The sequence below is a fragment of the Monodon monoceros genome, unplaced genomic scaffold, assembly GCF_005190385.1.
Source record: "Monodon monoceros isolate NGI ecotype Baffin Bay Population unplaced genomic scaffold, NGI_Narwhal_1 Super_Scaffold_3, whole genome shotgun sequence".
Taxonomy (NCBI): domain Eukaryota; kingdom Metazoa; phylum Chordata; class Mammalia; order Artiodactyla; family Monodontidae; genus Monodon; species Monodon monoceros.
The window spans coordinates 96486194-96556968 of NW_021703780.1; the positions used below are offsets into that span (position 1 = coordinate 96486194).

Sequence of the window (70775 nt, forward strand, 5' to 3'; positions counted from 1 at the left end):
AAAGAACTCTTAAAACTCAACAATAAGAAAACAAACAACGCAATTTGAAACTCAAAAGATCTTAACACACACCGAAGAAGAAGAAGATATGCAGATCAAAACTAAGCATATGAAAAGATGTCCCACATCATATGTCATCAGGGAAATTCAAATTAAAACAACAATGTGATACCACTACACACCTATTAGAATGGCTAAAATCTGGAACACTGACAACATCAAATGCTGGTAAGGATTTAGAGCAATGGGAACTCTTGTTCATTGCTGGTGGGATTGCAAAATGGTGCAGCCACTTTGGAAGACGTTTTGTTGGTTTCTTACAAAACCATACTCTTATAATGCTGTGCAGCAATACCACTCATTGTTATTTATCCAAAGAAGCTGAAAACTTACCTCCACAAAAAAACCAAACATAAATATTTACAGCAGCTTTATTCATAACTGCCAAAACTTGGAAGCAACCAAGATGTCCATTCAGTAGGTGAATGGAAACATAAATTGTGGTACATCCAGACAATGGAACATTATTCAGCACTGAAAAGAAATAAGCTATCAAGCCATAAGAAGACATATTAAATGAGTATTACTAAGTGAAAGAAGACAATCTGAAAAGGCTACATATTGTATGATTCTGACTATATGACACTGTGGAAAAGGCAAAACTATGGAGACAGTAAAAAATTACTGGTTGCCCAAGAGTGGGGCTAGGGGAGGGATGAGTGGGTGGATCACTGAGGATTTTTAGGGCAGTGGGTGCCATAATAATGGAACACGTCATTATACATTTGTCCAAACCCATGGAACATATACAATAACACCAAGAGTGAACCCTAAGGTAAACTGTGGACTTAGGGTGATAAGGTTGTGTCAACGTAAGTTCATCAGTCGTAAAAAATGTACCACGTTGCGGGGTGGTGTTGATCATGGGGGAAGCTGTGCACATGCGGGGGCAGGAGGTATATGGGAAATGTCTGTCCTTTCCTCTTAATTTTGCATGAACTGAAAACTTGCTTAAAAAAAGGTTCTGTTGTTGTTGTTTTAAAGCAAGTGACAGAATGACAACTAGAGTACAATGCTATTTTTATAATATAAACACACAAACAAACAAGAAGATGTTTACTAGGTATTTATAGATGTACCCAAATGGGAAGAAAAAAATGTGTGGAAGGACATGCAGCAAACTATTCCTATTATATCTGCAAAGGGGAGGAGGAGTAAATGAGGATTAAATGGGAAGATCAAAGGGAACTTTTGTCTTAAATATTGTGATCGTTTACAGGGTGTAAATACCAGAAGTACTCGGCTAATTAATAATATTTTTTAAAGAGGAAAAATGAAGGAAAACAAAATAAGGAAAGAAAGAAGAGAGGGAGGGAGAGAAAAGGAGGGTAAAAAGAGAAGTAAGAGAGGGTCAGAGAGAAAGGGAGGGAGGGGGAGGGCAAGGGGGGAAGCAGAAGAGAAGAGAAACGCCCTGTGGCCCCCTCTTTACCCACCTGCCAAGATGTCTCCGGCCCACCTCAGCCTGGGCAGGCAAGCTGCAATCCCAGGGCTCTGCCATATTCTCTCCCATTAAGATGTCAGCTCTCTCCTGGCTGCTGCCGGCCCCTAGCCCTGGCCTCCGGTGGAGTGCTTTATTCTCCTTATCAGTCAGTGAGAACCAGCAAGGACCACATCTCTGGACCCGTGCCTGGGCCACAGATTGCAAATTGTTTCTGAAGGAGCACTTTGCAATGGGCTTTCCCTCTCCCGGGACTATTCTAGGAATGTCAATAGCTTCTGTTTGGAATAAAAATGCTGAATCCATTTCTCTCATAAATAACAATATTGTGATTAGCTGCCATTTGGATGGCAAATAATGAAAGTGGAGCGGGCATTTGCTGCTTCTGGATTTCCTAAGATAGAGATGGAGGTATGGATGCCAAAGCCCTGATGGGGCATCCACTCCATGCCAGGGTTTGAGTGCCATGAACTCCTTCTGCCTCTCAACAGCTGTCCTAGGTAATCACGGCTGTGCCTGTGTAACAGAGGAAGAAACTGTGGCCCAGGGATGTCACTCAGCTATGAGGTCCTAGAACAAGCCAGGAACTCCTGAGTCTAAGATCAGGATTCACACGTCTACCCCAGCTGCCCCTCACTCTTGGAAGGCGAAAATTCCATAAAGTGAATAAGGTTGAGCAGACTCTGGATAATGCTCCGTGCCTCAGCCCCATCAGGCATCAGCTACCTTTGCAGTGTCCACCCCTTTCCTACTGGAGGATACACAGTACGTCACCCATAACGCTGCACCTGACCTTTCCCAGGGGCTCTGGCCAACCTCCCACTCTCTTACCTGTAATGCTGTGCCTGGGGGCTTCCCCGCACCCCCAGAAGGCTGCTCGGCCAAGCGCCTCCTAGTGCAGAAGTGCCAGGAAATTAGCACCCTTGGAGCAGTCTTCAACCAAAGGCTGGCAAGGATTGGTGTATCAATACCCCAGCTCCCTTTCCCCTCAGGTGGGGTAACTCTGAGATGCATGTGCTACCCTGTTTCCTAGAGTTTTGTCCCTGGAACTAAGTGCCGGCTGCCCACCTGGTAGCTGGCTGGATCAAACACCCCATGCCGGCTGCCTGCCCTTGTGACATCCCACTTCCCTACTGTGTTAGCTCTGCCTCCCAAGTAACCCACTTGCACTCAAGTTTTTGTCCTCAGCTTGGCCTATGGGGAACCCAGAAAAGATCCAGACACCCTCTGTGTCTTAGTTTAAGCTGTAAAATTGGTATAACACCTCCCATCCTGTGGGGTCACTGGGAGGGTGATTGCAATGATTCATGCGAAGGGCTTTGGCACTAAGTAGAAGCTCAATAAATACTCACGTAGTTACAGTACTTAGAATTTTAAAGGCATGAACTTGCCCGTGGTAATGCAGCTCCTGGGATGTGAATTAGTCTCCCCACCCTGAGGCCCATGTTCTTTTCGCAGCACCAACTACCTCTTTGTGCCTTTCTTCCAGGCCTCTGGTTTCCCTCCAGCACAGTCACCACACTCCCCCCGTTCCTCCTGGGGGTCCTCAGTGCCCTACACATGGGAACCAGCCTGGGTTGGTTGTCAGATGCCCGCAGGGGACAGTGACATTCAGATCCGTCCTGAGAGTGACTGTGATGCTTGCCAGCAGGCAGGGTTTTCACTTCCAGGAGCCTGGCAGTGCTCAGGGGAGAAAAAGTCAGAATTCTCAGAACTCCGAGCCCTTCTCATACCGTGTCTATCCGAGGAGCCAACAGGTCCTCAAGAACCTGCCACATGAGTGAGACATGATCCCATGGTTTGCATGTGTGCATTTCTCTCTTCAACAGATACTTAGTGAGCAGTTCCTGTGTGCCAAGCACTGGGCTGTACCCATTCCTGACCTCGCAGAGCTTAAGAGTCCAGAGAGAGAGAGGATGAAACCAGGAGTTAAACAACCCAGTGTGCGCATTGCTATGATGGGGAAACGTGCAGAGTGAATCCAACCAGGGAACGGGGCCGGGCCATGAGGGCAGGAGTCATCCCACTGGCACCCAAGTCAAAACCTGCAGAGTAAAGGTAAGTCCACTAGAGAAGAGGATAAGGGAACAGTGTTCCTGGCAGAGGGAACAGCATATGTAAAGGCCCAGAGGTTGGGACCCTTGAGGAGCACTGAAAGTAGTCTCATATATCTGGATGTTGGCAATGAGTGTGGAAGGAACCCAATAGCCCTGGGCTCTCTGCCCTGGGAGCAGATACAAAGTGTCAATGAATATTGAGCCCCTATTGTGTGCAGGGCTCCAAGGAACAGCAGTCTGTGCCCCCATTGAAGGTAGAGTGGTGAGTACCTTTAAAGGGAAGCAGGAACGAGATCTGTGTAGGAATTGGAGGCATGAAGAAATCATATGCAGTTGGGCAAAAGCCAGACAAGCTTCTTGGAGGTGGTGGCATTTGAGATTGCCTTCAACTCTCAGTTAGAATCTTATTGACTCGGGGGTAGAGCAGATTGCAAATGGCACCGGCATAATAAGAGTATTTGAGCATTTACCACGTTCCAGAACATGAGCTGGCTTTCTCCCAGCAATGCTGTCAGGTAGAAGCTATAACTGTTATTATTATTCCCATCCTATAGATGAGGAAACTGAGGCCCAGGAAGGTGCGGTCACTTGGCTAAGGTCTGTCTAGCTCCAAAGCCTGCACATTACCCACAAACTGTACGCTGTGGAGAAGAGTTTATCGGGCCATCTCCTTGGGACAGGCCCTGTCTGCACTGAGAACAGCCTGCTTCCCGTCTTGTGGGGGGTTGCCTCTTGGGAAGTGGCAGTCTGTCAGGGTGTTGCAGTATTGAGCCCAGCATGGTATGATATGCACAAATATTTGAACATTCAGCAACAAGGCCGCTGCCAAGGCTCTGCCCCAGCGTGACTCATGGACAGGATAACAAAATGATATTATGTCCTATTATCCCCCGCGAGGTTTATTGTGGTTTTTCAAGTGGTTACACACATTAATGTGGTGGCTCTTTTGCTAATGGGGGAATTTCTGGTATGGAGGGGGTGTGGTTAAGGTAATAGCATCCCTTCTGAAAACAAAACACGAAGCCCTGTTTCCCTACAGGGGATATTTTCTTAGGTCGAAGGGAGGCTTGTCAGTGTTACTAGAATTTTGGACAAGCTGGATGATGGAATTGTGTTGTCTGTGGAAACAGAGTCTGCTACGAGCAGCTGAAGGGTTCAGGACAGGAGGCCTGGGCAAGGTGTGGGGAGCAGACTCAGGTATGGCCTTCCTCCTGAGCCCCTCACCCAGCAGCCTGAGGACTTGGGATGTCAGAAGGGAAGTGAAATCTCTTTAATTTGAAAGTGAGGAAACTGGGCCTCAGAGAGGGAAAGGGACTTGCCCAAGGACACACAGAGGGCTGATGACAGATCTGGACATCCCACCCCCGCCCCCCCAAATCAGGTCTCTTCCCACAGCATCACCTGTGGCCTGATGAGAGGTTGCCTGGGGGTGCAGGGGCGAGATTAATGAACTTAATGGCCCAGGGTGCCACCTGTGGAGATGGCCAGGCTTCATTTGGGATCCCAGCTCTGCTCCACTTCTACCGTGCGACTTTGGGCCAGTGACTCTGTGTTTCCCCATGGGTCAGTGACTAGCACACAGCAGTGCTCCAAAATACAGCTAGCGGTCATCACCTTCCTGGCTCTGCTACCAGGTAGCCAGGTGCTCGCAGGCAAGTCACTGTGTCTCTCCAGGCCTCAATTTACCCATTTCTAAAATGAAGATATTCGACTAGGTAATATCTCAGGGCCATCTCCAGTCTGATGCCCTGTAAGTCTATGACTCATTGAACTACCCCAAGTCAAGGGAAGGGAGGGGACTACAACAATAATATTAACAATAATAGTTTCAACCATTTATTGAGTGCCCACGGTTAGGTGCCGGTCCCCCTCATGTCACGCCTACAACATTACAGCAGCCCCCTGCTGGTCTCCTGGCTTCCAATCTTCTCCCCTTCAATCCACCTTGCATACCTGGCCAGTTTCAACAATCGTAAATCCTACCTTACTGTTTCTGCTCCAGCACATTCAATGGCTCCCCAGTGCCCCACAAGGTCAAATCCAGTTCTTCCATGTGGTGATTAAACCTTCCATGGTGAGGCCTTGCCCTCTTTAATGGAATCTCCTACCAGCTGTGTTGTCTCTTTGTCGAGTCCTCCCCCGTGTCTCGTCTCAGAGGTGCTCAATGAACATTTGTTGAGTGAACGAACACATGGGTGAAATGTTTCTCTAAATTAGGCTACGCAAACTTTAGTCACTTGCAAACCAGCCGCAAGAGTTTTGCAAAAATCTGTGCATTGTGTCTATTTTTATTTACTTAAGTATTTTCCTTTTTTAGATTAAATAAATGTATCTGAAAAGGAAACTGTACACCACACTGTAACTAGAAGATCAGTATCACTTGCCAGAAATAGGTCTCCACTAAAATAGATACAAGGACAGTTGAGCAATGTGTTCAATTCTAACTAGATATTGGTGTCTACCAGGGCTACAGTCCTAGGGCTTATCTCTCTTAGTTAAAATGGGATGGCTCAGTACTGTCAGAGGTGTTAAAGACAAATTACCCTAACCTGAGACTTGCCCATGGACAGAAATCACACGGATGTTACAGGGAGATGAATATGGAAGAGCTTTTGTGCACCAAGTTATTCCACCTCACTGAAAATTATCCTAGCTACCACCAATGGTTGCCAGCCCACATTTTGAGAACTCTGCTAACAGAAACTATCCCTCTAGCCCACGAGGGATGCATGTAAGTTCTCTGGAAGACTTTAACCAGGCTTTTAGGAAGGACATGGAGACGGTGCATCAGACATCTCAACTTTATAGTATAGGATCCCTTATCTGAAGCTCCCCTCTGCACAGTAGACAGTCCTTGGAACACCAGTGAGATAAGAGTTTGTTGTTTGAAACTATCCACCTGGTGGAATAATGAGTTTCCCGTCACTGGAGATGTGCAGACAGATGCTAGAGAGTCATGGGTGGGCAGGGAGGGAGGGGAGCGGGGAGCAGGGGATGTTATGGAGATAATTCAAGCATTAGATGGTCCAGGCTATGAAACTGACCTGACAGCCAGACTTTGCTTTCATATGTAGGCAAAACACATTTTTAAAAAAACTTATTTATTTAATTTATTTTTGAGTGCGTTGGGTCTTCGTTGCTGCACGCGGGCTTTCTCTGGTTGCGGTGAGCGGGGTCTACTCTTTGTTGCGGTGCGCGGGCTTCTGATTGCAGTGGCCTCTCTTGTTGCAGAGCACGGGGTCTAGGCGCACGGACTTCAGTACTTGTGGCTTGCGGGCTCTAGAGCGCAGGCTCAGTAGTTGCGGCGCATGGGCTTTGTTGCTCCGCAGCATGTGGGATCTTCCCAGACCAGGGCTTGAACCTGTGTCCCCTGCGTTGGCAGGTGGATTCTTAACCACTGCGCCACCAGGGAAGCCCCTGCAAAACACATTTAGAGCAATGAAAATAGAGGGGAATTAACTTCTGAATAGGAATACAGAAAAAAGAGAGATGATTGTGAGCTTATCGAGGAGACTTGAAGGAAGAAAGGGGAGTGGAAATGGTTACTATAATTCGTTTATCTCAGTAACGCTTCCTATTTCTCAATCCAGAACTGGATTCATCAGGACTATTTTGGTTTTAATCAACATAAAGTGAACTCAAACTTGCGTAAGTGACAAAAAAGGAACTTAATGTGATTTCAATAATGAAACTGCCTTCAGGCATGGCTGAGTCCAGGGACTCAAACAATACTCATCAGGACTCTGTCCATTGTCCAACTCTCAGTTCTGCCTTCCTCTGTGTTGGCTTCATTTTCAGATATGATCTGTTCAAGGAGTGACAAAGCTGGCTGCCAGCAGTTGCAGGCTTAGGAACCGTGGTGGAGATCAAACTTGTGTTTGACAGTAGCTTTAGCAAAAGTCCCAGGAACAGTTCTCATCAACCCAGTATATGTCACACGTTCTTTCCATTGAGATCAGGGTGATGTGCTCTGGCTGTGCCTGGGTCACATGTCCACCCCTGAAAGGAGGGAACTCCACCCAACCATACGAATATGAGTGGAGAAGGGGAAGTTCCCCAAATCAAAATTGAGGTGCTGTCGCCTGAACAAGCTGAAATGAATGTCAGGCAAGAAAAAATAGCTTCCATATTTGCTACTCTCATACCCTTGCTCAAATCTGTGTCCCGCATCTCCATCCAGATAGCGTCTATTCATCCTTTGGCCATCAGCTCAAATGGCACTTCCTTGAGGAAACCTTTCCCAACCATCCCAAGCTGGACTGGATCGCGTGAAATGTGTGCTCCCAGCAGAGCTTGTCACTCTGGGCCTGTGTGGTTATTTGACAGAAGCCTGTCTCCCACACTGGACCAGGACCACCTTGGGGTGTGTGGCCTGTCTTGTTCACCATGGTGTCTCCAGGTGGTGACCAGTAGACGGGAGGAATGGATGGGTCAAGGAAGATATCAAGATTCCATGCTTGTGGGTGAGAGTGTGGGAAAGAGCCAGGAGCAGTCAGGGTCACCTTGGGGAGCACTGGGGGTTGTGGGGTCCAGGGTGGATGATGGGCGGGCATTGTGGGGTGGGGGATGGCAAGTCTATCAGCAAATGCCAGCCCTGGGGACAGGGAGAGGAAGCAAAGAGTAGGTCAGGGGTAGAGAGAAGGGATCCTTTCTGTGAGTCCTTGGGGAACCCAGATGGAAGGGCAGTCATGGCCCCATTACCAGGAGTCTTTGTGAAAGGAGTCAGGGGTCAGGACTTGGCAAGGGGTAGGGAGGGAGTCCTCTGGTACTGGGTGAGCACTGGCTGGGAGAGAGCCTTCTCTGGGACAATCCCTCAAATCTCAAGAACTGGAAGGAGGAGGGTACCTGGGGGACAGGGCGGGGGGGGGGGGCAGGGGAGGGGGAGGGGGTGTTCTGCTGCCATCCCTGCTTGTTGTTGCAGGCTGTGTTTCTCTTTTTAATCATCTGTTTATCCATCTGTCCATCCACACGCATAGCCACTTGTGTCTCCACCACCACCCCCTGGCAGCAGAGAGGGAGTCCTCACCAACCCGCCCCTCCCCGCCTTATGCACACATCCTGCCTGGGATCAAAAGCCTTGTTGCTTCAGCTCAGAAACTGTTCCCTGTGTAACAGGCAGGGGAGCAGGGAGGGGGCAGGAGCCCACCCCCCACCCCCACTGAGGGGGCCTTGTGACCTACAGAGAGAGAAGAGGGTGAAACAGAGAAAGAGAAACGAAAAAGACCATCAGAAGCAGATCGGCAAGGCTGGAGAGAGAAAAGCCAAGAGGGAAATAAATCCATGTTAAAAAGGACTGGGACACAGAGACCCAGACAGACGGGCCAAGGCAGGGAAGAGGCCACCAGACGAAAGGCGAAGGAAGGAGAGAGTGAGGGGGAGAGGGGAGCGGGCGAGGCGGATGGGGCGGGGAAGAGAGGAGAGAGAAGAAAAGGAGAGAAAAGGGGGGAGGGAGGGGAGATGGAGAGCGAAGAACTGGAAGCGGGAAACGGGAGAGACAAGGAGGGAAGACAGGAGTGGAAGGAAGGGAGTGGGGTGAAGAGACGCCGAAGAAGCCGCGGAAACGGGGCGCGCGGCTGGCGGGGCGTCACGGCAGCCCCCCTCCCCGGGCTGGGCGGGCTCCGGAGCCCCGGCCCCGCCCCCGCCCGCGCGCCCTCCGCCCCGCCCCCCGCGCGCCCCGCCCCCCGCACTCCCCGCCCCTCTCTTCCCGGTGTCTCTCCGCCCGCCCCCGAGAGACTGAGCGAGCAGCGAGATTGCGGGCGAGAAACGCGGAGCTGAGGCACCGAGGAGCTGGGGAGCGCAGCGCGGCCCGAGGCGGGAGCGGCCCCGCGTCCGGAGCGCACCGGAGGGGCCGAGCTGCCCGCGCAGCGCCCGCTGCGGGCAGCGCAGCCCCGGCCGCAGGTAGGAAGGGGCTGCCGGCTTCGGGACGCGGGGCGCAGAGTCCGGGACGGCTGGACAGCGCGGACGGTCGCCCAGAGCCGCCGCCGCGGGCCGGGCGGGATGGGGTCGGCCACGCCGAGTTTCCAGCCCCGGCGCCTCGCCCGGCCTCGGGCCACAGGAAGGAGCCTGAGGTGCCGCTCCGACAGTCGAGGCGCACCCCGGCCATCCCCGTGGGACGCGTAGGGGACCGGGGGAACTAGAGGGACCGAGGGTCGCTAGAATCTCCTGCCTTTTCCTGGTCGCGGGCCCCTTGGACCCCCAGCTGGTGTTGAATTCTGCTGGAGCCGTCGAAGCGCCGCGTTCATCCCCAGGGGATGGCGGGGGACCCGGGAAAGAATGATAACGTTTGGCTAGTCGTGCGCCACTTCTCCGTCTGGGGTCAGCTGCGCCGAGGTCGAGCTGTGCCCCTCTTCTGTTCTCTCCGGGCTCTGGGGACCAGGCGACTTGAGAATGGGACACCTCCTTTCTGTCCTAGGGCCGCTTAAGCTGTCAAGAAATGTTGGCTAGAAAGCACACCACAGCTCGGGCTTGAGCTGAGCGCACTGAAGCTCGCGACGCGGTCTCCCCACTCCTTTCCCCGAGGAATGTGGGGTGAGTGGGGTCTCTCAGAGGGGTTGAGGACGGTGTCTCCTTGCTACCGCAGGCACTGAGGCTCTGAGCTAATCTACTCCCCAGATAGATGTGAACCCCAAGGAGAAAATTGGGTTTTTAAAAGCCCAGTGATGATGTCTAGTGCCTTCCCGATGTGGGGCTTGAGCTCTCTCTCCCTCTCCCAGGAAGCTCAGCCTCATCTTCATGAAGAACTGGGGGCTCTGAATAAAATGGCTCCTGAGCTTTGGTGACACCCCCAAATCAGAGACTGTGTCAGGCTAAGTGAGTGGACTTTGGGGTAAACCTTTATCTGTGACAGGCAAGGTGGGTGTTTGGCAAGAGAGGGGGTGTTGGGTGCTGGGGTATTGCTTAGATTCTCTCTTTGGGAACTTTGGGGGAAATGCATTCATAAGGGAGTGTGAAAAGGCACCCCAACTCCCAAATTCCAGAACAAAGGAGGTCAGTGGGAACAACAGGCATCTGTACTCTCTCTTTCTCCTTGGAATGCTCTCTCTGGGAAGGGTTGACCCAGCCCCTGCTCTGGTCCTGGTCAGAGCAGCCTCAGACCCTCCCTCCCCCTCCTCCCCACACACAGGGGATGATACAAGTCCCTGGAGAAGTGAGAGGGCCCCCCCCCCCCCCCCCCCAGCAATGGGGCAAAATGGCTGAGCCTCCCTTGAGCCTCAGAAAGAAATTGTCAGGCAGGCGGCAAACAAAGAAAGCGCTCTCTCTCTAGCCAAGCGCTGGCTCAGTGGCCAGTCCTCAGAGGACAAACAGTGAGTCCCAGGCAGTGGGACGCAGCCCGGCTTGTCTGCCAGAGCATCTAGAGAGTGGGGCGATCCCTAAGAATTACAGTAGAGAGGCAGCCGCTGTGGGAGAAAAGAGGGAACCATCTCTGCTGATGTCCTACCCTTTAGTCCATGCTGGAGGCTCAGTGAGAACGGGGTCCCCTAGGAACTCAGGATGGGGCTGGGAGGGGCGTCTAGAGGCTAAGGAGGAGGCAACTCAGAGGGCAAAGGAAAGAGCAAGTCCCTCAAAGCTGACAGCAGCACAATAGACCTGTCTCTCCCTGGATTTCATACGCATGGCAACCAGGAGCTCCAAGTGCTATGAATGTGTCTGCGCGTGGCCCAGCACCCAGCAGGCACTCAGTCAATGTCTTACAATAAAGCCTACATAGATGGAAGGTGAGGACAGCCTAGCATGGACCTCCCTGCGTCATTGAGCTGGAAGCCTACAAAATACGGCCTCCGAGACCTCGGCCAGGAACGAGCCCTAGAAGGATTGGCTTGGAGCTGGGCTGCTGCCATTTTCTGCAGGTGACCTTGGGCAAGTTCTCATCCCCATGGGAAGGTAGGAATGCAGTATTGAAAGCTGACAATGTATCCAGCTTATAATTCCTACAGTAACCTTGCGCAGCAGGTACTATTCTAATCCCCCCCTTCAGAGGTGAGGAAACTGCAATACAGAGAGGGAAAGTGACTTGCCCAAGGTCACACAGCCAGGAGGATGCAGGGCTGAGATTTGAACCCCACTCTTCTGACTTCCAGGCCAACGCTTTGCCCCCTTGATGGGTCTCTGTGCCTTGTTTTTCACCTCCATAAAGTGAGGTGGTGGGGCGATGGTCAGGGTTTGATGACTGACACTGAGGCCCCTCTGGACGGCCATCCGAGCAGTGGCTGCTCCCTTGCCTTCCCACATATGCTAAGAGCAACCTTAAATAAAGCACAGTGTCAGGCGGCTTCTTGCCTTCACATAAAGACGCTGTTCCTACGCTTGGCTGTGAGCTCAGTAGCTGAGATAGAGACATCCCAAGCCGCTTGGAATTTGGAGATGTCATTTTGTCCCTCTTGTGGGGTGTGGATCACAGGCTGAGCATCATCCCCGGCTGATTAAGCCTTGCTGTCGCCTCCAGCCCCCTGCATCCTAAAGTCCATCCCCTTTGTCCTTGGGAGCAGGTGGGGTACCTGAGTCCCTCCCTGTCACCTGGCCTGAGGCGTGCCTAGCGCTTCCTTGCCTTTGATCACCTAAGCCCTCTCCCTCAGCCACATCTCAACGCCAAACCCAGTTAGAGACTCTTAATCCCCCTGCTCCCCAGATGGAAACAGAGATGTGTCAACCTTTGCCCATGTCAGAACCGCCCCTTCCATTCAACTGGGCCAAGTTGCCTGGACGGTGGGCAGAGCACACCTGCCATGATAAAAATAACCTTGAATCGACAGCAATTGCAAAGAGCTGCAGCCACAGCCCACCGCCAACCCCCCCACCGCCCTCAGGGGGGAGACCATTAGCTGTTCATCCACTGCTCTGTGGCATTCCTCGGCACCAGCTCCCCAGATGGCCCCAGCACCGAGGGGCCTTTCTGCCACCTTTACCCCATTCTCTGCAGGTCGCTGGAAGGTGGTGGGAAACAGGGTGGTACTTGAGAGGGGGAAAGGCTGGGAGGCCCGATGTGGACCCCAAAATAGGACTTCCCAGAAAATGTGCCTCTGTGAGCTTTACGAATGTCCAGCACGTTCACTCCCAGCTCACCTGAGGGCCTCTGGAGCAGGGGAAGGGGGTGAGAGTCAGCGGCAAGCCGGCTAATAGCGGAGATAGGGTTGCCTGGCATAGACCGCAGCTGTGAACGCAAGCTGTGATGTTTCAGCACAGACTTGGATCCAGTCATAAACAGGAAAGAAAAACCCACTAAATGTTGTTCCAATGATAATATCATCAATTACAGTTATAACTAAGAGTTATTGCAAGTTGGTGATCTGCCAGGGAGTGTGCTGTGTGCCTTCCTGCTAGTATTGCATTTAATTTTCACAAAACCCCACGAGCTACATAGTGGAGTTGTCCCTGTACTGATGAGGAAACTGAGAAAGAGAGAGGTTTAGGCACCTGCTGCAAGATCGCTGGCCTAGGAGATGGCCCTGGAGCCCAGAGGCGGCCACATGGTGCTGACACCCCTGCCACGGAAAAGGCCCTGGCCTTGCTCACTTGACAAGGCCCACGATGCCCTGTTTAAGGAGCTGTGCAATAGAAAGCACTTCCCAGTTCGTTCCATCAATTGAGCTTTGCCACAGCTCAGGAGGCCAGTAGCGTGATAGCTGCTATTTGCTAGCTGGGGAGGTTGAGGCAGAGAGATGAATTTGTACCCAGTGTCCCTCAGTTGCTAATGCCTCTGCTGGATTTGCACTCAGGTGCCCCCCTGTACAGCACATTCATGACCTATGCTTTAGATTCATTTAAAGCTGCTGTTGACGTTGTGCACCCAGCCACCTTGCCCTAACTCTCGGTGCCCCCCAGTATGTCACCACCCTCTTGCTGCTCTGGAAGCCATCGAGAGCAGCCGAGGAAGCCATCAGCTCTGTGTACCGTGATCTGACATGACACGAAAGTGGCATCCGATTTGATGAGAGCTGCCTGCAGCGAATGGCCTTCTATTTTTACATTTCTCACAAATTGGAAATTACAAGGAGGCCAGGCCTTGCGGAGCGATTGGCTGGAGCCCTGTGCAAGCAGGGGGTGTGCAGCTAGGTGGAACGGGCCACATTAGGGTGCCAGGGGCCCTCTTGGCTACAGAAGGGGCTCCCAGCTTCCGGGGCTGGATGGGATCCTGGCATGCAGGTCAGCCTGGAGGATGCAGGAGTTAGTGGCTGCTTCGGACAGTGACCTGCAGCTCTGCCCACCTGTCAGCTGCCCAGTGTCTGCAAGATTGGTGTCACATGCCAACTCTGGAGATAACTGAGTTCTTACCAGAGGGACATTCAAGGTCAAAGATGCCCGGAAAGACATTGACAGCGGGTTGCTTTCATGGCCTTATTGTTTGGTAAGGAGGTTCTGTGCAGGGAGAAGGCAGCAGTCACAAGAAGGTGAGAAATGACATTTGGTATCAGTGTTGCAGTTTTCTGGAACTTAGTGCTGATAACAATTCTCCCAGTCATCAGAACAACACAGTTTACAAAAAAAAAAAAAAAAAAGCTCTTGTGGCTGTTCTTTCTTTTGCTCCTGTATGAAGTATGCCAGGGGAAGAAAATATGGTCCCTGATATCCTGGAGAAGAGTCCTCTGTCAAACAAAAAGAGACATCTTCTGTAAGTGACTTTTCTCAAAAAGCCCAAATCAGAATGACCTTGACTCAGATGAGGCCTCTTTGCACACACGTAAAATACGCACACACTTAACGCTTAAGGAGAATTTCACAAAATGCTTTCCATTGAAGTTTGCATTAGCCCTGGGAGCTCCAGGTGAAAGCAATATTATTATTACTATTACTACTATTATTATCTCCACCTTTTGGATGGGGAAACAGGAGCTCTGCAAGCCCTGAACACCCTCACCCATGACCTCTGGTTTCCCAGTTGAAGGGAATCACCTTTCCTAAGCCCGAATCTGAATTCACCAGGTAGCCCCTTGGAAGGAACCCAGAGGAGCCTCGATTTGTAGGAGGCAGAACACAGTACCGGGGTCAAGCCTGCCAGATAGTGTGGAAAGGCACAGCGTGAGGTTTGAAGGACAGGGTCCCTGATCTTGTTCTAGCCTCCCCTGAGCTCTGGCCAGCAGCTGACATGTCCTCCGTCGCATCCAGTTTGGGGTCTGAAGTGTGCTCATCTGGCCAGGACTCCCCAGCGGTGGCAGCACCCGGGGAAAGGAAGTATGGTTGCTTTCAGATGCTCGGGCACACGCACACGTGTGCGTATCTAGATGGATTTAGATGAAAATGAACACCAGGGGTCCTGTGAGATCATCTAGAAAGATCAAGGGCCTTGGTAACCAGGAGAGGTGTGGGCAAGTGTTTGTATGTGAGCCTCGGGTGGTTTGGGACCCGCTTTGTGGCTTGGAGTCTTGCCCCACCCAAGAGGGAAGGGAAGGGATGGGGGTATGGGATGCAAACCACTCGCCCTGGCCCGTACCCCCTTCCCGTCTGCCCATGGACTGCTGCCCATGCTGAAGACTGTGGAATATCACGAGGTCTAGGGGCTTCCTTCTGGGGGTGGCAGGGACACTTGAGGGTCTGACATGTCCCCTGGCTGCGTGGCCAGCCCAGCCCTGACCACTGGTGCAGGAGCGCCTCCCAGGCATCAGTCGTGGGCCACCCGAGGCTGGTGAGAGCAGTGCTAGAGGATCAGTGTTGCTGTCCCCATAGGCCGGAGGAGGACCCTGAGGCTGAAGGAGGTGGAATCACTCCCCCCAGGGTACACAGCAGAGTTCAGACCCAGGACTTGCTGATGCCAGCCCCCTGTGCTTCCCACGCCACCCGCTGCCTCTGGAGAGTACCTGAGTGAGAGCGTAGTAGGGGGAGATGGGGCTTTCACTCAGTGAGGCAGAGGATAACACAAAAGTGACCACAGCCAGAGGCCGCTGCTTCCCATGCGCTGTGCGCTGTCCAACCTGCGTCCAGCCCTCGCCACCGCCCGAGCCTCTCAGCGCTCATGTTGGCCGTTTCCAGAGCTTGAGGTCAAGGACCCACCTATGATTTTTTTTTTTTTTTTTAAAGTGGGCTTGAGGCTGGAGAAGAAGCAGTCTTACTGAAGGAATTTATTTATTTATTTATTTATTACGGAAGGAATTTAAATGCACTCATTGTATTGCACGTACGCTCCTAACAGGTCGTTTCAGCGCTGTGACACCAAGTCATCAGACGCGTACAAGCCCCAGTGTTGAGCGCTGACTTTGATGCAGGCACCGAGCCCAGCACTTTACAAGTCCCAGGATCCTCAGTAGGACACTGAGCCCAGGGCACTCTTGTGGTTGCCCGGGTCGCCCCCCTGACTGACAGGTGCTGGGAGACCCGAGGCCTGGGCTTGCAGACCCCAGGAAGTGGTGGGAGAGCTGCCTCCTATGCGGGCTGCCCGTTAGCCTGGGGGACAGTGGGCCGGGTCCTTCCCTAATCTGGGCGTCGCTTTCTCAGTCTGTAAAGCCAAGGGGTTTGGACCGGACACGTCGATCGGCTGCTCCCTGTGCCCGGCGCCAGCTCTCCAAGCGGTAAAGAGGGGCTGCGTGCCCCACTTCCTCCTCCATTTCCCCATAATAGCGTCCCTGAGACTAATGACTGGGAAACTAAGAGCCCTTTCTCCAAATTGCAGTGAATGCCACTAATGATAGAGCAGATGCAGCACTGTTAATTATGCCGCGGGTATTAAACAAAAACGCCAGCCCGGGAGGAGTTAAATAGTGCCACTGGGCTGGCCACGGGTGTGCCTAAAAGCGGTGCCATCAGCCTGCGCCAAGGCAGAACCGCCCCCTCCCCAACCCGGGAGCCAGCCAGGAGTCACAAAGCCTCCTTCGCACTGGCCCCCTCCCCAGCATGGGGTCCGCAGTGGCTCCTTGGAGCTGAGACATCGGTATCTGCTCTGGGAGATTTTCTTAGAGGCCTCTGGGGGGTCAGAGGCAGATGTGGGCCAACAACTGGACCAAATAAAACTTTGAGCACCTACTGTGTGCTGGGCCCTACTGTGGGTCATGGAGGTAAACCAGGAGCAGGAATGCCATGTCTTCTGGTGTCTCTGGTGCCCAGAATAGTTGGGGACGCATAGCAGGTGCTTAGCTCTTGCTTGTGATTGTCTATGTGGCTCCTTAAGTGGGAGCCAGAGGCCACACAAGTGGGGGCCAGAGCAAAACCAGCCGTGGGCTGAATGGAGCAGAGGGACAGGCAGGGGACTGTCGCACTTCCCTAGGCACCACCCTTCCTGCCTTTCCGGGAGTTGGACCTTTTACTTGCTGGTGCCCATGGACCCCTTTGCCCTCCCTGAGCCTCAGTTTGCACACCTGCAAGTTGGGTACAGCGAGGGCTGTGATGGCAACTCCTCAGGAGAGAACGTGGTCACCAAAGGCAGCTTCTGGTTCTTCTTGTGGATTTAAAATGTCACTCAAACCTTCAATCCTCTTCAGTAACTCTGGTTCCCTGCCTCCTGCTTCCTGGACCTTGAAATCTGTTTCTCAGGTTTTTCTAGGCCAGAGAAAGTCACAGAAGCCACCCATTTCAGACACCTCTGTTACAGATGGGTAAACTGAGGCCTAGAGAGGAGGGGGGTCTAAGGCCTGCAGGTGCTGGGACCCAGAGCTCCTAACCCCTAACCCCGTGCTCTTTCCCCTGCCCCAAGCCAGCCCAGCTCTGCTGCTGAGAAATCATTAAATAGAGTTGTTGGAAGGACTCTGGTTGCCATGGCAATGGAGCCTGTGTCCTCAGGAGATAATGGCGTTGCACAAGGCAGAGTGATGTGTGTTGAATGCTGATTCAGGAGCTGCTAGAGCGAGCGAGTGAGTGGAGGGGACTGTGTCTAGGGCTTGAGCTTCCCCAAGAAAGAGGCTGGTAGTGAGGGCAGCTGCGGGGAAACTTGCTTTGTCTGGAAGCATCCTTGCTACAACCTCGCAGAAAGGGATAATTTCCTTCACTTCATAGAGGTGCACAGTGAGGTGCAGAGGGGGGAAGTGACTTCACCCAGGTCACATACCTGGGCAAGAGATAGAGCTGGCGTTCAAACCTCCAGTGGCTGCAGGGAGTCTAGGCTATGGAGGGCCCGTAAGGGGGCACAGCGAGAGGGAGGGCAGTTGGGGACACAGTGTACTCGGAGCACGTGGACCTCTCGAAAGACTGTTGAGAAGAGTCTCAAACATGAAGATTCTGGTGGGCCAGGAGCAACAATTCCAGCCCAAGAGGAATGGGAAACAGTAAGTCCAAAGTCGAAGCCCGCCCTCCCGTATCCTAGCTGTGTGACCCAGGGCAAGTCACTTCACCTCTCTGAGCCTCAGTGTCCGCATCTGTAAAATGGGTAATAAAAGACCTACTTCTTGTGATTGTTATGAGACCAAATAAGGTAAGGTAGGAAGAGCATCAAGCCCCACTGCTGAGCACAAACAGTCACTGTTATTAACCAAAGAGAAGAGGTTTGGAGAAGGGTCTGCTCCCAACCATGTATCAGCTTGTAAGGTGTGGTGTTGGAAGAGTGAAATTGGCTAAAACAAGTGCAAGAGCAATAAATAACAGGGATCTTCATTCCAGGCTAGTGAATATCAGCAGAACAGATGAACAGTCCCCATCACCAAAAATATAAATAAATATTTTGTCTTTGTAAGGCACGATTGGTGTACCTCACTTTAAATGTACTGTCCCTAAAAGCCTATTTGCAAACCACATTGGGGGAAACCGTGTTTGCTCTATGCCGGCTATCCACATGACCCTGCGCTGCAGCCCCGTGGAAAATAAATACTCTCACCCACACTCTTCATTTCTCTATCCCGAACTGCTGGTGCAATATATTCACTTCCCTAGTTGGGGGTTGGGGATCATGGGGTTAACACCCCAAGAAACCCCAAAGTACATCATTTGCATGCGGCAAAGATGGGATGCAAGCTGGCAGACAACCCCACTCCATTTTGGAAGCAGAAAGAGGGTGCTGGACTCAGGCGTTTTGGGCTATTTCAGAAGCAGTGGTGAGAGCTGGGATCCTGCTTACTTAGAGGCAAGCAACCATTTTGTTTGTTACCACAAACCTGTCTGAGCAGATCCACCCCAAGAGTAGCAACCTGTTCCTGGGTTCCTGGAGAGGGAGCGTCGTTTGTTCGCTGCTGCTCCTGAGGCTGGATGGCAGGGTGCATGGAAAGCAGTGAGCCCAAGCCCCCCAGGTTCTGACCCCTCCATCGTCGGCAGGCGGGAGAGAGTCAGGGAGATTCATTCTGTGGACAGATGAAGACGGTTGACATTTAACGAGATTTGAACAAACGTGCTAATTACAGGGATAGGTACCCATGAACACTTCAGGGACGGTGTTTAATGAGCAGTTTGCTCTGAGAATTTGATGTGATTGGCGTCTGCCAGTGGCTCAACCATTCCCTTTTATCGGTTGCATGTGCGTTAAGATAAGCGTGGGGCTTCCCTGGTGGCGCAGTGGTTGAGAGTCCGCCTGCCGATGCGGGGGACACGGGTTCGTGCCCTGGTCTGGGAAGATCCCTACATGCCGTGGGGCGGCTGGGCCCATGAGCCATGGCCGCTGAGGCTGCACGTCCAGAGCCTGTGCTCCGCAACAGGATGAGGCCACGACAGTGAGAGGCCTGCATAACGCCAAAAAAAAAAAAAAGATAAGTGTGGCGTTCTGCCCAGGACTTTTTTCCCATAGCTGTCTTAAAAAATAAAAATACTAGCCCTGATCAGGTGATTTATTACAATCTCTGCCATGTAACAAGCAATTACTATGTTCCAGGCTCTGTATGGACCACTTTACACAGTCTCCCATGTAATTCTCACAGTGGCCATGAAAATAGATATCATCACCTCTGTCTTAGAGAGGTTTTGTAGTCACGCAGCATCCGAACTGAGACTCAAAACCAGGTTTTCTTGACCTCAGGGCCAGTGCCGTGAACCACTGCCCTATTCTGTCTTGTCTCGTGACAAATAAACCTCTGAGTACCCTTGACTTCTCAAGTGGAAGTTACTCATGCATTTCTTCATTGTTCGTGGGACTTAAGGACGTTTACTTAATAAAAATCTCACTTTCCCAAATGGATAGGTGCTTCTCACTACATGGGATTTTTCGCTTGACAAAGAAGGGGGGATTCATGCTATAAAGATTCCTTTAGAAAGCTTGGTGAATGAATCAAGAACAGATGTGTTGGCTAAAGTGAGCATTCGCTTGAGTCTTTTAAAAACAAAATTAGCTTTCTCTTGTGGGAAATGTTTGAGACCCAGGAATCTGACCCTTATTCGACTCTGAAAATACACTCCCTCCTCATTCTTGCAAAATAATCTGAAGCAATGTCTCTCAACGTTTTTTTTAAATCTAACTGAGCTGTATTATAAGAACAATAGGATTTGTTGTTTCCCAAATATAAACTCATATTGCTGACCTCGCTTTTTTAACCAACCCCCAAATTTTGCATATTTCCTAGGGAGGGGGCAACAGTAACCCCTTCTTCTACCACTTTGAGAAAAGAGCTCTCTGGAGTGACTAGACTGCTCCTATATATTAGGATTGCAAACTCAAAGGCCATGGAGGGCCATGCAGGTCAAAGAAATGAGTAAAGAGGTCAGGAACAAGGTGACGGTCATGGTGGGACTTGTAGTAAACTGGAAAACACATACCTACTCCCCGTCCCCAAAGCACGCAACCAAACACGTGTGGGACCCATTCGGCCCGCAGGCCATCAGTGTGACATCCCTGGTGGTCCTTATTGTGACTTTGTGTGATCTCAGTCCAGACAGTTTGTCTTTGGGGCTTTGGTGTGTGCATCTCCAGAAGGGGGCTGATAAAGGCTGCGGAGCCGTCGAGAGGAGAAAATGGAGTCCCAGGTGTGGACGCTTGGTAAGGAACCGTGGAGCTGCCCAGGGCCACCGTCACCAAAGTACTGTTCCGTGACACGGACTCAGCTCTCCATTCCAGCTGCGCGTCTGCCCATGACTTGTTACAGATCACCATTTAGTTCAGCCAGTCCCTGCGGTATTATGTTTTTCTTTTTCCCAAATCTGAGTTCTTAAAGGGCCTTAATCCTAATGCCCTTCAGAGTCCTTGAAGAACATCTTGAACAGGAGAGAATGGTTATTTAACCCCCTGGTTTTCTTACAAGTGTGTCTTAAAAGGCAAAGAGCAATGTGAAAGAATGCTGGGTGGGCATCCTGTCCCTCTTATTTCCTGATCTGAATTAATCCTTTCTGGCTGGTGGAGCAGGGTCTTTTCAGAGGCATCCCCTGGAGCAGAATTCTCCAGAATTCCCCACACCAGGCAGAGGAAGGGAGGAAGAGAGACTCCCTCGCAGACTGCGGGGGCACGGAAGCCGGCAGCCTTGGCTCTTCCACTGCGGGTCCCCTTGTACCCCTGGGTGGTTCTCAGGGGTGCTGGAGCCTGCCCTGGCACAGCCAGTTAGGAAGGCTGGAGGGAGCTGGGGGGAGGGGAGGCCCAGCGGCCTGCTTCCAATCACAGCTCTTCAACCACTTGCGACCTTGGGCTCTGCTGGGGGTTTCTGAAACGTAGGCTCCCTCTGTCCTTGGGGTCTTGGGCAGGTTCTGTGCGATCGCAGAGCAGAGCCTGGTGCAGAACAGAGGAAATCAACAGCACGCCTGCGTCTCCTTCCTTCTCTCCTTCGTCCCTCCCTCCCTTCCCTCCATCTTTTCTTCCTTTTTCTCTTTCCTTCCCTCTACCTCCTGCCCCTTCTCCCCGTTACTCTGCTGCTCCCCTCCAGTCTCCCTCTCTCCTTCTGTCTCTCATTTTTGACGTCCAGGGCATTCCTTACAGGAAGCAATCAAGAGCCTGTGAGGTTTGCTGAGTATGCGCATCTCCTTCTGATCCTGTGACCTCATGGTGGACCCTGACCAGGCTTTGGTGGGAACATGGACACCACAGAAATCAGTAGACGCCGCCAGTCAGGGCTGTCGCTTGCTTTCCGGAGAGACCTTTGTTAAAGCTTTTACCAGCACACCACTGCTTTGGAGACAGGTGCCAGCCACCTCCTCCGAAGCCGACATTTCTCGAGGACTTGTAATAACAACGTCCCCTGCCACCAGGGTGGGACTCGGGATGTGCGTCTGGCACTGTGTGAGCTGCCGTGGGGGAAGCAGAGCAAGTTGAAGACCCAGGTCCCATTGGTACAGAGGGGACAGGGGAGCGGGGGAGGTAGGACAGAAGAATTTGTTACGCATCAGGATAGGAGCCAAGTTGTGTAGAGTGACTGGGCCTTCCTCATGGCCCCCACCCCCGCCCACAGTCCCAGCTCAGGCACTGTCCTTCCATCCCTGACCTCCCCACATACACAGCCGACGGGTTCTTGCCAAATCACCATCAGATCAGATCTCTCCACCTTCAAAGGCTCCAAGGTCCCCAAGCTCCCGCCTTCCCAGTACTCACTGTGGGGAGGGGCAATTAAAAGCATCGGCTTCGGAGTTGAGCTGTTATCTCCAGATCTGGGACCGTGGGCAAGTTGCTGTCCTCCTTTGAGCCTCAGTCTCCGTATCTGTGAGAATTAAGTACGAGCATCTATGAGATGCACTGAACAGAGTAAGCACTGAATAAACCTTTGGCATGATCACTGTTCTTATTGCAGGACACAGGGCACCCCCTTTTCCTGCATTCAGAGCCCTTTACTGCTACTGCCACCTCCCCAGCCAAGCTCCCTAAATGACCCCAGATTCTGTCCAACCAAGCCAGGCCCCTCACTGTCTCTAAAAACATTATGCTTTTCCCCCGTCCTCTCTGCCTCAGATGGACCGGAAGCAGTTAGGCTTGTGGTTAGGAGCAAGGATTCTAGTCCTGCTTCTGTAGCTGTGATTATAAAAGGAATGTCCCCATTTCTGTCCCCTTTCCACTAGCCCAAATGCCATCATCTCCCAGTTTCTTGCCTGAACCCAGGCCCCCTTTATCTGGGCCATGAAAGAACTTACTGCATGGATGTTGGTTATCCACGCAGCCCGTCACCCAGCTGTCCCCAGCGCTCAGTGGCGGCAGACTCAGACGATCCCTCTGCACCCAGCGTGGGACCTGGCTCCCTGGAGGTGCGAGGTTGATGCAGGTTGGATTGGATTGAAAATTACCTCGACAAAGCGAGGTGCTCGGTCGGGCATTGTGGACAATTAGCGGCCAGACAGATGTTAGCAAACCGCTGATTGTGTGAGCGAGGCAGGGGGGCTGAGATGAGAATGAGGATGGGAGTCAGGAGGATGCTGCCGGCCAGAGTCTGACTCCTCTCACGCAGAAGGGAACCCAGGCACAGAGAGGGAAAGGGCCTGGCTCAAGGTCACACAGCTGGTAGTGTGTGGAGTGAGGATTCAGACCGGGGTCTGCAGACTCCAGAGTCTGAAGCTAACTGTGCTTCCTCCTCTGCTGGGCCCTAGAAAGGCCCTCTCCCTGCTGCAAGCACAGGCCGTGTCTGCAGGTGGAGGAGAGCTGGGGACTCCCAGAGGGGATCGCCACCCCTGGGGCTGGCTGTCTCCTGGGGGACTCTCGTTAGGGCCCCAGCCCCAGGGGCCTGGTGAGAGCTGCTCAGCCTGGATCCCACGTGACCTCTTGTCGGCTCCCAGGACCCCTGCAGGGTTTGCCCAGTATGACCATGGGGACAAGTTAGCCTTTCATGAAGCCAGACCTCAGAGGATGAGTGTCAGCAGCCTCTTTTGGGTTTCCTATAAAGAGCAGCAGGCCTTGTCCTTGGGGGTTTGCCCTGGAAGGAATTACCATTCTCCCACACCCTAAAGGTGGGGCTCAGGAGTTCCGCAGGCACCTTGCTAGAGACACTGGTTGAGTGTGGACACAGGAGCCCAGCTGCCTGGGTTCCAGTCCTGGCCCCCCATGTTCCTAGCTGGGAGACCTTTGGCAATTCCCTTTCCCTCCCTCTGCCTTGGTTTACCCATCAGTAAAATGTGGGAGAGGGGTGAGAACGGCCGTTTACTATCCATAAAGCATTTAGAGCAGGCCCTGGCATTGTCAGCTAAGCACTCAGCTGACTTCTTTCTCGTACTGTGAGCTCTCCTTTCTCTTTCCTTTTTGTTAATGAAAAGTTGGGGACTTTTTCCTGTGTGCAGCCGCAGAGAAAAGAGCAGCATGACTTATTTCACCTTTGAATGAGTCTAGGAAGCCTCCAGCTGTTATAAACCTGATTTTTTTCTCACTCTGGTTGTTGGTGTGGGGTACATTCTGGTACATGTACATTCGTACATTCTGGTTTAGGGGGCACCCTAGAAAACCAGACTTCCAGGCTCTCCAAGGCTGCAGGCCGAGGGGAAGGGCTTGTACCTCGGTTTCGTCGTCTGTCGAGGGCTGTGGGACCAGGCAAACCCCTTTCCATGCTGTCACCGCTCTGCCTCCCCAGAACCCAGCAGGCAGACGCTTCAGAGAGTTTCACCCAGGCCAGTGTCTGGGAGGCAGGTGGTAGGTGAGCAGAGGGCCTGGGCTAAATTCCTGTGTGACCTTGGGCAGGTTATTTGACCTCTCTGAGCCCCAGTACCATTATCTGCAAAGTGGGACGAATAATCATTTTAGCTTCACTGTGATTAGCACTTGCTGGGCCAGGCCAAGGGCTAGAAAATCTAAATCTAGCCCTGGGCCTGTGTAAAGTGACCATTGGCCATATTTCCTGTTAAAACAAACAGTTTGGGAAAATATGTAACTTACATGAAAGTCACACTGGGATGTTGTAGAGAAGAGGCATTCAACACTTAATACTGGGAAATGCGCCTGGGGCTGCAGATGACCTCTCAGGTTTGTTGAACCAACGGAGGGCTTTGCACCTAGATGTGAAGCTTCTTTCCTTCGTGTCTTAAGTAAGAGTGTGCAGGGGGCTGAGATTTGGGGTGGTGGGGGTCTGTAAGGGTCATATGACTCATGTGCTATGTGACCTTGGACCAGCCACCAGCCCTTTCTGGGCCTTTTTTTCCATCTGTAGACTGTTGCTATAGGCCAGGTGTACCCGTGTGGCATGGAACAGACTTGAACCAGGAAGGAGGCTGCCTTGGTCCTGGCCCCAAGCCGCACTGGTCCAAGGATGAGAGCCTAACGCCTGGACCTGCAGCCATCCGTTTTGCCTGCAGCTTGCACCCTGGCAAAGACTGACTCCTCACTGCCAGACGGGGTTCAGGCCTCTGAGGCCTAAGCCCTGAGGCCGTGGAGATCCTCTCGAGCTGCCCCTTCTCCATCAGAGCACCTTCTCCAGGGAGCCGTCACTGACCTCCAGGGCAATCTGTGGCAAGGGCTGCCCACAGCACCAGCCCTCCACCTGCACAATCCACCCTCCCTCTACCCTTCTGCACTGGATCATCAGCTATTAATTGGTCCTCACATTTGTATGGCATTTTTCGATTACAAAGCACTTCCGTGGCCATTCATCTCTTTGAATGGCAATCTAAGCTGCTATTTATTGAGTGCTTCCTGTGTGCCAGGCCCTCTGCTTTCCCTGGTCCCATTCCATGCATTATCTCACTTCAGAGTTTCACAGCAATCCTATGAAGTGTAAGGGTCCATATTTGCAGACAAGGAAACTGAGGCTCAAGCAAGCTAAATATCTAGCCCCTGGTCACACAGGGATTTGAATCAAGCTCCATGAAATAATCAGGGTCACCCATAACCTACCGCCTCTGAAGCTGCCGTGTGCACCTGAATCCCTGGGACCTCGTTAAAGTGCAGCTTCTGATTCTGTGGGTCTGGAGTGGGGCCTAGGACTCTGCATTTCTGACAGGCTGCCGGTGATGGTGATGCTGATGCTGCCCACGGAGAACCACACTTTGAGTAGCAAGGCTCTGAATCACTGAGCCATGTGAGACTCCTTTACAGTAGCCTCAGGCTGGCAAGCCTTAGTTTCCCCATCTGTCAGATGGGAGAAATAGCCCTTGGCTTCTAGAGGTGGGAGGAGGACTGGATGACGTAGCACCTGTGAAATGCCTGGCACACAACAGGCGCTCAATAAATGCTGGCTCTTCTCCCTTGGTAGGAGCTGGCGTGGGTCTGGGTGCACAACAGACGCTTAATAAAGCCTTGTCCAATGGACTGAGCCTAGCATTTCTCCCTAAAGGAGAGAATAAACTGTATTGTTTCCCCTTGGCATGCTGCCAAACCCAATATTAATTTTTTTCTTGAACCGCAGAGTTTCAAAAAGACAGAAAAGGGAGTAGAGTGATTGCAGCAAGGCTCTGAAGCAAGGCTCTGTAATTTCTGTAATTACAGAATGGGAGCAAAACAAAGCAGGAGTGCGCACAGCGTCATGGGAGGGAGCGGCCCCCTCCCGGCCTGGTGCCCCCCCTCCCTGCCTCCGGCTCTTCCCGGTGCCCCACTTGCTCCCAGTGGGTTCTGGGCCCAGCCCTGGCCCTAGACAATGACAGCCTGAGACTAGGCCTTGGCCTTTCTGCCTCTGGCCAGGTCCCTACCCCACGCAGCCACCCATCCCTCTGGTGCAGTAGGACAGAGGGGGATTGTCCAAGGCAGCTGCCACATGCTCCCCTCCCCCAGCCTGCCATCTGGCCTAGGGCTGGGCTGCTGACAGCCAATCCTCCAGCAAGGTTTGCGGGGCCCCACCTCCAAAATAGATCCCCGTCCACTCCTCACCATCTCTGGCCTGGCTGCCACTGTTCAGGTCACCGTCATCCCTCGCGTGGACTCTCAGCTCTTAAGGAGCCTCCCTGCTTCCACCCTTGCTCTTGGGCAGCCTCTTCTGGGCAGCCAGAGTGAGACTCATAAATGTAAGTCAGGCCACCACCACCACTTAAACCCTCCACTTTCTCCGTTCCCCTTTAGAATAAAATCTGAGCTCCTTGCCGTGGTCTCTGAGACTTTGCATGATCTAGCCCCTGCCTGCCTCTAACTAGATCTGTCCCCTCCTGCCCTGGGACTCCCACGACCCTGGCCTCCATCCCGTCTCGCAAACATGCCAAACTCATTCCTGCCTCAGGGCCTTTGCACTTGCTGTTCCCTCTCGTTAAAATGCTGTATTCTAGAGCATCACATTTCTGGCTTCTAATTCAAACTGAAAAAAAATTTTGTTCAGGCCAAATAAAGCAAGCCCAAGGGCCAATTTTGACCCATGTTGCCACTCCTGATCTAGAGCTTCCAAACTCCACATGTTTTCTTTTCCTTACAAAGCATTTCCTCATTCAGGGATTGGCAGACATATTCTTCCTGTTTGGTTTGGCCCCATTTTATCGATGGTGCTCATTGAGGAAGGATGGGGCATCATGGGAACATCTTTAGCATCTTCCTGTCTCGAATCTCTTTCTCTAACTCCATCCTCCCCAGAGCCTCCCTGAGTCTTTTTCTATAATATGAACTTGATCACATTGTCACCCCTGTCCCATCCCTGCAGTTGGTCCCTAAGTTCCCTAGCCTGGCTTTTGAGTCCCTTCACAAACTAAACTTCCTAGCTTCAAACCTCCCTACCTTTGTTCATGTGTTTCCCTCTACTTGGGATGCCCTTTCCCTCTTTTTGAGCCTATGAACACCTATGCAACCTTCAAAACCCAGCTCAAACATCCCTTCATCTGGAATACCTTCTCTGGCTGAATTAAATCATTCCTTCTAGGCCTGTCTGGTTCATACAGTCTTGTAGCACTTATCATAGAGTATTATGAATAACTGTAGCAGAGCTATTTCTCTTTAAAGGCTGTGACCTTGTCAAGGTCAGGAACCTTGTCTTATTAATCCTTGCCACCTGACCATCCAGCCCAGCTCCGTGCACACATTAGGCTCTCAGTATGTAGTTACAAAATAAAATCTTTCTGCTGGCACCTGTTAGATCACTGGTTCAAACTCTGGTGACCAGTGTGTAGTTCAGAATGCAAAACGCTTGGAACAGCTGTCCCATCGCCAATTCAGCTCTTGGAACGAGCTCAGTAAATGCTTGTTGAATGAATGAAGGTGTGAAGGTGAGTGAATACAGAGGACTTGTCGCTTGTGGTCTCACATTAACTGTACCATTTAGAACGTTGCTTTGGTGGAGTTCAGTGAATGGTGGCACGTGAACGACTGGATTCTTGGTCTGCAGAATATTGCCACCTGACGAGGAAGAACGGGGAGGCTCTGGAAGAAGTCCTTGGAAACATGCTTCAAATCTTGAGGTGGTGAGGCCTCTCCTTCCACCAGCTCCGCCAGCAGATAAAGGAGGAAGAGGAAAGAGAGGTGGGGCCTCCCTGCCACCGACCCGCAGAGCCATCCTCCGACCCGGAGCGGCGCCAGCACTGCAGAGCACGGGTGCCAGTTTCAGGAAAGAGAGAGTAACACCGGTGAAAAGGTTGCTTCTGCTTCAGAGATCATTAATTTTCTAGAAAGACAGTGCGTTCCCTTGCCATGAACATGCATGTGCCTGTGCTTTCTGTGTGCCGTTCTTCATGGGGGAGGGGGCGACAGGTGAACCAGCCAGGTCAGGAATTAAAGTTACCTGAGCAGTGCGTGAATGAGGCCGCTTCCTGGAGCCGCTCTGGGTTAGCACCGGGTCCCAGGCTTTTTCACTAATGGGGGCCTTTTATCATTTTCCTCCCATCGCTGAGATGTTTTGGAATTTCTTTTCTTACCAGATTTTATTTACTACAGAACAATACTTTTTCTTATTAACCAAACACACAAAGGTGCCACTGCTGGCTTCTGACTGGCCCAAGGTGATCAGCTAGACCGCTCCGAGCTGGTATAAAGACAGCCCAAAGCAAAGGGCTTGACATTTTTATTAGCTAGTATTCCCCATGACGACTAAAAGATTGATTTATATCTGGCTTCTGAAAATGCTGGAAGTCGCTCCAGGGCCTGAATAATAAGCCCTCAATAAATGTTAGCTGCTATTCTTATTACAGTTATGGTTGTTACATCATCGTCATCTCTGTGGCCTTCTGGGAAGCTGAGAACACGAGATTAAGAGCCACGATCCGTACACAGATGGCAGCAATCACAATGATGATAATGGCTGAAACTCCCTGCACCCTCGCTGTGAGCCGGGTGTTCTTTCCCATGCTTTACAGGCATGTCTCATTTTATCTTCCCACAACCCTTGGAGGGAGGCATTATTTCCCCCCCATTTTACAGATGAGGATCAAAGAGGTGACGTAACTCGCCCAACGTAAGTGTCGGAGGGAGCGAAGGTCTGTCTGATTTAGGCCTGGGCTGGTCCTTGCAGGAAGGGCCTTCTCAGTCTGATTCCTCAAAGAAGCATCATTTATATTAATTCCGGGCTTTACATTCTTGATCCTGGAAAACTGCACGTATGGTTATATGGCTCTTCATAGGGAAGTTGCAGACATCTGGCTGAATCTGTATACTTTCCCTAGTTCTGGAAATTGCACATATGTCTTCCTCGTTGTGAGTTCTTTGGAGCAGCCGCCCTCTTTGATCTCTCCAGAGGGCTTCAATATACTCATGGAGAAGACGATGGAATAAACTTCCTGGTGAACCGAAGCTCTCCTCCTTCAGCCTTGAACGGTTCCCTCAAAGGATATACACACCCCGTTCCACCTGGCTCAACACGCCCTGCCATCTTTCTACCTCTCTCTCCGAATGGTGTCAGATGATCCTGTGGCCCAGGGCACACACCAGTTTCCAAAGCCCAGTAGATTTTAGAGTTTGGTTTGATTTGAGTCTCCCTGAGAATCAACAAGTAAACCCAGAATGAAGGCCAGAGGTTGGTGTTCCTCCAGGACACAGGGGTGTGTGCAGAGATTCAGGACTGTAGCCGGAACCCCGGACCCAACCTGCAAAAATGGGGAATTTGTTTTACAACCGTGGGGATGCTTTGTAAACTCCGAGAGCAGGAACGTAGCCAGTCTTAAGAAAGCCTGGAACCGCAGAGTAGAATGCCTTGGAGACCCTCTCTTTGTCGTTTGATCTCTGATTTCCTCCCTCCTCAGCACACCAACTCTCTCTGCTGCTCTGAGGACAAGGTGGGCAAAAGATGGCCGCCTCAGAGTTCCCAAGTCGCTGGAGAGACTGCCTTCTTTCTCGGCGCCGCGCCGGATTCCTAGGGAAGGAGGCTCGATTGACTTGCTGGGGTCAGGTGACCAGCCCTGGTGCAAAGTGGTTGGATCATTTTGAATAAATATGGAGGCTAGTACCTGTAAGGTTAAATCGTGGAGACAGTTAAGGCCATCATTGTCTTAACAGTTAATGGTTGACCCTTCCTCCCCCAAAAGAGGGTCTGCTTTAGCCTCTCCCCACTTTCCTGAGGCTGCTCTGTCCCCAAGATTCCCTGGTGGACATAGAATCGGCTGCCTCCTGCCATTCCTGATGTTAAGATGCAGTCACCCTACCCGAGTCTGGAGTTCCCTCTGATGTTCCCCTGCTCAGGCCAGGACCTAGATGGGCATCTGAGACCATCCTTGAGAACAAGAAGCAGGGTTGGCGGTAAAGTTTGGATTATCCAAAGGTGGTCTGGTTCTCTGTGAACTCTAGGAAGAGAGTTTCGTAACAGGACTGCATGTGGTGGGGGGATGAGTGCACAGCAAACAGGGTGCCCCCAGGTGGGGCAGAGCTGAGGGGAGGGCCACACGTTGCTTTGGCTCAGCTCCTACACCTGAGAGCCCACTAGCCAGTGCTCACGTGCTCCGTTTGCTCTGAGGGTTCCATAAGTTTATTCTGGTATTTTAATTTTTTTTTTAAATGTGGAACATTATAGAAATCCAGAAAAGCACAAAGAAGAAAATACAACTCACTTAGAAACTGCTCACTGTGAATGTCTTAGGGTATATCCTTCTGGTGTTTTAGGTTTTGATTTTTTTTTTTAATGAACAGTTTTGGGGGGATGGGGCAAAAATGGGGTCACACTAAATGAACTGTTTTGAAACCTACTTTCTTCACTCTCTCCCATATTCGTACATGGTCTTTGGCAACACTTCTGCAAGTTTGGATGGAGGATGGAGAAAAATATGTGCTGCATTCATTGGCTCCCCACGGGGCCCTGCGGAGCTGCAGCCCCTCTCTTGATTTCTCTTTTCCTTCTGGTAAAATTATGGAACGTCTTCCTCACGTCACCCTCATGCCCACCCCCACTACTGTCCCGAGGGCAGCAAGCCCACTCCTGCACGTTCCCAGTGCCGGGGACTGGCATCTTGCTGTGTGCACATGCTGTGGTCACCCCTGCTGGGTGGCTCCATGGGGCCCATCTACAGCTCAGATGCTGGCAGGCTTCCTGCACTCCTGCTGCTCTCTGCCCAGGGCTGCCATCAGCCCGTCTGTCCGTTCAACGTCCCTCCTGTCCTCTGCTTTGCAGACTCTCGCCCAGGGGTTGCAGAGGGAGCTGCTCTGGCGCTGACCCAGCACAGAAAACCATCAGGTAACATCAACAACCAAAATCAAAACAACCATCTATGGAGGAGTTCTTTTCTGAACCATTTGGGTGAAAAGCACCCTCACAGCCATTAAAGTTTATTTTGGCCATAATTCTACAAGCCAGATAGGATTCCCCCCCCCCCATTTTACAAGTGGAAAAACTGAGGCCAGAGAAATCAAGAGTAGTACTTAGGGTCACTCTGCTGGTAAAAGGTGGACTGGAGATTTGAATCCAGGACAGGTCTGATCCAGTGTCATATGCTGTCTTCTACCCCATGCTGCCTCTGCAACTAAAGAGGTAAGAAGGGTGCAGAATGTAGGTAGAACATCTGGGGGAGACCGAGGGTCAGAGAGGTCATCCAAGCTGGTAGTCCTTCCTTGCCTGAGGGCTGGGCTGGGCTCCCGGCCTAAGAATCTCCTTTATCGGGATTTGTTAAAAGTATAGATCCGTTCATCGATGATGGACACTTAGGTTGTTTCCATCTCCTGGCTATTGTAAATAGAACTGCAATGAACATTTTGGTACATGACTCTTTTTGAATTATGGTTTTCTCAGGGTATATGCCCAGTAGTGGGATTGCTGGGTCATATGGTAGTTCTATTTGTGGCACATATATACAATGGAATATTACTCAGCCATAAAAAGAAACGAAATTGAGCTATTTGTAATGAGGTGGATGGACCTAGAGTCTGTCACACAGAGTGAAGTAAGTCAGAAAGAGAAAGACAAATACCGTATGCTAACACATATATATGGAATTTAAGAAAAAAAAATGTCATGAAGAACCTAGGGGTAAGACAGGAATAAAGACACAGACCTACTAGAGAATGGACTTGAGGATATGGGGAGGGGGAAGGGTAAGCTGTGACAAAGCGAGAGAGTGGCATGGACATATATACACTACCAAACGTAAGGTAGATAGCTAGTGGGAAGCAGCCACATAGCACAGGGAGATCAGCTTGGTGCTTTGTGACCACCTAGAGGGGTGGGATAGGGAGGGTGGGAGGGTGGGAGACGCAAGAGGGAAGAGAGATGGGAACATATGTATATGTATAACTTATTCACTTTGTTACAAAGCAGAAACTAACACACCATTGTAAAGCAATTATACTCAGATAAAGATGTAAAAAAAAAAAAAAGTATAGATCTGGGGCTGTCTCCTAGAGATTCTGATGTGGCACATCTGGGGAGGGACCTGGGGACCTGTGTTTTTGTAGAGCTTCCTAAATGGCTTGGAAACACAGCCAGGCTTGGGGACTGCTGGTGAATTAGTAGCAGGTCCTCACTGTTTGCAGCCACTGGGTGCTCATTAAGTGAAGAACAACAGCCCGGTAAGGGGTCCACTACGATCATCCTCAAATTAAAAGATAGGGAGAGTGAGGCCCAGAGAGGTTAAGAAGCTTACTCAAAGTCACACAGCTCCAAAGTGGCAAAGAGGACTTTGATCATGATCAGAGTCTGTGCTCACATACCGCCTTCACCTACCGCTGCAGCCAGGAAACCTCCCTATTCAGCCTCACAGGAAAATCCTGCATTGCTTACCCTGCCTTGGCTATTACGGCCTCAGCGAATAGAAAATCTCCCAACTGCATCCTGGGAGGCAAAGGTGAAGTGCACATAATATTTCTGTTTGGAATTTTGGTTGCCTGGGGCTACTCTCTGACATGGACACATAACGGAGGGCACGTGACACAGATGGCCAGCGTTGATGCTAGCCCAGGAGACGTCAAGACCACATTCTCACATGCTGACCTTGGAAGCAAAAGGCATCTTCCTTCCTCCTGGGGCAGGAGCTGGCAGGAAAAAGAGGGAGAGCCCTCTTCGTCCCTTGGTTTGTGGGTTATTTTGTTTTGTTATTTTGGGGCGGCTCCAGGATCTTAACACCTTCAGTGCCTGTCACACTATCCCTCTGTTCTCCTAGGGTGACCTTGAGCCGCAAAACTGCTGTCCACTTGGACCAGGGCTGACATCACACGTCCGTCTGCCAGGACCCCTGCGTCCAAACTCCGAGACATGGCGACCAATGGCAGCAAGGTGGCCGATGGGCAGATCTCCACGGAGGTCAGCGAGGTCCCCGTGGCCAATGACAAGCCCAAAACACTGGTGGTCAAGGTGCAGAAAAAGGCGGCGGACCTTCCAGACCGGGACACATGGAAGGGCCGCTTCGACTTCCTCATGTCCTGCGTGGGCTACGCCATCGGGCTGGGCAACGTCTGGAGGTTCCCATATCTCTGCGGGAAAAACGGTGGCGGTAGGTGCTGGCCTGGTGACCTCCTGCTGGGTCTGCACACCACCACCACCCCCGACACACACACACGGAGAGTGTCCTGCTTAGGCATTTTCTGGGGTGACCTTGGGGAAATGGGTCCCCTAAAGACTCCAATGGGAGTGCCAGGCCCCACTTATGCTTCTTGTCCTTTTCCAAAGGACTCCCAAAGGGCAGTAGTCCTCTGTTAATGATGCCCAAAAGTTCCCGTCTTCATTCTGCAAAGTGCAGGGCATGGGTCTTGAGCAAAGGACGTCCTCGGGCCTCACTTTGGCTTTGGGTGCTGCTTTTAAGGCAGAATATAATGAAATCTTGGCAGGGACCCCAGAACACCCCGCTGTGATGCTCTCTCTGACCGACCGGGTTTCTCAAAGCTCAAGGCCACGAGCATCTCTCTTCTCGACCCCGCAGGGGCCTTCCTGATCCCCTACTTCTTGACGCTCATCTTTGCGGGGGTCCCGCTCTTCCTGCTGGAGTGCTCCCTGGGCCAGTACACGTCCATCGGGGGCCTGGGGGTGTGGAAGCTGGCCCCCATGTTCAAGGGTGAGTGTGCAGAGTGGAGCTGTGGGTTGTGGTCGTGCTCCTGCCCACAGCTCCGGGCCCTGGACAGAGGGAGCTGTTGGGTCACGTCTGAGCAGCGGGGAGCCCTTGCAGGGGCCAGGTGACCCATGGCAATGCTGGTCAGAGGAGGACCCAGTCCAGAGGCCCCGCACGCACGTCAGCCCGCCCTGCCCCGTGAGCTCATTTCCCCAGCAGGGGCTGGGCGCGGCTTCCTCTGCTTCCTTGCTCAGTGCCTGACGGACACTCGGGTGGACACGTGCAGGGTCGTGCTTGCCTGGCAAGCCAAGGCCCCGGTCCGCCCTGCAACCAGCCTGTGCTGGCCCCCAGACGCAAGTCCTGGCTCCCTCGCTTGCCATGTGTGTGTGACCTTAGCCAAGTCCCTGCTTCTCTCCAAGTTCCAGTGACACTGTAGATGTCCTGGAAAATGACAACGATGACAGGAGCTGGGATGGTTATGATTCTTACTGTATTAAATGAAGGTCGTGATGATGTGTCTGGTCCCAGGTGTGGGCCTTGCCGCTGCTGTGCTGTCGTTCTGGCTGAACATCTACTACATTGTCATCATCTCTTGGGCCATCTACTACCTGTACAATTCCTTCACCACAGTGAGTGGCCCCTTGGACCACCCGCCCCCCAGAAGGAGCCAGACCCAGACCCCACCCTCCCTCTACTGGGACCACCGTTCCGCCGACAGGGCCATTCCTCCGGGTGGCGGGCGTGGTTTGTCTTCAGCAGCCCTTGTGTCCTCGTCATAGCACCATTCGCCCGTATTATATAGACCCAGACAGCCTGGGTTCAAATCCTGACCCTAGTCTATACCAACTGTGCCGCTTCAGGAAAGAGACTTAACCTCTCTGAGCCACAGTGCCCTCATTTATAAAATGGGGCTTAAGGTAAAACTCACCTCACCTCATACGGTTGTGTGACAATTAAGGAGTAATATGTGTAAAGTGCTTAGAACCATACCCAGCAAAGAACAAACACTGTAAGTGTTCACTGGTAACTTCATCGTGCACAGGCTCAGACGGGCACGGTTACTTACCCAAGGTCACATAGCTGGGAAGTGGCCCCAGGGTGGACACAGGAGACCTTATGGTACAGCTCGGAGAGCTGGTTTTCAGAGTGAAAAGGCTGAGGTTCAAATTTCAGCCCTGACATGTAGGAGCTGTGTGGTCTTGAGCAAGTTGCTGCCCCTCTCTGATCTCTAAAATGGGGCTCACAACATGACCTGCATCTGGAGCTGTTGGGAATGGGAGGTGAGGTAATGGCTGTGAGCAGGCTCAGAGGACGGTGAGGATGCACGGGATGTGCTGGGGCCACTGGGGCCAGCTCTTGGGGTCTTATGTGGTTTATCTGTGCCGCTGTGTCTTTGCAGACGCTGCCGTGGAAACAGTGTGACAACCCCTGGAACACAGACCGCTGCTTCTCCAACTACAGCATCGTCAACACCAGCACCATGACCAGCGCCGTGGTGGAGTTCTGGGAGTGAGTGCGGGGCCATCCCTGGGGGCGGCGGCGTATCACTCAGGGCCAGTGAGAGCAACAGCGAGCTATTCACTGCAAGATTTTAAGCAGGAAAGTGACGTGATCAGACATTAGAAGGGGCTGGAGTGGGGACAGAGCAGAAGTGAAGGGGGGTGGTCCTGCTGGGAGGCCGCTGCAGACATCCAGACATCCAGGTGAGCAGCCATGGTGGCAGAACTAAGTCACTGGCAGGTCCCTTGAGCAAACAGCACTTTCTCCCGATTAGTGTAACGGACCCGTGGTCCCCGCCCAGCTCTTGGAGCCCAGTGATCACAGCTATCAGCACCATCACGCCCTGGGCGCCCCCAGGTCACTCCAGCCCCCTCCAGCCCCACGTAACTTTGTCCACCCTCCGATGTTCCACCAGGCGCAACATGCATCAGATGACAGACGGGCTGGATAAGCCAGGTCAAATCCGCTGGCCTCTGGCCATCACCCTGGCCGTCGCCTGGATCCTTGTGTATTTCTGTATCTGGAAGGGTGTTGGCTGGACTGGAAAGGTAAGAGGTGTGCACAGTGGGGACCCAAGGGGGATGGGTCTACAAAGGGATCTCTGCTCTGGGTGAGGAGTCAATAGCTCCCAGGAACCCCATCCAGCTTTGACTTAAGCAGGTGCCTTCATCTCTCTGTGCCTCAGTTTCCTTTCCTGTAAAATAGGAATAATATCATTACCTACCTTCTGGGCAGTTTTAAGGATTAAAGGAAATACTGCAAGTCATGCTGTTAGTGCAGTGCCAGGCTCATGGTGAGTCCCTTGAGATCGAGATTCCCCTGGGCCGGGCAGAGCCATTGCAAAGCGGAGGGCAAATGTGGCTCCTGGACCATTTGACAAACCATCCCTGAGATCTACTCTGTTCCAAGCTTTGTTCTAGGTGCAGGTGATCCAGAGGTGAGCACAGTTACATCCCGGCCTTTGAGGAGGTAATAGAGATGGATTGGTTCATGGTTAAATACTCAGGCCCTGTGTTCAAACGGTTCTGACCCATCTTGGCCATTTATGTGGCTGTGTGACCTGGAACAAATCACTTTGCCTCTCTGAAACTCAGTGTCCTCTTCTGTAAAATAGGACCAATAACTGCTTATCCATTGGTTTGTTATGTGAATCACATGAGCTGCTGATTTTGTGAAGAAATCAGAAGCTAGCAAGAGGAGTTGTTATTGTTTTTTGTTTTTGGCAAAGGCAGAGCCGTGCCAAGCTGGGATGTCCAGCCTGGGGACACCTGGGGATTAAATTGCCAATCAGATCGGGGGTGAGGTGGGGACTGGCCTCACCCCCACCTCTTTCTGTTTTCAAGCCCCATCCCAGGAGTCTGGGGACAGAAGATGGCCAAGTCTCTCACTGGCCTGGACCGGAAGGAAACTCACAGGGCAAGGGTATTGTCTGAGGTCTTAGAGCAAGTAAGGGAAAGAAAGGAAGTGAACTGAATCCGGCTCAGACAGGGAGGTCCAGACTGCCCAAGAAGCTGAATCGAGCAAAACAGAACCTTAGTGAATTACATACTTGGGCACGGACCCAGCTAACGAGAAGCTGCCCGACTGCAGTCAGGTGGGACCTTCGGACCCACCGGGTTCTCAGAACCAAGGCCGCTGTCAAACATCTCTGTTTTGTCCCTAGGCTAGGTGAGCAGGAGGAGGGCACAGGTGTCTCCCAGCCCAACTTCAGGCAGCAGAAGAATGTAGGGCCCAAGGGCTTTGGAGGAGACAGAGCTGAATTTGAATGTCAGTCCCCTGGGCCCTAGCTGTGTGCACTTGGGCAAGTCACTTCACTTTCCCGAGCCTCAGTTTCCTCATCTGCTAAATGGTCACAATAATAGTGCCTTACAGGGTTGTCTCAAAGACTAAGTGAGATAATCAGTCTGCATAGAATGTAGAGCGTATGCCTAGTACACAGTCAGCGCTCATTACATGATGTCTATTATAATTATTTGTGGGTGGTACCTAAAGATCCTGCTGCCTTAGGAGACTGACTACTTCTTGGGGACAGAGAGTAGAGCCCCTCTCACTGCATCTTTTGAATGAATCAACCAGTCTATCAATGAGCATTTACTGAGCTCCTACTGTATACCTGGCTCCATGCCAAAGACACAGATGACATGGATTAAGCATGTTGTATGTCCTCATACACCCAACCTGTCTGAGCAAAAAGGTTGATTGTACCCAGACAAGAAAAAGCTAGGTTCAGAGAGGATGAGAAATTGACCCAGTGTCACACAGCTTGTAGGTGACACAGATGGTTTTAAATCCCCTTTTCCTAATTCCAAGTACAGTGTTTTTCTGCTGGATCGTGGCTGCCTTTCCTAAGCCTGAAGAGTCAGAGTCATCAGGGAGATGAGACTAACCCAGAGAACAATTCATGCTGACCGGGAAGTAGGGGCACATCAGACTTGGAGGTACAGAGGTTATTGAACTTGAAAATTGCTCTTTCACACTGGTGAGCAAAGAAATGCCATTTCAGACAGTGACGTCAGTCTCTTGATTATCAATTTAAAGTAATTTGTAAGGTGATTATCCTCAGTGCTGGCCCCTTTGTAGGAAAGGCACTGTCTGTAGTACTGGACGAAGTTCAGTTTCTGGGAGGTAATTAGGCAATGTGGATCAAAAAGCCTTGAGACGTTTATTCCTTTTTACTCAGTAATTCCACTTCTAAGAATTTTTCTCGAGAATAGTATAATTTTGTAGACAAAGTTTTATCTACAGGGTGTCCGGTGTAGTAGTATTGAGACTCACATAAAATTGGAAATAACCTGAACGGATAACAGTAGGGGAAATTTTAAAAAGGGTGGTGGGACCTCCTGAGGGACTGTTTTGTATAATTGAAAGTCACAGTGTATGAGACAGTAAAACAGCATTCAGTAAACGAAACAAGAAACAAAGCTGTACGTACTGTGTTTTTTAACTTTAAACATGTTAAATGAAAAGGCAAGTATATAATTTGCGCCTCATTTGTAAGAAAATGTAATCATATATGCAAAGGAAAGTCTCAAAAGAGAATATTAAAATATTAACATCCATGCACTTATGTATTTGTCAGGCAGTTACTGAGTGTCTACTACATACCATGGACTGTTCTAGGCACTGGGAAAATAGAGAAGTGAACACGACTAGTCCTGTCCCTCATGCAACTTGTATTCTACGGGCTGTTGAAAGGAACTCTAATTTGTGTGTGTATTCATATGTAATTTAAAAATTTCCTTGTCACCACATATATTATTTGAATACTTTAAATAAAAATTAAAAAATAGGAAGGGTAGGGAAAGGGGAAAAAATGGGCGCTGAGCTGGTTGATTCAGACACCAAGGAGCAGCTTCAGAAAAGTGGCCAAGAGGAGCAGGTTAGGAATCCAGGAAGGCTTCCTGGAGGAAGATGAATTGGAACCAAGCCCAGAGCCACAACAGGTAGGGATGTAGGTAAAGTGGTTAAGGAAAGCATGGGTGTGCTGGAAGGGGCGTAACCCTTCGCCCCCTTTCCTCCCAGGTGGTCTACTTCTCTGCCACGTATCCCTACATCATGCTGATCATCCTGTTCTTCCGCGGAGTGACGCTCCCCGGGGCCAAGGAGGGCATCCTCTTCTACATCACGCCCAACTTCCGCAAGCTGTCGGACTCTGAGGTGAGCGACCTCCCGACCTGGTCCTGGAGCGCCCCCCGCTGGGTTAAGAGCACATCTGAGTCCTGAGCCATCGTTTACCACCTTTAGGATAAGTTATCGCACCTCTCGGACCCGCTTATGTGAACTGGGGTTGCTACCTGGGTAGAGCTGGTTAGCACATGTAAAAGGCCCTGGGGCGTTCCGGGCTATGATTATGACTTTGACGTTTTTTGTTTTTTTTTTAATCATTCTGCCTATAGGTGTGGCTGGATGCAGCTACCCAGATCTTTTTCTCCTATGGGCTGGGCCTGGGATCCCTGATCGCTCTAGGCAGCTACAACTCTTTCCACAACAACGTCTACAGGTGCTTCCCCGCGGCCACGCCCCTCCTAGACCACGCCCCTCCCTTGGCCTGTCAACTCCACCCATCTGTGGGCCAAAACCTTCTGGCCACTCCTTCCGGGGGGGGTCGCGGGGGGAGGGGGCACACCAGTAGCTCGGCTCCCAGGTACCCTCCTCCGCCCGACCACTAGCTCAGCTTCCCGCCAGCGCCACCCTTCCTGACCCCACCCCTGCCTCTCTGCAGGGACTCCGTCATCGTCTGCTGCATCAATTCCTGCACCAGCATGTTCGCAGGATTTGTTATCTTCTCCATCGTGGGCTTCATGGCCCACGTCACCAAGAGGTCCATTGCTGATGTGGCGGCCTCAGGTCAGCACCGCACTGGGGAGGGCTGGGGGGAGGGGCTAACACCGCGGACTTTGTACATCTTCATCGCTGTCACCGTCATCACCACCGTGGCTCGCTGGCGTTGAGTGTCCCTACCTGCCAGCAGTGCCCTGAGCATTCACATGGACAGTGTCCCTGAATCTTCCCAACCCTATGGGGTCAGTGCTCTTGTTATCCTCATCCCATAGGTGAGGAAACCGAGACTCACCAAGGTCCCCTACCCAAATTAACAGAGCTCAAAGGTGGTAGGACTGGAGTTGACCCCAGACCTGGCTGGTTGCAAAGCCAGGCCGTTCTGGCACCTCCAGCACGATCCTGGACATTTGGGGGGAGCAGACCTACTCTTGTCCCCTGGGTTATCACCTTCGGTCCAACCCAGACACCTTCACCATCGTGACTCAAAGCGCCCACATCAGTGCTTTTGTCCCAGTTCCAAAAAGGTTCTCACCGACTGGGCGGTGCCCACTCTGCTCTGCACACAGTCATCCATGCCACAGGGTCCAAGGACAGCCCCAGGCACACCCCCTTCCCTGCTCAAACGCGGGGGACCCACTGTGTGCTCAGCAGAGGCTCAGGGAGGCAATGTGACCTGTCCCTTCTCTGTCGTGGGGAGCTGGGTGTGTCGTGTGGAAAGGAACATTCCCCTCCAAGGGCTTGCTCTCCCCTGCATGGGCAGCGCAGCATCTCATTTCTCTGGAACTTCCCAGCCAACCCCCTTTCCAGAGCCAGACCCCAGAGAGGTTACGGTCTCTTTCTTTTTTCCACGGTTTTCCCTGATCTCCTGAATACCCACCCCCAGACACTCACAGTGTCCCAAACTCCTCAAAGCCTTCTCCTACCCTGTTCTCCCATCGTAGCAAAGGGTTCCAGTGTCTAGTGCCCAGGCCAGGCCCCCAGCATCATCCTGGACCCTTCCTTTGTCTTCCCTCCCCTTCCCTCGCAAACCAACCAAAACCAGGGCCTGCCCACTCTGCCTCCTGAGTATCTCTCCATCCGGCCCCCCGTCTGCGCCTGCACTGTCCCCAGTCCCCACCGCTGGCCAGGTCACTGCACTCCCTCCTCTTATCTCACTGGTCCCCTTGCCTCTGAACCCAACTCTGTAGCCTCCTGCCTCCCCCTTCCTCAGCCCCTCCCCCCAGCTGTTTCCTTGTCTGGAAAAGGAGGCTGATAACACTCACCGAAACGTTTCCTCTGAGGATGAGATGAAATAAAGCTCAGGAAGTGGGTGCGCTGGGGATGCCGCAGGGGCTCAGCGCCTTGTATTTTTTCCTCTTCTGCCCTTCCTGCCACAGGCCCTGGGCTGGCGTTCCTGGCATATCCGGAGGCGGTGACACAGCTGCCCATCTCTCCCCTCTGGGCCATCCTCTTCTTCTCCATGCTGCTCATGCTGGGCATTGACAGCCAGGTGAGGTTGCCCTCCCTGGCGCCTTGAGGAGCCCCCACCCAGCGTCACTGGTCCAGGACCAAGCAGGGAGAGGAGCCCATTGTCTTAGGCCCCCTAGAAGCTGGCCAAGAGTTTCAAACCCTCGGGATGTTCTACCACATGACACTTCAGGGATCAGCTCAGCTACCTTCTCCATTTTCCAGATGGGGAAACTGAGGCCCAGGGGGAAGGGATTCTCCTGAGGTCACAGAGGGAGGCAGAGGGAGAGTCAGGCCTGGAACCCAGGGTTCCCCTGGCCCTGCCGTCCCCACAGGGTGAGGTTTTGGGTGGGTGGGGCTGGGGCTGCCTGGGGTGGCTGACCTCAGCCCCCCGCAGTTCTGCACCGTGGAAGGCTTCATCACTGCCCTGGTGGATGAGTACCCCAGGCTGCTCCGCAACCGCAGGGAGCTCTTCATTGCCGCCGTCTGCATCGTCTCCTACCTGATCGGCCTGTCTAACATCACCCAGGTGAGCGCGTCAGCACCTGGCACACCTCTGCTGCTGCCTGCCCGGGGCCACTCCCAGGCCCTCTGTGCCCCAGCCTTGTCCCATCCCACCTTTCATTTTGGTGGACAAGACTGACATGCAAATTAGATCATTAAATGCCATGAAGAACAGAGGATAGTGGGACAGAGAATGAACAGCAGGGGTGGGAAGGACGATGCCTTGGACAGAGTAGTCAGGGCAGTCCCTCTGAGGAAGTGACATTTCAACTGAAACTCACATGGCGAGGAAGAGTCAGCCAGGGGAAGATCTAGCTAGGGGAGGAAAGCACAGCAGGTGCAAAGGCCCTGGGGTGGGAATGGGCTTGGCAAGCTTGAGGGACAGAAAGAAGGCCAGCGTGGTAGCGACAGAGGGAGTGGGGGAGTAGGTAGTGGATGCAGAACCAGATCATGCAGGACCTTCCAGGGTGGGCATTTGGATTTTATTTTATTTTATTTTACTTTATATCTCTTTACATTTTATATATTACATTACAGTCTTATTTAAGCTATGGAAGAGCTTCTGGAGAGAGACATGACTGGTTTAACATTGTGAACAGATGGCTCAGATGACCAGCTCCTCTTTCTGCCCTCCAGCCCTCCCAGAAATGGGACATTTCCCTCCGCCACCTGGGCATTTTCTTCCCATTCCCCAGAGTCCATGCCCACATCCTTGCAGGGTCACAAAGACCTCTGTGCTTCCTCTAATCTACCCTCAAGCCTTCTTGATGCAGTGTAGCCTAATCCCAACCCACACAGCCTGTGTTGACCGTGAACTGAATGCACTGGTCCCCAGGGGAAGTGGACCCTCTCTCACCTCTTTTGCTTTCACAGGGGGGCATTTATGTCTTCAAACTCTTCGATTACTACTCCGCCAGTGGCATGAGCCTGCTGTTCCTCGTGTTCTTTGAATGTGTCTCCATTTCCTGGTTTTATGGTAAGCACCAACCCCTCCTCCCTCCCTCCCTCGTTCATCTGTTCATTCATTCATTCATCCCTTTCTTCAGTCATCATTCAGTAAATACGACTTGAGCACCAGGCCCTCTCCATACATTAATTTATTCGGTCCTCGCCGCAGTTCGATGAAGTTAGCACAGGACGTCCCATGTTTAGAAGATACCATAAGAAGAAGAGTTAAATAAACTCATTTAAAATGGGAGTCAAAATTTCTTCATAAATTTTGCCATAAAAGACTTGTTTGAGATTTTATCTAGAAAAAGGAAACTGAAACTATAAAGAAGTTCTAAAGTTAAATATTTTTTAAAAGCTAAGCTCTAATTAAGAGTATGCACTATCTCAGAATGTAGGACATGATGATTTTTATGTGTTGATTTTGTGGGCTGTTTCCTGACCCAACTGAAAAGGCTGTCCTTCCGGGCACTTCGGTTGCCACAGCAAGATGATGTTTTTGGAAGAAGTGTTCTCCAGAGTCCCTCTGGGTCCTTGCCATTCTGTGTATGTTGTTGGTAGTCCTGCCACCTCACCCTTCCTCATCATTTTCTTCTTGCTTTCTAACTGGTCTAGCGCTGTCAGGTCCTCACTGTCAGTGACTTTGCCGGTGATCTGAGCGGTGCCCAGTGCCCAGTGTCACTCTCATGAACTTCAGGACATCTGCAGTGGTTTTTGTTTGTTTGTTTGTTTTGCAAGATTGGCAGTTCTTCTTTGCAATTTGCAATCTATCACCAGTTGCTTATGTATCAGATCAGCAGGGAAAACCACCCTTGCCCAGCAAAGCTTTGAAGGAATGGCTGGGAGAGATGTTGGGTAGGAGGGACACTGAGAGTGACGGGGATGCTTTTTGTAAGTACATCCTTTTGTTGGTGGATGTTTTCACATTCAGGTGACTTGCTTTCCCATACAACTCGTTTGCTGGGGGATTTGGTTGTTGAATCCTTAGCTAATAAGGACCCCCACCCCCACCCCAGAGCATTAGCCCCATGTTACAGATGAGGAAACTGAGGCTCAGAGAGGTTAGGTGACTTGCCCGTGGTCACACTGTGAGAAAACAGCAGGTCGGGGCCTTGAGCCTGCAGTCCCCACGGCTCGCCCATCCCTCCTGCTCTTGCTCCAATTGTCACAGGTGTCAACCGATTCTATGACAACATCCAAGAGATGGTTGGCTCCAGGCCCTGCATCTGGTGGAAGCTCTGCTGGTCCTTCTTCACCCCCATCATTGTGGCGGTAAGGGCAGGGCCAGACTGGGCCCTGGGGTGACTCAGGTCCAGAGAGACACTTCTGGAGCCAAAGGCCAGGGGAAGAGGCCCACAGACCTCTGTTCCCTAGGAATACTATTCTCTCATTTATGCTGAGCATCTACTCTGTGCCCTGCATGGTACCAGACACGCTGCAGCATCCTCAAACATCAGCACAGTAGGCGTTATTGCCCCACTTGACTGCTGTCGGTACCGGGGCTCACCAGCCAGCATCACCCAGTGGGCTGGTGCTAGGTTCAAACCTGATTCTGAAGCCAAGCCAGTCACTCGGGGAGGCCTCTTATCCTCAGCATCCCTCATTCCCTCCTGCAAGGGGAAGCCGAGGCACGAGCAGGCCTGGGAGGGGCTGCCCAGGTCCTTGCAGTGAGGCTGGGCCACTGCATATGTTGTGTCCTGCACAGGGACACTCAGCCAATGGCCGACTGGGGGTGACCTCCCACCCTTGTTCTGCTTGACAAACTGGTTAACCTGGAGGAGGGGATGCCTTTTTCTGTTGGTCCTCCCAGAGAAGCTACCTTTTGCTATTGGTCCTTCCAGAGAGGGCACCTTCTTCGTATTGGCTCTCCCAGAAGGGATGCCCTTTTCTATTGGTTGCCACTGAGAAGGCACCTTTTTCTGTTGGTCCTCCCGGAGGCAGTGGCTTCTTCTGTTATACACAAAGGCACCTTATGTCCTAGCAGTGGCCTTGGGTGCAGGATTCCCAAGATGCTGGGCCCTTGTGAGGGTCAGCCCCAGGGCAGGGGTAGAGGGCAGTGGACCTTAGCAGCTGCAGGGTCTAGGGAGGGGCCTTGGCAGTCCAGCCTGGGTGACTGCCTGCCCCCCTCCTCTCTCCTGTCCCTCCCCAGGGTGTGTTCATTTTCAGTGCTGTGCAGATGACCCCTCTCACCATGGGAAGCTACGTTTTTCCCAAGTGGGGCCAGGGTGTGGGCTGGCTCATGGCCCTGTCTTCCATGGTCCTCATCCCGGGGTACATGGCCTACATGTTCCTCACCTTAAAGGGCTCCCTGAAGCAGGTAAGTCCCTTCTTCACCCTTATTGTTGCTGGGCCCCTTCCCCACTCTGTTGGGCACCACGCCTACGCTGGTGGAGCACAGTCTATTTGGGGAGACAGACAAGTTGATAGCCAGTGAAAGTAGAGTGTCCGAGGTCACGATTGGGGTGAACCAGGGAGACATCCTCCTGCATTGTGGAGGGTTAGAGAAGGCTTCCTAAAGAGGGGACAGCAAAGAAGAGGACTAAGGACTAGCCAGACTTAAAAGTAGAAACAGGGGAGAAAAGAAAGATACAAATGAAGTTATTTACAGAACAGACGTAGACTTACAGGCATAGAAAACAAACTTATGGTTACCAAAGGGAGATAAATTAGGAGGTTGAGATTAACATATACACACTACAGGGCTTCCCTGGTGGCGCAGTGTTTGAGAGTCCGCCTGCCGATGCAGGGGACACGGGTTCGTGCCCCGGTCCGGGAAGATCCCACATACCGCGGAGCGGCTGGGCCCGTGAGCCATGGCCTCTGAGCCTGCGCGTCCGGAGCCTGTGCTCCGCAACGGGAGAGGCCACAACAGTGAGAGGCCCGCATACCGCAAAAAAATCAACAACAACAACAACAAAATATATATATATACACACTACTATATATAAAATAGATAAACAACAAGGACATACTATAACACAGGGAACTATACTTAATATTTTGTAATAACATATAAGGGAGAAGAATTTGAAAAAGGATGTGTGTGTATATATATATATATATATACACATATATACATGATATATAGATATAAAACCAAATCACTGTGCTGTACACATGAAGCTAACATAAAATCAACTCTACTTCAGTTTTTTAAAAAATAAATAAATAATAAAAGTAGAAGCAGAGACAATGTTCCTGGAAGGGGATGGGAAGCATGTGCAAAGTCCCAGGGGTATAAACTGATCAGTGAGGCTGGAGGGTAGAGTGGGGAGGGGTGCAGGGAGGTGATAAGACATGAGGCTGGGAATGTAAGAAGGCTGGACCATATCATGAAGGGCTTTGAAAATCAGGACAAGAACTTTGGACTTTATCCTGAGTTTATCCAGTGGCAAATGGGGAGCCGTTGAGGTTTCAGAGCAGGTAGGGGTGGGATCAGATATGTTAAGAGCTTAACTCCAGACCTCATGTAAGGCACGCTGCCCCAAGCAGGGACCCACTGGCATATGCGAGGTCCACGTCAGCTCTTTGTTAAATTATATTGAATTCTTGAGTGAAACAAGGCAGTGCTGGAGGTCCAGGTGCTGAGACACTGATGAAGTAAGTGTAGCCTGGGGAGATTTCACTGAGGAGGTGGAAGGCCACAGCTGGGAGGACCTAGATCTGTGCCTCTCAGCCTTATTCCCCACCAAGATGTCCCTGCCAGACACACTCAGAGCCAGAAGGAGGGTCTGTAAGGTCTGCATCATAGGGGTGGTGTGTTGTACACAGCCCCCGGAGTTGCTGGGCCAGCCTCCTCCCTTCACAGAAAGAGCACATGAGGTGCCGGGTGGGGAAGCTGCTTCCCCATCCCTTGCAGTCAGGTATTAGCAGGGCTGGGGCCTTACAGCCCTCTCTTCCAACTCCAGGTCCAACACTTTTGTTTACCATGATTCGCTGCTGTGTCTCAAAAGGTAGTCAGGTCTGAGAGTGGCAGAGAGGCAGAAGGGGTGCATTTGTGGAAGGGAGCACAGCCTGTGCAAAGGCCCAGCGGTGGGAAAGGGAAGACTCGTCTGAGGACAGTGCGCTGATGGGGCAGGATGGCAGGGCGGGTGTGCAGAGAAGGTGGGGAGGTTGCACCCCTTTAGCAAACATGCATTGAGCACCTGCTATGTGCCAGACACTATTGTCAGTGCTGGGGACACAGCCATGAGCAAAATCCTACCCTCATGGACCTTACATTCTGAGAGAGGAAGATCAGCAATTAACAAAATAAAGTCACGTTTGATGGGGATGAGGAATATGGAGAAAGAGGGTGTAGGGGGTGCTGGGCAAGGCCTTGCTGAGGAGATAACGCTGAGCCAAGACCTAAGGAGATAGAGACTGAGCTGTGTCACTGTCTGAAAGGGGTGTCCCTGGAGAGGGTACGGCAAGTGCAAAGGCCCTGGGGCAGGTGCTTGCTTGGTGCTTGTGAGGAGCAGTGAGGAGGCCAGTGTGGCTGCAGTGTAGAGAGCAAGGGGCTGAGGGGAGAACACTGAGGTCTGCGGTGATGGGCGCCAGATCCTGTGGGGCCTTGTAGGACTTTGGTGAAATGGGAGCCCTTGTGGGGTCCTGAGGAGCAGAGGGATGTGGTCCCCCTCTGGCTGGGGTGTTGAGAGTAGAATGAAGGGGATGAGGGGCAAGAATGGAAGTGGAGGGCTGGGGGCAGTTACTGCAGGGACCCAAGTGAGAGGGAGTGGGTGTGGCCCAGCAGAGCTTTGGAAGGTGTGCAGGAGGGGGCTGGCACCTGGGAGCACCTCGCAGGCAGAACAAACAGGGGAGACTTGAGAAGAGGGTGGGCCAACGAGAGGCCAGCCCCCCTCCATCCCAGCCTGAATCCTCCCGCTGTCCACAGCGCATCCAGGTCATGATCCAGCCCAGCGAAGACATTGTCCGCCCCGAGAATGGTCCAGAGCAGCCCCAGGCCAGCGGCTCCGCCAGCAAAGAGGCCTACATCTAGGGGTGCAGGGCGGCTCGCCCACCCACACTCTCACCCCGACCCTGGCTGCACACGACCACCACTTGATGTCTGAAGATACCGTCTATCTCAACCTACCTCGAGTGGCGAGTCCAGACACCATCACCACGCAAAGAGAGGGAGGTGGGGACAGTCACACCCCCGTGGGCCCCGCCGTGGGCAAAGAAGATGCCCGATGGCTCCAGCACCTGCGGGCTGGTGACCTTTTTAATCTGGGCCCCATCAGCATCAAGCAGTTCGGCCTGTGTGACCGCTGTGATAGATCATTTTTATCCCGCCAGCAAGTGTGATGTGGAGAGGCCGCACACTCCTGGCTTTTAGTTGTATTCCTGACTGTTCTCTTACTGCCGAAACCCATGACTGTTATCTCAGACTTGGCAGGAGTTCGGTTCCGTCGGAACACTGCTCTGTGCACATGAAAAGGGCATTTTGTATAATGGACATTTCCAGGGAGAGCTCACTCTTAAGAGCAGAGAGCCAGCAGAGCTCTTTCATTTTTTGGTTTTCTCCTTCCCGAGGCAGCTTGACAACCCCCAGCCCCTTCGGTATTCCCAGAACTGCTTTCTCAAGCACTCCGCCCAGTGTCCTGTTTCCCTGCCGCCCGGCGGAATGAGCATCTGTGCACTAAGCTTTCCTGGCCCCCCCGCCCCCCCACTTCTCACCACGCCATTCTGATTGCGCCTGGCCCAACAGCGATCGCTCCCGATGGGCGCTGCTCCTCGGAAAACTGCCACAAGCACAACTGATTTTTTTAATCACCATTCCGGGGACCTCAGATCCCGCTGGGGAAATTCCCTAATCAGGAGCCCCAGTCTCTCCTAGGCTGCCCGGCTTTAGAACAGTTGCCGAGGAAATCAAAGTGAGGCTCCGTCCTTGAGGCAAAGTGGATCCAGCGATCTTTCTGTCTCCTTCTTAAAACGTCTCCCTCACTGCAACCCCAGTCAAGGCTGCTGCCCTCTCCCCTTCCCTGAAGTCCCCCAGTGAGAATCTCCTCACTGCCACTAAAATCTGCCAGCCCAGTAAATGAGGAGCTAGTGTTAATCCAGACCTGCCCCGCCACGTGCTTCCGAGATTAAAGCTGCTTCGTTGGGAAGTAGTATTTGTTCCGTTCCAGAACTGGGCTCCACAGTGGTGGCAGCAAATCGGGTGAAGACAGTTTCTTGCAAGCTCCAGCAACTCAGCGCTTCTCATTTGCCAGGAACATGGGTTCCCATGTAGCAAATCGTATGTTGTGCCCTGTACTCCTTAGCTAGTTAACTCACGAGTTGTGTTTAACGACTAATCCTTAATAACTATGGTAAATAACTGTGACTGTGGGTCTTTTAATCTGTCATCCTCGTCCAGAAGTGACCAGCATACCAGTTCTTGCAATAAGGTATTACCCTCAGAATATTAAGCACATTCTTGTAGAGAAAAAACAAAAAGTCTGTGTACACATATAAATGCACACATATGTACATTCCTCCTCATGCTTGGTACATAGGGTCTCATTTGATATTGTGTAGGAAATCTAAAAGCTTTTCCTGAAGTCATCTGTAAAATAGTCTCATTACTAAGGCATCCCAAATGCCAACTGGTGAATCCAGGATCAAAATGCATATGTATTGTTAAATTATAGGGTTTAGAACAAAAGGAACCCTTCACTGTGTCTCATGGTCCCACCCCCCATCCTTTGTGTGAATTCCTTTAGAATAAGGGCAGGAAGACTTCTAACTTTCTCTTTGTTCTTCATTCTGAAACTAAGAACAAGTCTTTCGAAGACAAATGCAGCATATTTAATGTTTGTAATCAAATCTAAGTGAGATGTTTGGCAAGAAATCCCTTAACTGATTTCCATCCAAACCTACTTATATAGCACAATATTATGTGTCGTACAATTACTGTGAGAACTGTGAATATGTGTAACTTTTTTTAGTATTTGCCCTGGGGAGGGAAAGATATTGTATTATCATATATGCTTTTTTTTGCAATAAGGATTTATTCTCAGAACACCAAGTAAATCTATCTCTATATTAAAAAATATATGTAATATATACATATTCAAACTATATACAGAGCCTGTTTTAAAAAAAATTACAGTATTATTTAGTAAAATTATCTGTTCTATGGACCAAATGTAAAATATTTATACATGAAGATGCATTTTAAATGTCTATAAATGGTGTTATAACTAGAGCACGGGCGTTATGTACGTTTCTAAGAATATAGAGGAAAAATAATAAAGGTTCTATGATATACAATGTCAGACCTTCAGTTCTTTGGGGTGGGGGTCACAATAGCCTCTTTCATCAAAACAGCGAGAGATACACACAAAACGTTTTTCCCCAACAGAGAGAGATTTGGGCTCAAAATCCAGGGACATGGAACTGGACTTCCCCAGAAGTCTTGGAATGAGTGGATAGAAAATGATTCTGAGCCACAGAAGGGAGGTGCTTTCACTGTTCTAAGAGACTTAAATGTGGTCAACTAAATGAAGGTCTAAAACTAGGATAATAGGAGCACATTAAGTTAACAGCATTCATTCCCTCGTGATTCATTCCTCAAAATATTTAATTTTAAAATCTTATTTAAAATTTGAATTCTACAGAGAAGTTGTAAGAAAGGTTCAACAATCACCCAGGTTCACCAGTTTTTGACACGTTGCCACCTTAAGTCTGTCTGTCAAGGTTCAGTCTGGGAAGCAGGACCACTATGAGTATTATGGAATAAGGCGTTTATTAGAGGAACAAGCCTTATACAGTTGTGGGAGAAGGTAGGAAGTAACGGTCTGAAAGAGAGAGTTGGGAGATCAGAGGAAAGTCACTAACCAGGTGAGCAGGAGAGGTAGGAGTGGGCCTGGTACACATCAGTGCTCAGATGGGGCCATTCTGATGACTGGCTTTGTGAGTGCCCACGATAGCGCCAGCAGGTTACTCCCCTCTCGGTCCTGGCAAACCATCCCTTTCATGGTCCTCCGTAGACCCTCCCCCCGGGACACACCTCAGGCTCGCTGAGCTGTTGTGGGGCTGCTTGGGGGAGCTGCCCTGTGGGCGGTTGGCCGTGGGGATGGTCACAACAGTGATGATGATAACAGATCCATTGTGGTTCCACTAAGCAGCAGGCCCTGCACCAACTCCTCCCAAGCATTTTCTCAGCTGACCCTCAGGACACCCCCATGATGTGTCGGTGCTCTCTCACTCTCATGCCCTGGCCTCACCCCTGCTCTGGCTCCCTTCCTGTTTCCGTTTTTTGTGCGCACCAGCTCCGATATCCACCACCTCCACTCTGTGCCACAAACGTGGCTATTACCTTTTATAATGGGAAATACATAACAAATGGTATTTAACAAGAAAATCCACAAAGCCACGTGGGCTTGCCAGTGTGGAGGCGGACAATTTACTGACAAGAACATCTCATCATGATGCACATACATTTAAGGACTGTGAATATTTTGCCCTTGAAGGAAAGTCTTGTGCTAAAAAAAATGCTAATGGGGACATGGAGCGGGGAGCCCAGCCATGATGAAGACAATAACATCATAACACCGATCAAGGAGAAATCAGGGGCTCCGGAGACCTGCTTGCTGGAGGTGTCCCCTGATGTTTTCAAGGAGATTTGTTGGTGTTTTCCTTGAGGTTTGGGTCTGCTCAGGTCTGAAAGAAGAAGACACCAAAGACAGAGCTAGAAGTGCAAGAGATCTGAAGGGGGAGGTAAATGTCTTTAAATGGTACAGGGGAGAAAGGACAGGAGCCATCAGGGAAACACTTGGGCACCTGTGCCAGGAGACAGAGAAGGAAGGAGGCTTGAGTAGGAGGAGCCTCAGACTATGGGGCAGGGCTGGGATGGTGTCAGCCAGACCAAAGGACAGCCCCAGTGCCACGGCTGTCATGAAAGGAGCCCCACATGGAGAACTGCCCAGGCCACAGCACCTCCACCATGCTGGGTCCTGACTGGGCTGCCAGGGGAAGGTGGACTTGTGCAAATGCTACAGCCCCTCAGCAGTTCTCCGGGAGTGCAGGGACAAGGAGAGGGTGTCTACATTTCTGAAGGCCTTCTGCCTGCCCAGCACTTTCTCCTGGAATGCTGCTTACTCCCCACCACCGACCTGCAAAAAGGTGCAGGCCATTATTTCCATTTATAGATGAGTATGCTAAGGCTCAGAGAGGGACAGCAACTCCCCCAAGGCCACACAGCTCTAAGTCACAGGACTGGACACGACAGCAGTCTACTTGGGCAGACAAATGCACAAGGCACCGGCCCCATCTCAAACTTTCTGATGCAGGAAATCATTCTGATGCAGGAAGTCCACAGGTGCTGGAGCCATCGGGCAGGGGCTCAGGAATTGCCTTCTAAAAAGCACTCCAAGCCTTTCTGACGGAGAAAGTTGGTAGCCAATCACATCAAGAAACATTGTTTAAAAGCATCTAGGAACCCAAATCGAGGGACGTTTTACAAAACAACCGACCTATGCTCTTAAAAAAATGTCAAGGTCATAAAAGACAAAATGGAAGAGTTTCAGATGAAGGAGATATGACAACTGAATGCAATGCCTGATCCTGAATTAGACACTGGGCCAGAAGGAAAAAAATTTTTTTCTTTTGCTATTAAGGGCATTAGTGGGACACTAGGTGAGATTTGAATAAGATATGTAGATTAGATAATAATATTTTATCAGTGTTAATTTCCTGATTTTGATCAATGCATTGTGGATACGTAGGAGAATGTCCTTGCTTTTAGGAAATATTCAGGGGTGAAGGAATACCTTGTCTACAATTTATTCTCAAATGATTGAGGAAGAATCACTTACACATATGTGGTGTGTGTGTGTGTGTGTTGTATGTGTCGAGCGGGAGAGTGATGAAACAGGCAAATGTGGAGAAATAACACCTGAGGAATCTGCGTGAAGGTTGTACAGAAACTCTTTATACTAGTTTTGCAACTTCTAAGCGTGAAATTATTCAAACAAACAATCTAGGAAGGGCCTGGGTGTCACCTTCATTTGATTAGCGCTGTACAGGGCTGTGGGGATGGGGGTTCCTGCCGGGGTGAGAGGGGCGGAGAGATGGACACAGTCTTTGGTTTGGGCCAGGGCCAGGACCACTCCTCACTCATGCACTCCCACGGCTGTAATTGCCCCTCTTCTCCTGGAAAGCCTTCAGGTCTCAGCCCAGAAGTCACCTCCTTGGATCCTACCAGGCTCACCACCTCCTAGGCTGCGTGGGGGGCCCCTCGCTTCCGTCAGAGCTGCGGGGCAGGGTCCTCCCCTCTCTGCTCACGCACTGTCTCCCCACCGGCCCATGAACCTCTGGGGGCCGGAGGGGAGTGGCTGTGTCTCATGGGTCTTTGGGTCCCTAGTCCTGGCATGAAGTTTATCAGACGCCAGTGCTCAAAAGAGATCCGCTTTTGGTTTCTGATTCCTGAAATCCAGCATTTCACAATACACACTAGCTAATTAAGCCCTGCCTAGCCTCTATCTCATTAATACCCACAAAACCTATAAGGTACTGACCCTTTCGAGTCGGGCCCTAACAAGGGTCCTCCTGCCTGGTGTTGCTCAAGCCAATAGAACGAGACCCAGTTCAGCTCATAAGCAGAAGAAAGCTTTCTTCTTTGACCAAAGCCTGGAGAGGTACGAGCTCGCTCTAGTGCGCGTGCTCGTCCCCACAGACCGTGGGCGGGGCTGCTTCGTAGGGAATCTCCAGGGCGGGGGAGGGGAGGAGGCGGAGTTCTCACGGGGCTCTGGGCTCCAGGTCGCAGTGCGGGGCGCAGTGCCTCTGCACACAGCCCGCAAGCGGAGGTGTTGGCGCCGCCATTTTGTACCAGTAACTCTTCTCTGACGAAGTGTCTGCATGCAGCGCCCTCTGAGCAAGTGAAGCTAGACAAAGCACAGAGGAAAAAAAAAGAAAAACGGTTAGACTTGATTTTATTACCCAGATTCTATTTTTATTTCCCGGGCATTGTTAATGGGCTTTGCTGGTGACAAATCCCCCCTGTGTCGTGCGTCCTCCTCCTCATTGTCGAGGGGCGCTGAGGGGCCCTGGCTCATCTTCTGTGGCTGCTTCCTGCTGGTTTGGGGCATCATGATAGCCCCGGTGGAGGCGCGGAACTGCTCCGCGGCTGCCTTTAGGTACGTTTGGTTGCTCCCAGGCCTCAGCCCTGACTGTTCGCATCCCTGAGCGACCCCCATTTGTCTAACCTTTTGGAGACAAAGGACACCAGACAATTTAAGATCCGTGGCCCAAATATTAGCAAGAGAATAATGGTCACATGTCAAGTTTTTCCTGAAAATACGGGTCTCTCAGTCTTTGGGCCGTGGGCGAGCGTGCCCTGACGTCGAGGCTCTGCTGGGGCTGAATCTCTCTGGTCGCACTTTGGTCGTTTTTCGGAAGAGAAGCTTCAGCTCAGAGAGAGGTTCCCCCAGGTAGTCGAGGGGCTGTTGCTCCAGGTCGTCTCTGTGGAGGTTGGGGGGTCTCTTCCCTCAAGTGTGAGGCACCCATGGAGTGATCTCTGTGACTTCCGGTGTGACGGGTTGTTAGGGTCACCGAGTGGGGTCCATCTGGTTAGGGGCGAGCTGGGCTGGCGGGCCGCCGGTTTTCCAGGGTTTTAGGTGCACTTGGTCTCCTGGCCGGATGGGCTGGGGGCCTGGTGGGTGGGTGCGGGCAGCACCTGGTCACCATATTCCGTGAGAGCTTCCTGGTTTTTTCTACCTGGAGGGCACACTTGGGTTGTTCCATTTCAAGGAGGTTAAGATGCCCCATCTCTCGGGCTTGGAGAATGGGTCTACCGTACATGACTTCAAATGCACTTAACTTTAACTCATCCCTCGGGGCTGATTGCACAAGGAGCAGGGCAATCAGAAGCAACTTAATCCAATTTTCTTGAGTTTCCTGACATAGCTTGGCTAAGGCCCATTTCAGGGTCTGATGGGATCTCTCACCGTTCCCCAGTGACTGAATGAAAGGTCCATCCTTTGCCCAGGGCACTCATTATCCCCTTTGTCACTTCAGACACAAATGCTGGACCTTTATCACTTTGTAGGGATCCTGGGAGCCCAAACCTGGGGGTTATTTCTTTTAATAATGCCTTAACCACTTCAGCTGCCGTTTCAGCTGTGTCTACTAGCACCGAGAGATACCTGAAATTGGCCGGTGCCCTCGGCCTGACGGTGCAGTGAATCTGCCTGTCTTCTCCAGGATATGTTCCTCTGGTCTGAATGGGCCTTATCTGGGGGCCTCTTGGGGGTCTTGTGTTGGGGGTGTTACCTATCACGCCAGCAGTTACCACGACCTCAACCAACTAAGCAGTTATAACGGGCTTTCCTCCCGTAGTGAGTTTCTTGATGAGCCTCCCTGATGGCTTGACAAGCTGCAGTTTGGGGAAAGAAGGATTGCCCATGTTCTTTAACTAGCCACCCCTAGATCTCTACTGAAGTCGCATTTGGGGGCTGTGTCTAATTCTTCCTTTGTGTAGACTGGGGAATAATTGGATGGATCTGGCTTTCAGGGTGTGAGGAGTGGTCGCCAAGTTACTGGTTCTAGGGCCACCCTTTTGGCAGTTCCGTCCACCTTGTTTCCCCTTATTAATTCTGCATCCCCCTGTTGGTGACCCCTGCAATGAATCACTGTCTCTCGATTTTTGGAAGCTGTACTACTGCTAAGAGCTTCAGTATGCTTAAGCCAGCTCTCACTGTTTATTCTCTGCAGTAAGCATACCTCTTTCCTTACAAATAGCCCCGTGTGTATGTAGGTTGGCATATGCGTACCGGGAATCTGTGTAAACATTTAAGATCGCCGAGCTCTAAAGCTCCGGTGAGGGCTATCAGTGCAGTTTTGGGGCAGAATCCCTGGAGGTAAGCTTCTTGCTTCTATGACTTGGGTCTGGGAGGTCACTGCGTGTCCCACCAGCCTTTTTCCCTGCTCGTAAAGCTTCTCCCATCTGTGAATCACTCCTCTTTGGGGTTTGGGAGAGGCTCACTTCCTAGGTTGGGGTGGCTGGAATAGGTCGTGTCTATGGTTTCTATACAGTCATGCTCCAGGGGCTCCGTTTCTGTGGGTAGCAGGGTGACAGGATTTAGCGTGTGACAGGTTTTTGTGGTAGCTATTGGGTTGTCTAAAAGCATAGCCTGAATCTGAACTGACCTTCTGGGGGATAGCCATTCTGTTCTCTTAGAACTAACTAAAGCCTGAACTTGGTGTATGGTCCATATAGCGATTGGCTGACCAAACATTAACTTTTAACTAAAGCCTCCTTTAGCAGGGTTGTAGTAACTGCTACTGCCCATAGACAAGGAGGCCACCCCTTAGTGGTTTGATCTGATTGTTCAGAGAAAAAAGCAACCACCTGAGTAAGGGATCCCAGTTTTTGAGCTAACACTCCAAGGGGTTTCCCCTTCTCTCATGAAAGTAAAGGTCAAAAGGTTTAGTTAAATTTGGGAGGGCCAGGGCCTGATGTAATTGCTTTTTCAATTCTTAAAAGGTCCCTTTGCATTCTGAATTCCATTCAAAAGAGTCATCATCCTCTCCTTTCAACTTTTCATATACAGGCCTAGCTATTAGATCGTAGTTAGGGGTCCAGATGCGGCAAAACCCAACCATCCCCAGGAAACCTGTAAGCTGTCTTCTAGTTTTAGGAGGGGTGAGGCTGCACATGGCTTCTTTTCTTTCCTGGGGTGGCTCCTCTGACCTTCTGTGAGAATGAAGCCTAGGTAGGTCACCCTAGTTTGTGACATTTGAGCCTTTTTCTTGGACACATTATATCCTTTATCAGCTAGGTGGTTCAGGGTCGTTACAGTATTTTTGTTGGAGTGTATCTTTTAGGTCTTCAGCTAAAGTTTCCCCAAAGATGGTGGGGGAGTTTTCGAACGCTTGGGGCAGGACTGTCCAGCAGTATTGTTGTTTTTATTGTGTGTTTGGGTCCTGCCACGCAAAAATTTCTCATGACTCTGGGGCTAATGGGTAACAGAAGGGAGCATCTTTTAAGTCTAATACAGAATATCAGGTCCTTGTGGACCGTAGAGTGACCAGCAGTGTATAGGGATTAAGGACTACTGGATGTGTATTCTCAGTGGTTTCACTGACTACCCTGAGGTCCTGTACCATTAGATATTCCCCCCTGGGTTTCTTTATGGGGAGACTGAGGGTATTACGGGCTGATTGGCCTGGCCTAAAAAGGCCCTGGTCATTTAGGCCCTGTATCACAGGGGCGATGCCCAACAAGGCCTCCCAACAGAGAGGGTACTGTTTTCTACTGGGCCATGTATGTCCAGGTTTTAGATGGACTACCATGGGACTGGCTCCTACAGCTCATCCCACCCGTCCCTGGGCCCAGACCTCAGGATTTACTCCAGGGAGGTTGACTTGCTCTGTCCGGGAAGGTTTGTCCTCAGTCATTAACATTATCATCTTGTGCCCCTTGTCTAAGGGGACAACAGTCTCCAGTTTGTCTCCCGTTAGGTGGATAGTAGCCCCCAGTTTATGTAAGATATCACTTCCTAGCAGGAGGGTATAGGGCATTTGGGGACATATAGGAAGAAATGGATGAGAGTGTGTTCATCCATTTTACATTCTGATGGCTCTGTGAACGCCAGTTCTTGGGCCTTTTCTGATACCCAATAATTTTACAACTCTTGTGACCAAGTTTGCCTGATCTGGTGTTCAGAACCGAGTAAGTGGCACCAGTAAGAGACCTCCCTCTCATCCACAGGTCCCCACCTTTCCTGGGCGTCTGGTACCATTGGAAGGCCATCCAGAGGCAGGAGACAGACATGCCTGAGTTTTCACTCTCTGATCCCAATGATGCCACAGTGTGATCCCTTAAGGGGGCACAGTCCAGATGACTCTGGGGCTGTACTCTATGTGCAGCACACCTGGGTATTGGGTTGCTGGGCAGAGTTGCTCTGTATTCCGCAGAAGGCTACTGCCGTCCTACCCCATGAGTGTCCTTAAATCAGAGGAGATCATTTCCATGTGAACCTCCCAAAGCCTCTGCCATCCTTCTGCTGGAGTCGGGGCAAGCCTGGAGCCTAGTGGATAGGTGCAGGCAAAAGGCCATGGTCCAGCCCATCTGGGTCACCAAAACTTATTACCAGCCCTTCTGAGTCAGGCCCCAACAAGGGTCCTCCTGCCCCGAGTCACTTGCGTCAATAGAACGACACTGAGTTTGGTTCAGGAGCAAAGGAAAGTTTTATTCTTTGACTGAAGAATGGAGAGGTGTGAGCTCGGGATCTAGAGCACACGCTGTCCCCAAAAGGCCACCTGTGGGGCTGCTTTATAGGGTTCCCCCCAGCAGAGAGGGAGCGGAGTTCTTACTGGTTGGGCGCAGTTGTGCTGCTCACGGCTTCAGATCCAGGTGCCAGGCGTAGCACCTCTGCACACGGCCTGACATCACCATCTTGAATTGCAGTGTCGTGTGCAGAAGTGTCAGGTGCAGCCTTGTCGCACTAGGAGCTCTGGTCTGAGGAACTGTGTGCAAGATCTCTGCATGCAACACCCTGTGAGCGAGTGAAACTAGACTAAGGGCAAAGGAAAATTTTTAAAAAGGTTAGACTTTTTCATTACCCAGATTCCATTTATATTCCCCAGGAATTGTTCACAGGTTTTGCTGGTGACAATAGGCCTGATTACTCCCATTTGATGGATGAAAAAATAATGCTTAGACAAATGAAGTGATTTGCTTTAAAAAGAAACATTTATTGAATAAATGAGTAAGCAAATAAGGTAGAAGGTCAGGTCAGAGTGTTCTGTGATCCCAGAGGGGCCAAAGGTGTGTGTATTAGGGGTGGGTGGGTGACGGACTCCAGTTCAACTGAAGGAAGCACATTCCCCTGGTCAGGACTCTCCAGCAATAGAACAAGCTGCCTTGGTAGTGAGTGAGCTCCCCATCCCTGGAGGTATGCAAGCAGAGGGCTCCACTTGATAGAGATGACAGGAAGATGAGAGTTGGCTGCCCACCTGGGAGGGGCTGATTCTACAGTTCTCCTGGTAGAGATGATTTCTGAAATGGTCCAGTAGGAAAAGGGACTTGGGACACCAGATACCTGAAGATAAGCGTGTACTCTCTTTCCTCATCCGCTACCCCCACTCCAAGAATAACACTCCCCCAAGGGCTTGTTGCCAAGTCCTGGCCCATTAAAACATTAATTTGAAAAATTGGCCCTTGCGCTTAGAGTATTTTTAAGCTGAAGCTTTTTAACAAAACGATGGCCTCATTAGACTTCGTTTGAAGCAAGGGAGCCAACCCCCAGTGAGACTAATAGGGTCACATGGGGTCCACAGCTGGTCCCATCTGGGGCTTGAGAGCCAACTGGGACATTCAAAATTGCATCTTCTGAGCCTCAGGCAGGATCGGGCTCTCAGCCTCCACCCCACCCAGCTCTCCCACCCCAGACCCCCACCAGCCCTTGATCTGGGAGTTCCCCCCTCCAAATATAGCTCAGCTCAGACCTCTCCTCTCCCCCATCTCACGATTCACCTGGTGGCTGCAATGGCTACCTCACTGGTCTCTGGCTTCCACTCTTGACTCTCTAACCCACTGTCCACACATAGCTCTTTCTAAAGCTTACACAACTCATGAGACTCACCTGCTGAAAACCCTCCAACAGCCTCCTGCTGTGCTGAGAATTAAGTTCAAGCTCCTGGCTGTACCCCGCGAGGCCCTGTCTGACCTGGCCTCCCACCTTGGGCCACATCCAGCTGCTCCTGGCCCTCTGCACACTCATATGGCCTTGCATGTGCCTGTCCTTTGCCAGGTACGTCCTGTGCCTCACTGTGCTCTGCTTTGTAAACTCCTGCTTATACTTCAAGAGCCCTCTGGGGCATCCTCTTCCCCCAGAACCCTTTTCTGAGCCAGACCGCTTGCATGCATGCCCTGGGGGCCTCCAGACCTGCCTGGCTGTGCACAAATGCACTGTATTGATATGTCCCCTCCCATTCTCATTCCCCAGATACACTGTCAGTCCAACGAGGACAGGAACTGTTCCGCTACTGTTTCCCCAGCACCAAGCACATGGCTGTCAGGTTGTAAAGTTCAGTAACCATGTGGTGATTGAAATGGGGGGATGGATGAACCAGTGAGAATACAGGAAGACAGATTAATCAGTATTCCTGGCAGAAACAAACCAGCAAATATAAACAAATATAAACACAAATGAATGATAGATGAATACATAAATGTAAGTAAATAAGTGACAACATTCCCCCAAATCATTTAAAGCAATGGTTCTCAACCCTGGCTACATGTTGGAATCACCTGAGGAGCTTTTAAAATATCTTGGCAGGCTCCATCTTGGATCAATTAACTCAGAATCTCTAGTGGGGAGGCTGAGGCTTCACACTTTTTAAAGGCCCTGGTGATTCTAACATGCAGCCAGGGCTGAGTGGTTGTCAGAATGCGGTCCCTGGACCAGCAGCATCCTCTTTCCCTGGGAAATCAGTGTTCCTCCAACATGAGCGTGGTCATCACCTGATTCTGGAAGCCTGGGGTGGGTCCCAGATGCTGCTGGTGCTACTGGCTGGGGTGCCCTTGGAGGCCCAGAGTTCTAGAAGCCCTTTCTCTCCAGTCCTTTATAGAGAAAGAAGGATGGGAGGGGTTGACAAGTAATGTGTGCAGGCCTGGGGCAGGAAGCTATGTAAGGGTGGGACAGGGATTGCTCTATCAATGTTTCTCCTTTTTCTTTAGTTTCCCATTTTCATGATGAGGAAGCTGAGGCCTGGGGAGGATTAGTAATTTGCCCAAAGCCTAGAATCAAATCTTTTAAAAATTGATTTAATGGCATATTTATTGAGCACTTGCTATGTGCCAGGCATGGTTCTGAACTGGGGGGCAGGCCTCTTCACTCAGACCTGGCCTCTTCCAGGTTGACACAAGCACCCCAAGGTTGGAGCTGTGGACAAAGAATGTCACCTTCCATTTCAGTAAACAAAGGGTGTTGTGGCCATCAAGCCTTCAGCCACTGCAGCCACCCCAATGGTGCACATGGGATTCAGAATGAAGAAAAACAGGATACTGGGCCTATCTAGTTAAGGTTCATATCAAAGGAATAATTTCAACAGGCCCAGACTCTTGCATCTTCCCATAGATAGAAAAGCGCTAAATTCATTAACCTGAGATGTCCGGTTTTTCTTTAATTAGCAATCATCTTTTGATGTTTAACTACCTGGGTTTTTTTTTTTTAAACTTCTGTATATCCTGACTTCTCACTTAACTCTTCGGAACAGTCCCCGAGAGCTATCTGAGAGGCTATCTCAGGCTTAAGTCCTCAGTAATGCCCCAAATGAAACAGAATCCTCAACTTATAGGTTGTGCTTTTTTTTTTTTTTTTTTTTTCCAGTCAGCAGAACCTAGGGATGGGAAGTCCCTGATGGCAGCTCAGCTCCAACTCAGCTAGACCAGTATTCCTGCTTCTCCCCTACCCTGATGGAAGAAGCAGATCTGTCCCCTGCTTCCAGGGCCCCCAAGGCCTGCCAAGACCCGAGGGGGTCACAACTAGGAGTAAATGAGGCAAGGCGGCCAACTGGAGGCGTCCAGCTCTCAGCCGTATGGGATGCTCCCTTCCTTGGGGGATGCTCAGCTCCCACGCAGCCCATTTTTCTGTCTGCAAAGGTGGTGTCTGGAGACAGTGAACCAACAGCCATTTCCCCCCTTCTTCCTCAGTACCAAACCCTGATCCTATTCCTCAGCTCCAGAGGGTAAATCTTGATTAGTCTATGTCAATCATGTGATTTCTGTTCTCCTGGACAGTGATTGGTAGAGTCATAGGCATGGGAGCAGTTATGGCCAATGAGGTGTGAGGAGCCAGATGGTGAGAGAGGTAGGGGAATTTTTTGGTTCTTGAAAATATGTAGATGCTGGAAAGAAAAAAAAAAGGGATGAATGGATGGAAGATGGATGGATTGATGGAGATATGATAAAACAAGTATAATAAAATGTTAATGATAGAATCTAGGTGGTGGTATATGGGTGCTCACTATACTATTCTTTTAGCTTTTCTGTATGTTTGAAATTTTTCACAGCAAAATGTTTTAAAAAATGAAGCCTGAGTATCAACTAAAGCTGAATATATGCATACTCTATGACCCAACCATTTTTATCCTAGGTAGAACAGAAATGCATGCTCATGTTCACTCAAAGGTGTGTATAAGAATGTTCATAGAAGCACTGTTTGTAACAGCCCAAGACTGAAATGATCAAATGTTCAGTCACAAGTCGCATTTTCAGGCTCCCATCCTCTCTCTCGCCATCCACTTCCCGCACCTCCTGAGGCTCTTCTAACCTTCGGCCTTTGCACATGCTGTTTGCTCTGCTTGCAGCCCCCTCCTCCTTATGTCCAGCTGGCTGACTCCAACTTCTCTTTCAAGTCTTGGCTTTGGTGCCCTTCCTCCAGGCAGACTTCCTGGACTGTCTGCACCTCTTTTTGGAATATGAGGCCCATAAAGCAAGAAGAGAGGCCGTAAACCCTCACATGTGCCCAGCGCTCTGAGAGGGAAACCCTCATTGATTTCTTCCAACAACCCTCCAAGATGGACAAGGCAGGCATTCTCAGCCCCACTTGACAGATCGAGAAACTGAGGACCAGAGAGGACATGAGACCTACACAAAATCACACAGTGTTCTTTCCTTTAGCAGACAGGCCCTGAATTATGCCTATGAAATTTGGCAGCAACAGCAACAAAGATAATGATACTTGCTGAGGTTTATTTGACATTTATCAAGAAGAACTCTAGCAGGTTTATATGTATTAACTCATTTTATCTTCACAACAACCCTATGAAATAGACATTATTATTATCCCCAGTTTACAGTTAAGGGACCAGAAGTGCAGAGAGATGAGACACTTGCTCTGTTAGCTACCAAACACTCAACACCAAATACCAAGATACTCATCTTTTCACCTAGTAACTAAAAAAGCTTCTATAGGGAATCTTCCTCATCCATTAAATCTGCAAAATTAAAAAAAACCATAAATGGCAGTATCAGCAAGGATGCAGGGAAATGAACACATTTATAGATATAGGACAGATACCTAAATTGATTTTTTTAAAACTTTCTGAACATAATTTGGCAATATAGTAAGAATTCTCTTTTTTTTTTTTTTGCGGTACGCAGGCCTCTCACCGCTGTGGTCTCTCCTGTTGTGGAGCACAGGCCCAGAGGCCATGGCTCATGGGCCCAGCCGCTCCGCAGCATGTAGGATCCTCCCAGACCAGGGCACGAACCCGTGTCCCCTGCATCGGCAGGCGGACTCCCAACCACTGCGCCACCAGGGAAGCTCCTCTCATTCTTTTTGACTCAGCAATTCCACTAGTAGGAATCTCTTAGAAAATACTCAGAAATGCTGGGCAAAATTTGTATTAAAAGTTTTTCATTACAGTATTATATATAACAGCAACAGAAGAAAGGAATTCACCCATAAGTTCAGCAATAGGGTTTGTGGGATAAATGATGGCACTCCCAGCCCATGAAACATGACCCAGCCATTAGAAGTGATGTGGTAAAAGAAAAGTCAGTGTCATTTTTCTGAAAGTGTTGAAAATTCAATGATGAGTAAAATAAGTAGGATACAAAATTATATATACATAGTGTCCTTCACGTTGTATTCAGTTGGGTTGGGTTGGGTTGTATTGTATGCCTGGAAGGAAATCTCCCCAAAGGTTAACACTGTAATGCAGCAATACTGGCTAAATTTACTGAGCAGGGCAAGGCAGGGTATGCACTGATCTCATTCCCCTTCATAGCAACCCCTGAGATGGCCTTTTATGAGTCCCATTCCACAGGTGGGACCATTGAGGCTCAAGAAATTAAGTTTCTCATCAAGGCCAAGATTGTCCGACTCCAGAGCCCACATTTTCTACACTCTTCTCTATACACAGTCTCTTGGTGTGCCTTTATGGGTAGGTGGTTAAAACTTTTTGTATGCTTTTAAAACTTATTTTCTAAGCTGTTTACAATGAGCATCTATCACTTATATAATCAAGAGGGGGAAGGCAATAAAATGATTTGTTTAGGCAAAGTGTCCAGAAGTTCTGGAAGGCTGTACATACCCAGGTGTTTGCAACAATTATCTCCAGCTGGTGGGAGGACTAGAGCATTCTGGTCTCTTTATCTTGCTCTGTTTTGTCATTTTTTCTGTAGAAAGTGAGCACAGGCATTATTTAGAGTTGGGATATGTTTGGTGTCTGGGGCTTCCACAGGGCCTGCAGCAGCTGGAGGGGGCTTGCTCTGAGGGGGGGCGGGGTTGGCGTCTACAGCCCCCTGCTCGCCTTCTGCCCCCCAGCCCCTGGTCGCTCCTCCCTGCAGGAAAAATGCCAACACCAGCTTGTGTCTCTCCTCCTTCCCTCCCAAGAGGGCTGTGTCCTTGCTCATGTGTAACTTTCAATTAACCAGGCACCAGGCTCCGGCTCAGAGGCTGAGCCAATGTGCCAAGGAGGAAAAGAAAAACCAGCCCAACAACTCTGGGGAGGACATTTCCTTTTAAGTAAAGTGAGAATCAGGGTGGCTCTGAAACCCCTGTGTGCTGAACAGTGACGTTGGCCAGGGAGGGCAGGGCAGGCTGGGGTGGAGGTCAGAGGGAGCAGGGCTGTGGGGAGGGAGCCACCTCCTATCCCTGCAGCTCCCTCCTGAGGCCCCTGCAGGACTGAGGTCTTCTAATTGCAGTGAGGAAGGGTGGCTGATCTCAGAACCCAGGACCCCCCGAGAGGACCCCTCCCCGGATGAGATTACTGTGACTACTAGCTGTTAGTAGTGTAGGGGAGGCGGGGGAATGTGGTGTGGGCCACACGGGCGAACAGGGGCTCTGTGTCTCCAGGCCTCCTTGCTCCTTCTCCTGCTCCCCTTGCCCCCCTTGCTGGCCAGCCTGGCTTCTCGGGTTGTCTACTCAGACAAAATGAAGGGGAGGAAGCACCCTCCCTGCCCATGTTTGTCCCTTCTCGTGAGCCATCTCCCCAGAGGCCTGGCAGCAGGGCTGGAGGTTCAGGTGATGGTGGGTGATGCTGGTGCTGGTGCTGGTGATGGGTGCAGTCATTGTGGCCAGCAGTTATTGAACATGGTTGTCCCTCAGGGTGCACCAGTGAGAGAACGGACTGAAGAGCTCAGCCTCTGCTCTCCCTAGCTGTATGACCGAGGGCAACGTGATCCACCTCTCTGGGCCTCTGTTTCCTCATCTGTAAAATAGGGTTAGTAGTGAGTCCTGTCTCATAAGGCTGTTGTGAGAATTAAATTAATAAATATGTGTGAACTGTAAGAGCAGTGCCTGGTACCTGACCTGCACTCAATAAATGTTAACTGTTATTAAAACATTTATACAAGCTAATTCATTGGTCCATCCCAGTATCTCACCTGGTAGTCACTTTCATTATCTCGTTTGGCAAATGAAAACACAGAGGCACAGGGAGGCTAGGGAACCTGCCCAAGGTCACACAGCTCTTCTGGTAAGGAGAGGAGCAGGACTCAGGGCCAGGCCCCAGGGCTCCTGGCCTGCACGCTGGGTCCTCAGTTTATTCTGCTTCTCAGTGTGGACATGTGGATGTGGAAATTAGGCATGGATTGTACTTTGTAGCAGTTTTTTTAAGATGACAGATATTAAGGGAGTGGCTATAAGAGTTGAAAGGGCGGAGGCTCAGGGGTCAGGCAGGTGTGTTCAAGCCTCCATGGGGCTGCTTTCTCAGTGTGTGCCTTTGGGCAAGTCACTCAGCCTCTCTGTGCCTCCATTTCCTTGTCTGTGAAATGGGATCCCTGCCCCTTCTCAAGGAGGCAATAGAGTAAGAGGCATTGCAGGAACAGCCCCTGTGCAGGGTTGTGACATGGGGTGGGGAGAGTATGGCCACCAGAAGAAGGGCCTGTCCCCTGTGGATCCTGGACTCCTGCCCCTGGAAGGGGATCCTCCTCCCTCCTCCACTCTCTGCCCCTCTCAGTGGTCCGGAGTCCACAGAACAGCCAGAGGCAAAACCCTGGACCTCGTAACCACCACTTCCTGCAAAGTGATGAAGCATCAGGCTCCCATCACTTGAGATCTCAGCAGGGGCCCAGTCAGCTGGGCTTAGAGGAGGGAAGGGGGGCCTGCTAAGGGCAGCTGGGGCTGGAAGGCAGCGAGTGAGAACCCCACAACACTGGCTACTGCAGTCCGGTCACTTCCACAGACAACTAGGCAGCCCAGGACCCCCCCCGTCTGGCTCTTCCCCACCTTCCTCGAGTCCCGCTCCCTCCAACCCAGCCTCCAGCTGCAGCAGAGGGATCTGTCTAGGATGCAGATCTGATTTAATCATGTCACTCTCTTGCCTAAAACCTTCCAAGGCTCCCCATCCCCCTCCCTCCCTCCCTATGAAGCCCAGACTCTTTGCCATGACCCAGGGAGCCCACATCCACCTGGTCTGGGGCTGGGGTCCCTCTTCCGTCCTTTCTGGTCACTGCCCTCCCTCACGTCCACTGTTAACTAACTCCGAGCTCCCTGAACATTGCTTTGCCGTGCTGTCTCACCTCCACGCTCAACTGTGCAGTTCCCTCTACAGGAAGCTCCTTCCTGCTCCTCCTCCACCCCACCCCTCCTGAAAACTGCTGCACTTGGGGAAGCCCTCCCTAACACTCCCCTAACTCCAAGCTGAGTTAGCTGCTCCTGCTAAGGGTTTCCACAACTTCTCAGCTTCCCTCCTTGAGCATTTATCGTACTCTGTTGTAATTGCTTAAAAATATGTCTCATCCATTGGGCTTAGGGAACTCCTTGAGGATAGGGACTAATTGGGGCTGCTCGTCATTAAAATAATGGTGCCTGGAACTGAGAAGGTGCTTAAGGTCTGATGGATGGGTGAATGAGTGGATGGATGGATGGATGGACGAATGGGCGGTTGGTGGATGATTGGGTAGATGGGTTGCTGAGTGGATGAATGGGTGGATGGATGGATTGATGCGTGGATGGATGGATGGATAGATGGGTAGGTGGATGAACAGACAAGTAGCTGAGTGGCAAGAGGGGATGATATATTGGTGGATGAATAATAAGAGTATAGATAGGTTAATCATAAATTGTGGATGAGTGGGTGAGTGGGTGGATACATGAACGATTGGAAGGCTAGTGGACACATAGACAGATGAATGGATGCTGGTCCTTCCTCAATTATTAGAGGGAGTAAAGCTCTAGTCTTGGATTTCAAGGTCTGGAAGGCCACTGCACCTGCCCACCAGCCTTATCTTTGATAGTCACAATAACAGTAACATATTCCTAAATCAGACTTCTTTTTTTTTAAATTGAGGTGAAATTACCAAAAAGTCACCCATTTTATAGAGAACAATTCAGTGATGTTTAGTCCATTCACAACGTTATACAACCACCTCTATCTTGTTCCAAAACATTTCGTCACTCCAAAATAAAACCCCACTAAACAGTTTCTCCTCATCCTCCCCTCCCCCAGGCCCTGGTAAGCACTAACCTACTTTCTGTCTCTATGGATGTACCGTCTCTGGACATTTCATATAAATGGAATCATACCATATGTGAGTTTTTGTGTCTGGTTCTTAAATCAGACTTCTTGTGGGCAATAAAAACTAGTTTCTGAGATTAGCAAGGAATCTGTAAAATGGGGATATGACCACTCCTGCCTGGTCACTCTTGCTTGGAAAGAAAAAGAGCTTACAGAAGCAGCTGGGGCTGAGAAGCAGGCAGGAGAGCCTCCAGAGCCACAGGCTATAAAGTGGTTTGGAGAACTGCTGACCTCCCAGGGTGGCCAAACACCCGGCTCAGGGGCTGGCGGGCAGTGAGAACTTAGTAAGTAGGGAACAGGGTGACCTTTAGTGTGAAAGGCAGGAAGAGGAATAAAGATTCCCCTCACCTCCTGGCTCTGCGATGGTCAGAGAGAAACTTTCTCTCCTCCACATCAGTAAACACAAATAAATGCCAATAAACAAGTAACACTTGCTGTGTTTTCACTCTTCCTGACCACCCTGCAGAGGGTCTTATCAGGAGACCTATTTTACAGATGCTGAAGTGGAGGCTCAAAGAGGTGAAGAGACTCACCCAACACCACACAGCAGAAAAGTGGCTGAGCTGGGCTTGAGCCCACATGTGTCCTGTGCCAGCCCGTGCACTTTCCCTTATAAATGCTGCCCCTTCCTCTCTTCTCCTCTGCCTGCTGCTTGTTGGGGCCTTGCCACCCATCTGCACTGGATTCAAACCCTGAAGGACGTAGGCCCCTGTATCCCACCCCCTGGAGTCTTCTTCTTAACCACTTCCTGCTGCCCCTGGAGCCCCAGACAGGCCCCCTCTTCTGCCAGCATCTCTGCTCCCCTAAAGGCAGCACCCAAAGGCCTCTTCATGGTGAGAGGCTGCCACATGGTGTCCGTGCTGAGTATAGCAGCCACAGAGAAAAATAGACAGGAGTCTGAGAATTAATTCCCTGCCCAGGCTGCAGCACCTCACAGCTCCTGTGACGGGCCCTGTTCCAGGTGGTTTACCTGCATTGATCTCATCCAACCCTTACTGTAACACTACAAGAACCACTTCCTGTGTATGTAGTAGGGACTCAGAAATACATGTGACAAAAAGATAAAACGGTGATTCCTCTTGTATGAGGTCCCTAGAGTATCCAAAATCATAGAGACAGAAAGTAAAATGGTGGTTTCCAGGGCCTGGGGGTGGGGGATGGGGAGTTGGTGTTTAATGGGGACAGAGTTTCTGTTTGGGAAGATGAGAAAGTTCTGGAGATGATGGTGGTGATGGTTGCACAACAGTGTGAACGTACTTAATGCACTTGACCTGCACACTTAAAAAATTGAAGAATAAAAACCATATGATCATCTCAGATGCACAAAAAGCTTTTGACAAAACTCAACACCCACTCTCCAGAAAGTAGGCATAGCGGGAACCTACCTCAACATGATAAAGGCCGTATATGACAACCCCACAGCAAGCATCACTCTCAATGGTGAAAAACTGAAAGCATTTCCTCTAAGGTCAGGAACAAGACAAGGATGTCTACTCTCTCCACTCTTATTCAACATAGTTTTAGAAGTCCTAGCCATGGCAATCAGAGAAGAAAAATAAAAGGAATCCAAATTGGAAAAGAAGAAGTAAAACTATCATGTCATTTGCAGATGACATGATACTGTACATAGAAAATCCTAAAGATGCCTCCAGAAAACTACTAGAGCTAATCAGTGAATATGGTTAAGTGGCAGGATACGAAATGAGTGCACAGAAATATCTTGCGTTCCTATGCATTAACAACAAAAGATCAGAAAGAGAAATTAATAAAACAATCACATTTGCCATCGCAACAAAAAGAATAAAATACCTAGGAATAAACCTACCTAAGGAGGCAAAAGAACTGTACTCAGAAAACTATAAAACACTGATGAAAAGTCAAAGATGACGCAAACAGATGGAGAGATATACCATGTTCTTGGATTAGAAGAATCAATATTGTCAAAATGACAATACTACCCAAAGCAATCTACAGATTCAGTGCAATCCCTACCAGATTACCAATGGCATTTTTCAGAGAATTAGACAAAAAATTTTACAATTTGTATGGAAACACAAAAGACTCTGAATAGCCAAAGCAACCTTGAGGGAAGAAAATGGAGCTGGAGGAATCATGCTCCCCGACTTCAGACTATACTACAAAGCTACAGTAATCAAGACAGTATGGTACTGGCACAAAAAACAGAAATACAGATCAATGGAACAGGATAGAAAGCCCAGAGATAAACCCACACACTTGTGGTCAACTAATCTATGACAAAGGAGGCAAGGATATACAATGGAGAAAAGACAGTCTCCTCAATAAGTGGTGCTGGGAAAACTGGACAGCTCCATGTAAAAGAATGAAATTAGAACACTCCCTAACACCATACACAAAAATAAACTCAAAATGGATTAAAGACGTAAATGTAAGACCAGCCACTGTAAAACTCTTAGAGGAAAACAGGAAAAACGCTCTCTGACATTAATCACACGAAGATCTTTTTTGACCCACTTCCTAGAGTAATGAAAATAAAAACAAAAATAAGCAAATGGGACCTAATGAAACTTCAAAACTTTTGCACATCAAAGGAAACCATAAACAAGACGAAAAGATAACCCCCAGAATGGGAGAAAATATTGGGTTGGTCAAAAGGTTTGTTTGGTTTTTTCCGTAAGATGGCTCTAGTAGCAGTTAGTTGTCTTTAACTTCATTTGAAACAATTTTGTTAGATTGTATGTGACAGCTGTCATATCAGCATGCATTTAAACAAAGATTTATCAAAATTGGTGAATTTTTGTGTAGCCATTTTACTGTTGAAAATGGAATTAAAAAAGCAACATTTTCAGTGTATTATGTTTGATTATTTCAGGAAAGGTAAAAACACAACCGAGATTTGTGCAGTGTATGGAGAAGGTGCTGTGACTGATCAGACATGTCAAAAGTGGTCTGCAAAGTTTCATGCTGGAGATTTCTCGCTGGATGATGCTCCACAGTCGGGTAGACCAGTTGAAGTTGATAGCGATCAAATTGAGACATTGAGAACAATCAACGTTATACCACGCGGGAGATAGCCAACATACTCAAAATATACAAATCAAGTGTTGAAAATCATTTGCACCAGCTTGGTTATGTTCATCGCTTTGATGTTTAGGTTAAGCGAAAAAAACCTTCTTGGCCGTATTTCTACATGCAATTCTTTATTTAAACATAATGAAAACATTTCATTTTTAAGACAAATTGTGACGGGTGATGAAAAGTGGATGCTGTACAATAATGAGGAATGAAAGAGATCGTGGGGCAAGTGAAATGAACCACCACCAAGCACACCAAATGCTGGTCTTCATCCAAAGAAGGTGATGTTGTGTAAGTGGTGGGATTGGAAGGGAGTCCTCTATTATGAGCTCCTTCCGGAAAACCAAACGATTAATTCCAACAAGTACTGCTCCCAATTAGACCAAATGAAAGCAGCACTCGATGAGAAGTGTCCGGAATTAATCAACAGAAAACACATAATCTTCCATCAGGATAACGCAAGACCGTGTGTTTCTTTGATGACTGGGCAAAATCTGTTACAGTTTAGCTGGGAAGTTCTGATTCATCCATCTTACTCACCAGACATTGCACCTTCGGATTTCCATTTATTTTGGTCTTTACCAAATTCTCTTAATGGAAAAAATTTCAATTCACTGGAAGACTATAAAAGGCACCTGGAACAGTTCTTTGCTCAAAAAGATAAAAATTTTGGGAAGATGGAATTATGAAGTTGCCTGAAAGATGACAGAAGGTAGTGGAACAAAAGGGTGAATACGTTATTCAATAAACTTCTTGGTGAAAATTAAAAATGTGTCTTTTGGGCTTCCCTGGTGGCGCAGTGGTTGAGAGTCTGCCTGCCGGTGCAGGGATACCGGTTCGTGCCGTGTCCATGAGCCATGGACACGCTGAGCCGTGGCCGCTGAGCCTGTGCGTCCAGAGCCTGTGCTCCACAACGGGAGAGGCCACAACAGTGAGAGGCCCACATATCACCAAAAATAAATAAATTAACAATAATAAATTAATTAATAAATAATGTGTTTTTTATTTTTACTTAAAAACCA

At 50.5% G+C, this 70775-nt stretch overlaps 1 protein-coding gene across 2 annotated transcripts; it reads left to right on the top strand.

The window, feature by feature from the left end:
- The first annotated feature begins 9297 nt into the window (after nucleotides 1-9297).
- SLC6A1 (solute carrier family 6 member 1) lies at nucleotides 9298-49474 on the top strand. 2 transcript variants are annotated; one of them, XM_029241592.1, is made up of 15 exons: nucleotides 9298-9453; nucleotides 32698-33027; nucleotides 33454-33585; nucleotides 34108-34208; nucleotides 34979-35088; nucleotides 35495-35627; nucleotides 38602-38736; nucleotides 38976-39079; nucleotides 39302-39426; nucleotides 40737-40849; nucleotides 41204-41335; nucleotides 42184-42286; nucleotides 43430-43530; nucleotides 44408-44575; nucleotides 47132-49474. In XM_029241592.1, the coding sequence occupies exons 2-15, from the start codon at nucleotides 32790-32792 to the stop codon at nucleotides 47234-47236; spliced, it is 1800 nt and encodes a 599-aa protein (XP_029097425.1). In that variant the 5' UTR covers nucleotides 9298-9453; nucleotides 32698-32789; the 3' UTR covers nucleotides 47237-49474. The 2 variants fall into 2 exon arrangements, with proteins under 2 accessions (XP_029097425.1, XP_029097424.1); XM_029241591.1 differs by lacking the exon at nucleotides 9298-9453 and adding an exon at nucleotides 30546-30779.
- Nucleotides 49475-70775: the final 21301 nt, after the last annotated feature.

Bases quoted from the DNA above. Each gene is read 5' to 3' on its own strand.
- SLC6A1 (XM_029241592.1), top strand. From the start codon at position 32,790: ATGGCGACCAATGGCAGCAAGGTGGCCGATGGGCAGATCTCCACGGAG. The intron at 39,427-40,736 runs GTCAGCACCGCA...TTCCTGCCACAG, and splicing joins TGCTGATGTGGCGGCCTCAG to GCCCTGGGCTGGCGTTCCTG. The intron at 43,531-44,407 runs GTAAGGGCAGGG...GTCCCTCCCCAG, and splicing joins TCACCCCCATCATTGTGGCG to GGTGTGTTCATTTTCAGTGC.